The sequence below is a fragment of the Pinus tabuliformis genome, chromosome 3_1, assembly GCF_031772625.1.
Source record: "Pinus tabuliformis cultivar Carrire ecotype Pingquan chromosome 3_1, CPIR1, whole genome shotgun sequence".
NCBI classification, from domain to species: Eukaryota; Viridiplantae; Streptophyta; class Pinopsida; order Pinales; family Pinaceae; genus Pinus; species Pinus tabuliformis.
The window spans coordinates 920,140,699-920,206,778 of record NC_142301.1 but is presented as its reverse complement, the minus strand read 5'-3'; the positions used below and the strand labels follow the sequence as shown (position 1 = coordinate 920,206,778).

The following is a 66,080-nucleotide window of genomic DNA, read 5'->3' as shown; positions in this document are numbered from 1 at the left end:
CTTCCCTACATAATGAAGTAAGGAAAAATTCGTCACTAAAGATCATAATATTGCTCTCATCAAACTCATCAATGAAGCTCTACACTAGATGGCGAAAGGTAAATCCCTTAGGCCTATGGGTTCACAATAACTTTCTTCAAGCAATGCTAGCATTTTCTTCACAAGGAATTCTGAGAGATCATAGAGGATTCAAGGGCCAACCAATGCATCCTTCCTGCCTTTAATGCAACCTCCTGGCCCTGATCCCCAAGGAGGATAATGTTGCATCTCCATGTAAATATCTCTCGTAACACTACATAACATTATTTACAAAATAATCAAAAGTTATTGCTAATCACTTGAAACCTATTCTTCCTTTGCTCATTTCCCTAAGGTAGTTTGAGTATGTAGAAGGAAGACAGATCCTTGATGGCATCATCCTAGCACATGAAACCATCCATTCTCTCGAGTCTCAAAAAGATCAATATGCTCATCAAACTCGACATGTCCAGAGCCTTTGGTAAAAATCACATCAACAGAGTTTTGTCGACAAGCTTAGATTACATCAAAATCATTCTTCTTGCATTTGGCTTTAGCACCCACTAGATCCAGTGGGTCATGTCGCTAGTCTCCATTGCTTTCTTCTCCATCCTTGTTAATGGATCACCCTTTGACACATTCAAACCATCTCGAGGAATCAGAAAGGGGATCCGTTGTCCCCTTTTCTCTTTATCCTTATCGCAAAAGGCCTAGGCAAATCCATCAAGGTTGCTTTATAAAAGGTTCTCTAAATGGCCTCGTCCTTCATGATAACTTTACCCTCTCCCACTAGCAATTTGTTGGTGACACCCTCCTCATGAATCACCCATTAGTCAAAGAAGCCAAGGAAGTCAAAGACATCCTTAACCTTTTCTCTGAAGCCTATGGCACTTCCATCAATTTGGAAGTCTCAAAATTTCTTCTTCAACGCCCCTCTCATTACCCAACAGAACATCAAGTGTATTATGGGATTCTCCTTAGCTACTCTTCCTTCAAAGTACTTGGCTGCCCCTCTCACATAATCAATCGTCAAGCACTCTTCATGGCGTTACATTCTTGAAAAACTTAATTTCAAGCTCAATTGTTGGACCTTCAAATTTCTTTATATTGCTAGCCACCTTCTTCTCGTTAAATTTGTCCTTCAAGCCAAGCCTACCTACCTTTTTTCCATCTTAGAAGCTCCTGAATGGATTCTCAAATGCATCAGAAACCTCTAAACAACATTCTTATGGGGGGGATCTAACCTTAAGCAAAAATTTCTTTTGGTTAAATGGGAGACTCTCTACCTCTCGAAATCAAAAGGAGTGATCAGTTTGTGTGAACCAGAAGCGGTCAATAAAGTTTTAGGAGACAAAAAATGGTGGCATTTGATGAAGTATAAGGCAGAACCGTGGGCTCAACTATGGTACTCCAAATATGCCAGGAACATAGCAAAGCAATACCTTATTCGTCTCTCCACACAAACACAAGGCTCTCTCATTTGGAATCTTGCTAGCCTTAACAAAACCCTGGTTTAGATGCATAGTTTCTAGGAAATTTAGGATGGAAAAACAACACGATTTTGGACAGACTCCTCGCAACAACTTCCAGGCTTGGGTAGTATTCTCCCAACCCCTTTCAGTCAAGAAATAACTAAGAACACTGGCCAAAACCCAATTCATTAATATTGGATTGACAATGAAATCACAAGAGTTTGCAAGTGGAAACAACATATCCTATGTAGGGAGGAAGACACAGAGGACAACAAAAATTCTCTGCAACAATCTCTGCTTAAAAGATCCATCAAGGAGAAAGAAGGATCAAACATCCTAATGTGGGGCTACAAAAACTCGAGAATTTTCATAGCCAAAGAGGCATACCACCTCATGACCCTAGATTTACCTGAAGCTCCAAACCCTTTCTAGAAAGAACTATGGTCTATGAAACTCTGGCCAAAAGTGACAAATTTCACTTGGATCCTTATAAGACGACACATTCTCAACTAGGAAAACATTCTCAAAAGAGGATTCCATGGTGCTTCATGGTGTTGCATGTGCAAAGCTTACCAAGAAACTATAGATCACCTATTTGACTCCCGTGCAATAGCAAATAGCTTATGGGGAAAATTGGCTCATGGCTTCCAACGCACCAACAACGCAGAAGGCAACATTGCCCAATCCATTAAAAACTAGGCAAAGAATACTTTCCAAAGTCCAATCCTTAATCGACTTTGGACAATAGCCCCTAACCTCTTGACATGGGAAATATGGAAAGAGAGAAATCAAAGAACCTTCAATGACAAACACAAAACCTCATAAAGAATTTGGTTGCTCTTCCACATGCATATTAAGCAAACCTTGTTCCTCTCCATATGGGACTTCCAAGGACTTCCAAGGACCTCTATTAGAGAGGGTGATCCTGGCTTGGTGGAATTTCAAGATCCCCAAGACTACAAGTGCATTTCCGAGCAAACAAACTATGGATCCAACTACTGATATTTGCCAACCTCCTTCGGAGTAACATTATAAACTCAACTTTGACGGTGCCTCAAAAGGTGATCTAGGGGAAGATAGAATTGGAGGGGCCATCTGAAACCACAAAGGGGAAATTATCAGGCTCTATAGAGGACATATTGGACAAGAAAGCAACAATGTCACTAAGCTAGAGGCCATGATCCATGGACTTCACATAACAACGAATAATCATTTCTATCCTCTCATCGATGAAGGGGACTCTAGGATTACAGTTCATAAACTCATCAATGGATCCCCTCCTTCAAAATGCTCTCTAAGTTAGAGATTGGATCATAGCATGCAACAACTAGCGTTACTCTCATCTCAACAAGATACTATAATTTTCCACCACACCAGACACAATTCTAACTCTCAGGTAGATTTTCTAGCAAATAAAGGAGTGGAATAACAAACTCAATGTGAGGATTGATCCCTGACCTCACCCTCCATAGTAACCTGGGCTTCCCACTGCAAATGCATAGCTAATCAAGGGGTTCACCTCCCAGGTCTAGGTGTTCCTTCGATTAACACGCCATGTTAGGTCTTGTAGGACAGTTATCACGCCAAAATGAATAAGGTGTCTGGGTGGCAATCATGCACTGCGGAATACCTTCAAGCAAGTTGTCTCAGTTAATTCAAGTTGCTTGAAACATTCCCTCTAAATCTCCCTCGCAATTATCCTTACATTGGCTCTCATGCTCCAATTAAGATATATGTCTCAATGCATCTTGGCTCCCATGCTCCGTTCCATCTTGCAAGAGGTAGGCATTGACATAGAAACATTGTTTTCCCTGTCACAATTCTTAGAGGCCAACGCTTCAGGGTCAACGACTCTTGGCAAGCAAATATGGTTAGAGAAAGAGGTAGGGCACACGAGGAGGTCGAGGATGAGGGCATCCACTTCGCTCTCCTTGGCATGATGGAAATGTAGAATTGTTCGACCCGGATATACTAGTCCACATCCATAGCTTGGTGGCTTCAATGGAGGTTGAGGAGCGCAAGCGTTTGGGTGATGGTCATTGGGCAATTCAGAATTTGTTAGAGCGCCACCTCTGGACCTTATAAGAAGCTAGAGACCAAGCAAAACGAAGGATGACAAAGGTGGGTATTCAATTCCACAACACCTATCTGACGCTGCGCAATCTACTCAGGGCTATAGGCATATATTTCCCTCTTGTTCCCCTAACACCAACAACCACTAGTTCCATGGAAAGCTTTGTTGATTTGAATTCCTCCCACTAGCCTAGCTCCCCTCCTCTCCTCGGTGCTCTAGTTGCGAAAGTGAAAGGCAAAGGTCTTGTGTTTCAAGGCTCCTCTCCTAGCCAGAGACCCTAAATCAAAGGCAAACAATCAAATGAAGCCTCCCACCAATGTAGCCCAAATCGCTAAAGATGAATCCTCTCAACTAGAAGTAAGTTCCTATGGCTGCCTCATCATTGAAGAAAATGGAGAAGGTGCACCTGGCAATGTTGTAGTGGGAGAAGGCGGCCACAACAAAGCACAACAAGCATCAAGTAGTTCCAGAGGCAAGCAAGTGACCAAGTCTCCCATTATGCTTTATTAGCCTTTGTCTTTCTTCAGATTACACTGTTGTTTAAGTTTCGATGGTCACCCATTAGGCATCCTTTTAGCAGGGCCTCTGTTCACTTTTGTATGTCCAATGTTTTCCAACCAGATTTTTCTCATACTAAAGGACCATCTAGTTTCCCCTTCGTGGGCAAATAGTCTCTCTCTAATTCTTTTCAGTCCATACTTAGCACTTAGCAGACTTCTCCTCGCCTGAACACTAGCCTTCGCAGTTCTTAAAATGTACTCTTATGTAAAATAGTTTTGGTAATATAATGTTTCCTACTTACTTACAAAAAGAACAAAAAAAACCTATAGCTTGTTTTATAAACAGAAATGTTGTGTATTACGAAAGACCGTGAAGAAATGGTAATTCAAGCTTTGTTAAATTAATGTACAATAAAGGTTCAAAAAACAGTTTTTTCTACTATATTTAAGTAGTAGTTGCAAACTCATTTCAACTTATAATAGTCTGCTTCGAATTCATTCCAACTAGAATCAAATACACTGGTTTAATTTTATCTTTGAATCGCATTTGCTCAACAATTTGCAATAAGGGCCTACTCATAACTAATTAAAAGAGAACAGTTCTCAAGACATAATGGAAAAAATTATCTGTCCAAGTGTCCGTACAATTGTAGTAAAACTAAAGAGTCTGCTAAGAAAACATGCCTTGCACAAGGTCCCAATGGCCAGCTCCCCTTTTTTAACACTGTCAAATCAAGTCATAATCCCCACTAGATGTACAGTAAATGCAACCATAACACTTCACAACCAACCAAAATCACGTATACAAGGTCTCCTAAGGAAAACCCTCAAAAAGCATGATCCCTGGACCATCCTTTTAATTTCAAAATAATCCTTTACGAAGTCAACTAGGTAAAGTGGGGCTGATGATATTTTCCCTCAACGGTGGTGAAAGCTAAATGTTAAACGGTGATGGAGAAAGTTCCCTGCCTAAAATGACTACAGAATGACTAGAGTGTCCATAGGCAAAATTCATAATAGTTGAAGGAAGTTTCTCAACTTCCATTATCATACAAGCCCATGTCTTTAGGGATCACCTATCAGATTGAGAGAAACGTGCTCACTAGGAATATGTTTTTCTCCATGTTGAGTTTCTTCCAAAGTGGCCTCCAATAGGTTAGATATGGTTACACTTCGGCATCGCATTCTCATGATTTATATAGAGCAGTAGGTTTGAATAATATGCAACTCAAATTCACTACATTCCCATTTCACGCCAATCATTTAAATAATTAGATAACGTCTCTACTACATTTGCTAGTAAAATGATATGTCTGAGGAGTTAAACATTAATTATGGCTTTTCACCGCTAGTATAATTTTCCAACATATTTGTATATAAAACTGGTCGTTCAACGCCCATTAAGTTATGTTGTGCATGAGGAAAAAGATCCACGCAAAAGATCTCAGAAGTGTGTTAGAACCCAAACATTGCAATAATTATATAACTACTCCCCATCAGTTTCTTTTCTTTTATGTTATAATTTTATTATTATAATAATTGTTAGATGCAATACTTCGTACGGAACCATGTGAAATTATTTGAGCCTCGGTTTTTTTGAAAGAAGAATTTTTAGAGAGAAGAAAGTACAATTCCTCTGGAAATGTGAACATGTTTGCTCTTTATCAGATAATTGGAGCTTAGTCACCATTATCACAACAGTGAGGCAGTGGTAAGATAAGATAATTTTAATGACATAAATAGGTCAATGGGACTAAAGGATACAACCAGTACAAATACAATGTGGGAGTGCAAAAGCAACTCCTAGAAATGCCAAAGCTAAATCTAGAATAAAATGAAGTGAAGAGATACTGTACATTCTGCCATGATGCCACGCAGACAACCCATGAATGATGACAGAAATTGTTGCTGTTTGACTTAAAAATCTTGCCCCATAAAAACACCTGCCAATCTCTACATCCCCCCGAGTCATAAAAGTACTTCTGTCCACCTGGAGTAATCTTTTCTTCTTGGCTCACTGCTATTGCCTCCACAGTTCAGCTTTAGGGAGATTCAAACTATGAACTTGAATTTCAATCCAAAACCAGTCATTGACTGCATCTCATTAGTAATTGAATAATCTAAACAGGCATTATCCCTAAAAACAAGATTGACAAGAAAACTTATCCTCCTGCTTTCTTGTCACACAAAACCATATTAAAGGATAATGAAAAATATCACGCTTCCAATGAAAAAGATTTTAGCTAACTATTTTGCTCATATTTCCAGAAACTGATTGTATTTTCACATCCAAGCTGTTAAGTTTATCTGGCATGAGTGTGGATCCTGAACTTGAGATTCTTCCCTCGATGTCATTGGCATGAATACTCGACACGCTGTCCATGTAGAGACCAAAGTAGGCAATCAATGGTTCAACTCGAGCCTGATCTATGGTAAGTTTCAAAAATTGAGATCTCATGAGTTCAAAACGTTCTAGCCTTTTGTATCCAATAGTGGTACCATTTACAACTGTATGCCAAGAACCATCTTTTAAAATATCCAGGTGGTATTGACTCACTCTCTGTCCTAGTTGGATTGCTTCTTTTATGCACAATACATTGAAGGACACAACATCTCTCAAGTCTATGAGTAGATACCATGTTGTCTGCCCCTCTTCAGGAGCCCAATAGGTAAACACATCATCACTAAAGATCTGGCTTGGTCCAAATTGGGAACTGCTTCCACGAACACTACTTGCAGTGACAACAGCATTTCCAGCTAAATTAATAGAAAATATTGAAGTAAGAATATCTTTGAATTGACGAAGCACATGGACATCTTCATCGGCAAGAAGACCTGTGCTATTTGGTGGCACATTTAACAGTAGCATACAATTTCTTCCCACCGATTCGTAAAATATTTCCAACAAAGAATTTAGTGTTTTGGGTTGCTCATTCTTGTGCCAAAACCAACCTGATCTTATCGACACATCACATTCTGGAGGTACCCAATTTGTACCATAAGGATCACCTTGGCGAGAATATCTGCCACATTAACAGACAAGAACACAATTTTAATCTTTCACCAATGTAAAATGTAGTATTGACATCTTCCTCCTACATATCTAGAAAAAGATTCATTTTAATGGTTTGGCTGTTGGCATTACAGAGGTAATTGTTGGTTTTAAAATCAGTAAATGAAATATTGCATATTGAAGCAACAAGAAACGAGACAACCAAACAGGCTAACTTCTAAGCAGAAGGAAAGAACAATGATATGGCATTTAGAAGGAACCACCCTCTCTCCTCCAAGAGAACAAAGCAATCCAAGAAAACTGCAAATCAATGAAAGATGTTACAAGCCCTTTCAATGATATTCTCGCCAAAGAATCTTAAGCAATATTACTGGGAACAGTTCCATAACATAATATTATAAAACGGAAACGCTATCAGATGGTCCATCACATTATTGGTGTAATGACAGAATATTTTATCAGTATTTGCTCATCTTTACTGAAAATTTGATTGCATGTCAGATTGGCAGCCCCTCCTTCACACGATTGTATTGGCTATCTCCTAGCAGACTCTAGAGTCTGATGTGATCCTCAGGATCGCCCAGCAATATCAATAGCAACTATTTAGAGCATATTTTAGTACCTAAGAAACAAACAAAAAAATACTGCAGTGTAATATCCACATCAGATCTAGCATCCATGCACTTCACGGCGTCAGGAATTTGATATATGCTTGGCTCCTGTTATAAAATTGTTTACATATCAATGACTTGGCTCTAACTAATGGGATATATTTATGCTGGGTGGCTTCTGGTAGATGGTCCTTCTTGTTAGTTGCAAAAATGATATGGTCAAACTTTAACTAAGGAATTATATTTCAGTTCTGCATTAGACAGGTAATCTACAGCAGCACAGCTTTATTTTGCACCAGAACTAATAGCTGGTTGTCAAATTTTTTAGTCAACATTCTAACTATAAGCAAAGTGCTTTTATAGGTAGTAAAGCACAAACAGGAAATTTTTCGATATTGGAAGCATTACTTACTCTGCTAGGAATTGCCCGTGTAATCTGCCAATTTGGATTAGCCTATTCACATTAAGATTGTCAGAAGAACATAGATTCATATATTGTTCTCAAGAATAATAATCAATTAGGAAAGATTATCTTCTATAAATTGCTCCAATGAACTTCATAACATTGGCCTGAAGCATGTCCACACATGTAAAAGAGAAGAGAAATGCAAGAATCAGGCAGATAAGATTCTTGGCATGGTCCTTATTTTGTAAATCAAGTATAGAGAATTTCTTTTGTTATTGTCACAATAATGAGCATGAAATTCCCCACATTAGCCTATTCACATTAAGATTGTCAGAAGAACATAGATTCATATATTGTTCTCAAGAATAATAATCAATTAGGAAAGATTATTTTCTATAAATTTCTCCAATGAACTTCATAACATTGGCATGAAGCATGTCCACACATGTAAAAGAGAAGAGAAATGCAAGAATCAGGCAGATAAGATTCTTGGCATGGTCCTTATTTTGTAAATCAAGTATAGAGATTTCTTTTGTTACTGTCACAATAATGAGCATGAAATTCCCCACAACATCAGACAATTGTGTTCAGATGCAAATAGCTAATAAAAAAATTATATTGGAGGAACCCATAATTACAGACCTTTTGTAAGTTTCCATGGGTAAACTCAGTATACTGTGAGCGTTCATCACTAGGTTGACTGAAACCAGAAAGGGATAGTATCTCTTCACAAACTAGATACTAGCGTGAAAAGGGCAATCTTTTTAAAAATTCTAAGAAGTCAGAAATTTGAAAATTACAGTTTCCAATTTTCAAGAAATAATAATTACCTAGGGGGGAAATATATATATATATATAGAGAGAGAGAGAGAGACTCCAGTGTGTCAAGAGGAAAGTAAAGAGCTTGAACTGGCCCACCCATCAATTTAATAACCAGAGTTTTCAGCTTTGGCCTCATGTGGAATATCTTATCCAATAATCAGGGTCAACTCCATTCAATTTTTATGTCCTTGAATTTCAATAAAAATACGTCTATGAAATAAGAACAAGAGAATAATTTACAAATAACAATACTGAAGCACAACGCTGAACTGGAACCATCCAATTGAACTTCAAAAAATTAAAAACTGATTCATAACACAAACAAAAGTCTCTTTAGATGGAGATAAGAACTTAATTATGAGTAGAAAATATCTTAAAATGACTGTCAGGGAATTTTGGGTATGACCACTACTTCGTAACTAAGCATAATGTAAACCCAGGAAATAGGATTTGTAACACAATCCTATTTAATAATAATAATAACAAAGATTTATGGGTATGACCACTACTTACTTGGAAACTAAACTGAATGTAAACCTAAGAAATATGATTTGTTGCACAATCCTATTTAATAATAGTAACAGCAAAATATCTTAAAATGACTGTCAGGGATTTATGGGCATGACCACTATTTACTTCCTAACTAGAACATAATCTAAGCATAAGAAATAGGATTCATTGCACATGGTGTGTCCCCTGAATATCTGTGTTCGACATGTTGACCTAGTATGTTGGACATGTGCCCATCACCTAAGAAATAAGATTTGTTGCACAGGGTCTGTGTGCCTGAATCCCTATGTCGGACACATAGATCCAATATGTTGGACACATGTCCGTCACCAGACACATTCAGATATGCAGACCAAAATGTTGGACATGTCGGCCATAAAAAGGCACCTTGGAGAAGGCAGAGGGTGTGTGAAGAGAAGGAGAAAAGCTCATGACTTTTGGCATTTTGGTACATCTCAAATATGCAACTAGTTTTCTCATTCCAAGTTTTGTTGAGATCCACAAGAAATAGCAAGGATCAAAGTGAACCAGCCAACAAACTCAAATTTTGAAATAAAAGAAAATAAATAACAGCACTAGGGAAGCGAAAGAATAACATAACCCTAGGAGAGAGAAAAAACAGCCAAATTCAAGAGCAGGAAAGAGGAGAACCAAAGAATAAGAGAGCCCATACACTAAATCACTTTTATAAAGAATAAAAAATGATCACAAGATGTGAAAACATTACAAATGAGATACATACACCACTCAAGGGGTAGGGCACTTTCCCCAATATGAGCTTTGGGCCCACATTAACTAGGTCAGCCTTAACCAAATATAAATATAGTAATGAGGTTGGTATTTGGCCACACCATTTTCAACATCCCACCTTCAGTGGAGAAAAATGATGGATACAAAAGAGAGTGGGTGTATAAATACCCAACTCAATATAATATCAAATGTTTCTGTAACTGAGAGTAGGCGTATGAGCACCAAGCTCAATATAGGGTTAGTTGAGGTTGAAATACAATGAGTGCGTTTATAAATACCCATTTTGATCTAGGGTCAATTGTACCCAAAATACAAATGAGAGACAGTTTATAAATACCCAAGTGAGAGTCAATTTATAAATACCCAACTTATTACATGGTTTATCATGGCCAAAATACAAATAAAAGTCGGTTTATAAATACCTAACTCAATATAAGGTCGATTGTGACCAAAATATAAGTGAGTTGGTTTATAAATACCCAATTGAATATAAGATTGGACATGGCTGAAAATACAAATGAGCGTAGGTTTATAAATAGACAGCTCAATATAAGGTCAATTGTGACCAAAATATAAGTGAGAGTTGGTTTATAAATACAAATATAAGATTGGTCATGGCTTAAAATACAAATGAGAGTAGACTTATTAATAGCCAGATCAATATCAGGTTAATCCTGGCCATAAATGAATATTACACCCTATCAACAACATCCCCCCTAACTAGTTAAGAGCATGTGTTTCCTCCTAAAAGGTCACAAGTTCAAATCCAAATGGGGTAGAGTATATACAACTCTGTAAACTTTAGCAGTCAAATTGCTACGCTGAGGTGGGTCCCTTGTCCAACAAACAAGGGGGTCTCATACACCAATTTGGTGTTGGCTTGGTTGTGACCTTAAAATTAGATTATTATTATTGTTAATTTTAATAGGGACAAGTTGGATAAGATGGATTCGAGTAGAGGTATAGAAAAAAAGACTTCTACAGGGAGGGATGAAGACAAGTCATCAATAAGGTCCGCATCATCAACATCTATTTGCCCAATTGTTGTAGAGGGAGTAACATCATAATGTCAAAGAGAGATCCATTAAAACATACCGGTTTGATGAAGGCATTGAGATCGATCAAGTTGTCCTGAATGAACTACTTAATGTAGTGCATCCAAAATAGACCAACATCATAAAGTGAAGATCCATTGAAACATGTTGAGTCACATGCCCCCCTAGACACCATATCTCCCATACCAACACGATTCCACAAGTTGGATAAGGTGGATTTGAGTAGAGGTCTAGAAGAAAAGACTTCTACAGGGAGGGATGCACACAAGTCATCAATAATGCCTGCATCATCAACATCTATCTTCCCAATTGTTGCAGGAGTAACATCATAATGTCAAAGACAGATCCATTAAACATACCAATTTAATGAAGGCACTAGGATCAATCAAGTTGTCCTAGATGAACTACTTAATGTAGCGCATCCAAATAGACCAACATCATAAAGTGAAGATCCACTAAAACATGTTGAGTATCATCTACAAGAAGCAATGGAGAGCTCTTGACGAACCATGAATACGAACTTCATAAAAAATATCATCTCTTCACTCAAATTTCTTATCATTGAAAGGATCATATAGGCAATATGCCAAAACATGGGCCCAATTGCATGATACAAAAATTCTAAGATGTGATACTAGTGGAGTCATCTTAAACATCAAGAGGAGGGGTTTTCTTTATATACATTCACAAAACCTTGCTCAAAAGAAGGACAACTATTTAATCTGCACAAATATCATAATTAACACTATTTCATTGTAAAAACATCATTATGAGTCCAAAGGTTCAACAACAACACAAAAGAAGCCTCTATAAAGTCCTCAGGAGTTTTCCCGTTTTAGACCCCGGAGAAAGAGACATTAGATTTTTCAATAAAAAAATTACAATGTATTGACCTTGAAGAGGGGTTTAAAGCCTAGGTAAAAACATTAGGACGTTAGGATATGAGGCTTACTATGTAATAAAGTCACTTTATAGCTTTAGAACATGTTATTATTCACTTTTGCATAAAGTGATATACCACACATTTATGAGTGGAAATGATTTGCTTAGTAAAAAATGATATATAAGGAGGTAAACTCCATTGTAATAAAAGCACTTGTTATTCACAGATAATGTCATCTTTTGTTATTATGAGTATCTTCCATTGAGCACAATTATGTGACTCAACATAACTCAACCCTAACTAGACCTTCCTCGTTTAGTGATCTAGCTCATTTTATAATATGATATTAGAGGAAGAAGTTGTATCAAGAGGCTCAAGCAAGGTATTTGAGAGACAAGGTTTCCACTCTTATGAATTTAGTAGTTTAACAACCATGGAGCTTGTGCAAATGTATAGACCTAGGAATTTTTATGGTAGGGATGGATCAAGGGATCATTAGAATGTCTTAGTAAACTCTAGAAGACATGATTTCAACCTCTTAGTTGAAGAAAAGAGAACCATTGCAAGTGATGTAGAAGGTAATAGTACTCAATCTAAGATGACATTATACTTGAGAAACAATCATAGTAGTTCAACAAAAAACAAGGGAGAGGTGAAATGTTATTATTGCAAGAAAATGGGATACATAGAATTTGAGTGATTGACATTCTCATGGAAAGCTCAAAGAAAAACCACATGTAGCAAATGTGGTGTTGAGAAATCTATGGCATCAAGATTAAGTGATTTCTCTTCTATTGATAAAGTGATTAAGTGAAATCTATTGATTGCTTTTTACTTCTTAGATTAATATCTTCTTTTACTTATGTTATTATAGTGTTATTCTTTATCAAACAGCTACCAATGCATATACCATAAAGAGACAAGAGACACAAAATATAGGCTATCAGCCAGGGCCAAAACCTCTCCCAATTGAGAGGAAAACCTGAAAAAATTCTTCTTCTTATAGAGACCTCAATTGACAAATACCAAGACCAAGACCCTTGACCTATTTGCCACTCCAAGACCAAGACACAAAGCTTTCTTGATGAGATCCTTAGTCAACGATAGTCAACCTTTTGCTCCTTCCTCCTTCTCGGCTTCTCTTCAACTTCAACTTCCTTCTACTTCAGACCTTTGCTTATTTCAACCTCCTTGAATTAGAAACCCTAGCTTCTCCTTATAGTAAATGTCCTTGATACCTTTGCTTAGGATAGAGTCTCTTTCTAGCTTGTCTCGGCTTCTCCTTTGACTTGCCCCTCTTCCGATTTGGCTACCTAGGAGGACTGTAATTCCTCTCGGCTTCTTCAGCAGCAATTGACCTCTTTCTTCCTCGCACGTGTGGAGAAGATCAACCCAAAAACATATCATAAAAAGACCTCGGTTTACGTTCTCCCTTCCTTCGCTTGATTATAGGCCTCCTTGATGAACTTCGCACCTCCTATTGCAAACTTGATGATGACCGAAATTCCCTTACTCTGAAATGAGGCTAAGTTGCCCTATTTATAGTAGTTGGAGCCTCCATAATAAGCGGACTTGAACAATGGGTGAACTGACATGTCTGTTGGAGCAAGTTAATTATTTTATTTAAGGCCGACTTGAAGTAGATACTTGAGCTTGGTCTTGGAGGGCTATTTGACATTTTCATTGACTCATATAAAAATGTAACATGCCCAAGAAGGGTCCTTCATACATGACATTGACTCTCTTTGACTTTATGACCAATCCTAAGGGCTCACAATGGGAGCCATTACTAAAAATAAAATTCCTTGCTCATGAAACCCATGAGACAAGCATTACAATAATAATTTTATTTTTCTTCTTTACATCAATTACATAAAATCACAATTACACATGTCATTATGAAGACCGAACCTAGTTACACTTTTCAACACTCCCTCTTAACTAGGGAGGTATTCATAATGGTACTTGGTCATTCTCAATCTGAAGAATTCTCATAAGAAGAGTCGGATTGGTAACCCATCTGTTTAGCATCATATCAACCAGCATTGTCACATAGCAAGGCCTTGACTAACAACTCTCTCTCCACAAGATCTGAGCTCAATGATGGCGAGACCAATGATGTATAGACACCCTCATTATTGTCTCTCTCGAAACATACCCCACCTGGCTTCTCAGGGTGTGTCCCACTAGGACTATTTTTATCTTGGATTCCCAGTCCGCAAAGAATATCTTGGATTCCCTAACTCATCCTCAAAGAGCATTGGATGCCAGATGTTTACCCAATCCTCCATTCCGTCTTCCCAAGTAAAGACAAGAATGATGTGTCCATCTCTACCTAAGCTCCCTCTTGGCTTAGGAATTTTGCTTCCAAGTTTCTTCCAAGTAAGGAACTTGTTTCCAGGGTCCCTCTTAATTAGGGACCTACAACAGCGCCTCAGGTGGAGATGATGGGACAACCAACTACTTGAAGTACTCCTCGCGATGTCTTGAACTTCTTTTCGTTATTCAGGAACCTTCATGTTTTGGGACTTCTTCATAGGGCACAGACCATCCATCACTTTTATCCATGAGTCAGTCATGTCATCATCAAAAAGTGATCATCAGTTCATATATGGCTTCTTTCATGCCATGCTGCCTTCTTCATGCCATTATTTCTTAAGGATCTTTCATCCTACTACATGGGCATTGATGGTCAAAGATATCCATAGATCTTCCCTCAGCAACCCTGCATAAGCCCATCTAGATATTTGTTCAAAAATAAAGAAATGAACATTAAATCAAAAATTACCTTTGTGATGGTCTTTCATCATGACATCTTCTAGTTTGCATCAACAACCTGCATACATATCGACACATCTCCCAAAGATATATATTGTCAAGGGTCTCTTTCTTTTTCTGACTTCATTAGAGTCTACATATCTTTCTTAGAGATATCCTAGTCAGATCTCTTGGTTCCTCATATGTTGATTGCCTTTACCATCGCTACATATTCCATGATCTCTTACTTCCTTTCTTTTGCACATTCCATTTCCAAGAGCTTCCAATCATAGTTCCTCCAATTAAGGTCAACCACCTCATATTACATATGAGGACATATTATGTTGATTTCATCTAGTGAATGTGTGACCCATGCATTCCTGCATCCCTTCGAAGGAGGAGATCCTTCCTTTTGATTATGCTCTCAAGATAGAGCATTGATCTATGTTACCTGCAACCATATGACATGACTTTACAATACTGAATACAAGCATACATACCTCATTTTTCTTTATGTCATCTAGACTTCCTCAGCAGCTTTCTTGATTCAAAAGAGCTTCAATCCCTTGATCCGCTTCACCTCTTATGTCATCATACCATCATCCCATGAATTCCACAAGTTTGGAATTCTTGATGAAACACTTGCTTCCCCTCTTGATCAGTGAACCTTTCGATGAAGATTCCATCAGAGAATCTTGAGGATCTAGAGTATCCTCATCTAGCAGAGGTTTCCTTTTGACAAATGTATGATGAGTCTTGAACTAGATGATCTTTATTTTCTTTCTTTTCCATAAGTGCCACCTATGTTTCCAATGAGGTTCCCAAGAGCTATATCCTTCATAGTTGACTACCATAGATTTTAATTTCAACCATCTTACATGCTTCTCTGAGATGATGTCCCGAGCTCTTGCTTTCAATGCTTCTATGATGCCACGATGCAACCCATCGATTTTCTTAGTGAATCAAGATAGCCATATCTTACAACAAAAGACTTAGGAACTTGAAAAAGAACTTAGGTGAGGAAGACTATTGCAGTCATAGTAGAGATCTCTTACTTCCTCTTTCTTGGACTTTTTCTTTTTAGCTTCTGTAATGTCCCTTCCTAAATTATTTTGAAACAAGATTAATTTCTACATTTTGGGGCCAATTTTGGAGGTGATGGGGCCCATTCGATTTTATTAGGAGGCTAGACTTAGTAGAAGTTATTTCGATGTGGTTAAGTTATATCTGGGGGCCACCCACACTAGGAGAATACGCATTCCCTAGTTCGATTTGCATGGAGGGGAAATCGATGGTTGAGTGAGGGACCCACAATGGAGGGAAAAGTGCTCCAAGAAATCTATATAAGAAAGGCAACTCTCCTCATTTCAGCATCTTATCTTTTGACATATTGAACTCAATTGTAGTTGCTCGAGCTGCTTAGCCCGGTTACTGTGTTGTTTAGCACACGAGTATCTACAAACGGAGATCTCAACCCTTACTTCGGTGGACTTCGAGTGCCAACCCTAGGAGGGAGTTCTGCTTCGTTCCAAGTCGTACCAGCAGCAATGAGTCAAGTTGCAACAGCAGCAAGGGGAAGTAACAGCAAGGGGGTTGAGTTACAGTCGCAGGGACAAGAGCAACAGAAGTGCTGAGCTACAGCAACAGGAAAGTAGAGGCAGGAGGGTCGAGTACAATAGCAGGAGGCTCAGTAATAGCAAGGAAGCTAAGTTCCAACAGCTGGGGGAGTAGCAGCATCGCAAAGTAAGGAGAGTAACAGCAGCGCGAACAAGGAGAGTAACAACAGCGTAGGGGTTGTGCAGTGATTGTAGTGAAATTCGTTGGGGCAACATTATCCCAGGGATTTTGGAGCTGGGGAGCTGGGAGATCATTTGGAGGGCCATTTGAGAAGGATTGCTAGAGTTGGGAGTGCAGAGATTGACAGAAGCAGTCACAGCAACATAACTCGTATTTGGAGGAGGACCAAGCTGTGAAGGGTCGAGTTTTGAAGGTTGAAACCAAAGGGAACCCTTTCTGGGTTTTTGGCAGGGAGTGCGCTTCTATTTTATAGAATTTTCTAGGCACTCTAGAGTGGGCAAATCAGGGGGCGAAGTCAGGCAGCAGTGCAGTTTTGGAGCAACAGTGCGGTTTTCTGGAGGAGATGGTTATCGCAGTCGTTGGGCTTTCTGCATTCATCACCCGGTGCTTGTAACTTGCCATTGAGGCAAGCCCAGGTGCACCACTTCCACATTATTCACTATTTTTTCTAGTTTGGAACATTACAGTGGTATCAGAGCATGATCTTGGCCCAACTGCGGGAAACTAGCCAGAAGATCATGGAAGCTTTGGGTATGAGTGCACAGTGACGGGTAAAATCGGAGACAAAACCATGGCTCAAGGGAAATCTAGTATGCAAAAATTTTGGGGTAGAGTTCATTGGGACAATGAGAAGTTGGTTTAATTGAGGAGGGTGACAGACCAAACCCATCCTCACTCTTACAACAGAGACGTTAGAGGTGAGCAGGTCGTTGGGGTGCAGCCATCTACATCATGTGGGGGAAGTCGACCAGACCAGGGCACCAGATCCCCTGAAAAGGAGTAGGCCGGAAAGAGACAATTAGAGGGTGAGACCAGGGGGCGCTTTTGCTGGTGGAGACCTGGCTTTAGATATTAAGAGCCTGAGGACAAGGTTGAGCAGGATGTTGAGAGCCCATGGGATGGTGAGGAGCACATCAATATAACCATTGTGGCGCAAGAGTCACCTTTATTAGAGACCTATTTGATAGCCCCAGTTGACACCTTGGTGGGGAGGATAGAGCCTACAGACATAGATGTTGATTTGGGGTAGCATCGGATGTGCTCTAGCCTTGAAAATTGGTGGAGAGGCTAAAGCACCTGAGATCTCCAAGACTCAAAAATGGTTTGGGCAGAATCTAACCAGTTTGGGAGATATTAAAATAATTAATATTTTTAATGGAGTCCCTAAGTCTAGACTTAGGGAAAATAAAATATTAATGTGAATTAATATAAAACTGAGTTAGAATGGTCCAAAAGTCGTGGATCAAACCAAATCTAATCTTAGCCATTGATTAGGGACTTAATCTCGGTCGTTGAATTGTCAACGAGAAAAGTATAAGAAGAGGCTTGAAGGTCAGTTGGAGAATACATTGAGTTGATCAAGAATTCGGTTTTCTGGGGTAGGGCTTGCTGAGGAAATCGAAGGAGTGATCAGAGTTGCAGCTGAAGAGCAGTGAATACAGAAGCAGAAAGGCAGAGAGGGTACCAGGAGCATCAGCGCAGAAACCGGGAGAGATGGACGCAAAGCCAGCTAGAGGCCATGCAGAGGCAGCCAGAAGCCACGTAGAGGCAACCAGGAGCTGCACAATGCCTAAGGAGAGCCAATGTGGGTGACGCAGAGCCTCCAGACGCTAAGGCAGACGCTGGGATATTTCAAGGGGCAGATTGGAGCTAAGAACTGTGGGATTGTTCATCCGGGGTTTTTTGCCAGAATATCTATCTCCCACTGAGAGGTACCACTGCCGAGAGCATTCTCTCTTGGGTGAGCCATTTCTGGAACCCAAATTGTATTCTGAAACAACATAATAATAAAACCCTCAGATAGTTGCAACTGTTTTCCAGCATTGGGTATTTCCGGGGACATTAGTCCAAAAATAACGGTGTCACTTGTGTTCTTGTTTTTCCTTCAGTTGATGATCTGTATGTGTTGAGCGTGTACTTGTATTTATTTTCAATATTTACATGGTAAGTAACTTGTTAATTAACAAAACAAGTAAGAAGAAATAAATCAGAAAGTACATGAAGGATTTCTAACAGTTAGAATTAGAAATTCCAACATGATATCAAAGCATGGTTACAAATCACAAGATAACTGAGGGCATTAGCCGCACAGAGCAAGTAGCGGCAGAAACAACTGTCTCGAGTGACAGAAGTTGTTCCTAGCGGAAAGCAGCAAGGAAGGGGTGACGCAATGCCTGCGTCATCAGTTCGAGCCAGGAGGATCAGCACAGTGGAAGAGAGGAGCAGACTTGACCTATGCAGTGCCCAGTCATCTTTCTCGGTCAAGAAGGATTGACGCCCATGGCCAGGAGGTGCGGATTTCGCTGGTGCCGAGATCAATCATTGAAAAAAAATGATGGAGCTCAATTCTAAAATGACGAAAGAAGAAAGGTTTTCCTATAATAGTCTTTTAGTTACAGATCACAGAATAATTACATTAAAAGGAAGTATCCAAGGAAGAGAAGTTAATGTCGCCATCAACCCAAGCAACAATAAAAATTATATCAACATCAACTTGGCAAATCAGCTATTAAATCCAGAGCTAAGCATTGGTGTAAGGAAAAATATTTTGACCAAAAAGAGTATAAAATTAGTGATCTACAAGTGACAATAGGTCATTATGAGTACATATCTCAATTTCATGTTGTAAGGACAGATAAAAAGACTGACATCATACTCAATCAACCTTGGTTTAAGGATCTAGGTACATTCATGTTAAACATAGAGAAACAAGTTTTGACGTTTCCTTGTAAAGGGAAGATGGTCACATTTCGAGACATAACAAGTAAATCAAAATCAATAAAATCTTAATCAGAATACCTTAAGGATATCTCAGACTTGATGTTTCAAGATAACGAAAAAACTATATCAAAGAAGTAAAAAGATCTTGAAGAAGTCATCTGCAGCAAAGACAGAAATTTCGCACCTCACAGATCACCAAGAAAAACTACTCGAACAAGTCAAAAAAGCTAAAGCATCAAAGAAGGAACTCAAGGAGCATTTATTAGAACAAGTCGAAGAAAATTTACGTTTAAAGAATCTTAACCAAACATTAGTAGAATAAATCATGTGTTTAAAAGACAAGAAGCGTGAAGACCAAAATAAAGTTGACTCAGAGAATGAGGAATGCTTACGTCTCAAAAATCATAATCAAAATCTGCTCAAACAGATTAAAAAAACTCAAGGACGAAAAGAAATCATTGACAAATAGGTTCAAAGAATTTGTTGCAAAGAAAGCATCAAAATCTCTAGATGTAGCAGTCCAAACTGAAGAAACAAACATCAATACCACTAATCTCGCAGTTCAAGCAAATCCAAACCCTATTGAAGTAAAAACATACTCAGAGGTTGTCGTTCAAATAGAGGACACCCCAAATAAAAATTGAGTAGTTAAGTCAACAACAACAATGCCTGATGGAAATCAAGAAACTGCCATAAAAACATTTAAAGAAGTTCAAACAAGAAAAATTCCTTATCTACATCCGAATCACAAGAGTATACACCCTAGTGAATCTAAAAATCTATATCACACAGAACATAAACAAACTTATGTTCCGAAGAATACTGAAATAAGCGCAATCCAGTCATATGATAACTATTCACCACACATCTCCAAGGGTCAGAAGATTTCCCAGAAGATTAATCTAGGATGGTCTGATCCATTTTTAGTACGACAACTCTATCTATCGCTCAGAACATCATATCGTCTTGTATCAACAAAGATGAAAGCTCAAAAATAAGAAGTTATTTTGATCCTAAAAATGGATAGCTTTTTGAAGGGGAAGGCAATGTAACAAACTAAATTTATATACAAATAAACACAAATAATGTAAAAGACAACAAATATGATTAATGATTAATTAGTTAGCAATTAATGAAAAGGTATGTCCCTAAGGACATAACTGTTAGTGAAAGGGTACTTACCTGGCTATATATACAGGACCCTCATTCCCATTGTAATCATCATATATCAATTCTTTTATACAATATTCAATTTACAATTACTGTCCTACGATGGATGTCTTTGTTTACGAAGTATTTTAAATATTTCTATTGCATATACGACTTTTGGTCGTCACAGTAGTCCATAAGTAATTAGTTGTAAGTTGGTCAAGTCATTGCAATGAACCTTACCAGTGTAGCATGCCCAGGGAACTCGAGGCACCTTGACTCGAGTGAACGCCCTAAACACGTGACAATACCAAAGCAAGACCGTTAACAAGAAAAAGGTGTTAGGGAACAAGCTCTAGTCTACACATATGACTAGATCTGACACAATGACAAGTTACCTAATGAAGATCACTCAAATCCATGATCAGCTTGTAGCAATGGGGGAAAAGGTGGATGATGCAGAGTTAGTAGTTTCCCAAAGACATGGAATCCATTTGTCAACGGATTTTGTGTTGGAGAAAACCAACCCTCATTCAAAGGCTATGAGATGACTACAACCAAGAGGAGATGAGGGTGCAGTCAAAGGCCAAGGCCAACAAGCAGGAAGGTGGCAAGCACCTAACTCTTGTTGGTAAGACAGGGAAGAGCAAAGGAAAAGGTTTGAGCAGGAGTGAGGAGTTAGCCTCGCAGCCGAAGGAGGACTTCACTAAGGTCAAGTGTTTTACATTGCATAAGATAGGACACTATTCTTCACAGTGTCCATAGAGGACGGAGGGAAAGGGTACACAGTCAGTTGTAGTTGCGTTGGTAGTAGCTCAGGTGGAAGAGTTTACCAGGAAGATTGAGACAGGATTCTCACTTGTGTCCTACCTTTCCCCAAGCACCATACTAGCTAGTTTGTGGCTATTGGATATTGTAGCCACATGACATATGACAGAAGCACGAGAGTTCTCTGACAACATGACAAAGTACGACTTAGAGTTGAATGTGGAGTTTGGTGTTAGTACTAAACATGTAGTGAAGGGAGTTGGAACAGTGATATTCCAACTTGAGTCAAGAGGCTTGTTAGAAGTGAAGGGCATGCTAGGGGTGCCAGAACTCAAGTGGAGTTTGCACTCAATCTCTATGATAGAGAAGAAGGTGTTTGATGTAGCATTCCAAGATGGACAGGCACTAATCAGACACATGAGGTCTAGCTCAAACGATGGCCATGTCATTGCAGTTAGGGAGGGCAACTTGTATAGGCTAAAGGGTTGGCTTATTCGAACAATGGAAAGAACTAGAATAGTGATAGAGAACAAGGAGCGAGAAGCTCCAAAAGTTGAGTAGTTTGGAGGGAGTCATCCTTCAAGTTCAAGAGAGGAGGCGCAATCAGCAAATCCAAGTCTTTCAAGAACACCTCTTTGTATGACATGAATTTATTGGATGTTCACTAGCAAGAAGCTTCCAGGAACAAGTCCAAAGGGAGCAAGTCTTTGAGGATGATTCCAAACCATGTGGTCAGAAAGGCTTCTAGTTCAGCGAGAGCAACCATGCCAACAAATGCAATTCTAGGATTGGAGCCAATTCCAATTGGCAAAAGTATCTTCCTCGCTAAGAGGGAGTGTTGATGTTTGTAGCTCGAATAGGTACTCTTGCATAGGCCTAAGTGTCTAGACTTGCAGAAGTCACCTAAAGCCTAACATAGGACACTTTCTAACTTAGGAAATGCACATAATTAATTATGTTGGCTATCGAGCTAAACTTAGGAAAAGTAAAGATTTAATTTAGTGATTATATTTAATCTCAACCATTCATTTCAAGTGAGACAAGATCTAATCTCAGTCATCTACCATTTTGGAGATTAGGGTTAGGGATTTAGCTCAACGAAAAGTTATAAAAGCAAGGTTAAGGAGAGGATAGGGGCACACCCTACTGTAGCACAAGCCATTTTGAGAGCGGTTTTCTCAAGTGAGGAGTATGATACTCAAGTGTGTCGGGTCTGAGGAAGGTGCAGAGGTATAGCATCGGAGATTCAAATCAGCCAAACAAATCAAAAATAGATCTAGGGCCTGATCAACTAGATCAAATCCAAGGTATGTTGTAAATGCATTTTCCTTGGTCCATTATCCCAAGACAAGAGCCCAAGTAGGTTCAAATTATTAAGTTATTGAAGAACTATTGATTGGGCAGAATTTTTATGTCATATGTGATTGAGATTGGTTAATATTTTTCTTCTGCTGAATAATTATGTTAAGAACCTAGTTGTGATTTTATTCAGTAGATTTGTAATAATCTGCTAGGAACTAATTGTCAAGTGCTAGATTCATAATTTAACAAACAATTCATCTTGAGAAGCCTATAACTATAACGTTCTATCAAGGATTGAATTAAGATGGTTAGATCATGTTATAGTTCAACAATTTTGGTCAACGCTTAGAAGTTTGTTCCTTCTCACATCATCAACCATGACTATATCAAGAAACACATAATCAAGTGAAGATATTATAAGCAAAAGATGTAAAGCCTTTTCATCAATATGCTTTGACGACAAAGCATTTCTAAGGGGAGGGCAATGTTATAAACATAAATATTATAACTAATAAATAATAATATCAATTAATAATTAATGAAAAGACACAAGAAAAGACATGTCTCAATGAAAAGACGTGACTTTTTAGTAAAGGGCACTCCCACCTAGTATTTATAACAAAGCCCTCATTTGTAATTCTCATCATCATATCATTCCATTTTCATACATTTATTCTATATATATTATTTATCCTAAATGGATTTCTTTATACTCCAAGTATTTTCGATATCTATCTTGTGAGCCAGATTTCATCATCACAATAACTATGAGATGCAAGATGGTGAGATATAGCTCATGATTCATCACTCATGAGATTTTTCTAGGAATTTATCCTATGTTGCATTGCCATTAGCATTCCATCTATAGCATGGAGGGTATATTAGTATCATGTTCCAATGTCATCATTTCATCTTATCTTAATTTATGTAATGCACTTAACCACAGGATGAGAAGACCATGTGATTATTTTCTTGATTTTATCTATATGATTTGTGGTTTGTACTTGTGTGTTTGACCATTAGATATAGTTCTATTTTCTAAATGTTGAAAAAAGTTACATCTTTATGAGTATTTTATTTCTCTTTCTTTTATTTTTGCTATATATATGTGGAGCATGTGTCCTATGTGACCTATTTCAAGGGGTTTAGGTACCTGTGTCAAACACTCAAATCCCCATGTCCAAGGACTTAGACATAGACAATCTATGTAAAATGATAAATCCCAAATTAGCTAACACACAAAGCAAATGTTGCTAATGTATAAGAAACATGCAACCAAATGTATTCAATCAAAATATACTAAGACACCAGTGACAATGCTCAAAGTGAAGTGCTAGGAATCCATCTCTCAACTAGCTCCATGCAACTTCTTGAAAGCAATTGGGAAAATCATGTTTATACAAAGATCATTTGAAAATTTCACTTCCTGCAACATGATATATAATATGCTCAATTCACAACTAATCATGTATACAATAAAGCACCACAGGTTGGGAGAGGCTTCATGCCTATCACTTTAAGACTCTGCAAAACATGCTTGAACCAGATAACAACAGATGCTCTGCACATATAAATGATATGCCTTAGGGCAAATGTTTCTTAAAGATAGTGATTTCAACATGAGAACAAAAGAGGTCGTCACTTACTAGATCAACTTGTTGATCTCAAATATTACCTTGAACACATAGAGTAGAATTGAGTCCTGCTACAATTAACATGTGATTTGATCATCTAAATAAAAATATGCTTAGCAATATTGTGTTCCTAATTAGCAGTGTTGATAATATCGGTGATATTCAGAAATATTGCGATATTTTCTTGCCTGAAAATATCGCAATATTTCAGAAATATCACCGATATTTCGGCAAAATATTGCGCTATGACCTCAAATATCGTCGGGCGGGCTGGGCCACGACTAGAAAAACGATTCTGGGAGTTTTATTTGCTCATTTTGGTTTCTTAGTCTTGGAGAAAGAAGGGGAAGAGCTTTGTGGTGGTTTTCAAGGAGGGATTGAAGATCAAACAACCATTATCACCACCAACTAAAACAATTTTGTGGATCAAAGATTGAAGATCAGTGAGACAAACTTCATTTCTTCCATTAACAGATATGTTCTTAAAAACACCTATGTTAATGATTTTTTTCATAGATTTAGGGTTATGCTTGCTTGCCTCTTTTGCTACCAACATTTTGCTTCTTTGTTTTTTTCCATTTGCTAAGATTTTAATGCCCATGAGCCAATGCATGGGTTTTCTCCATATTGGGACAACAAGCTTCATTTTTTCTTTTAACTTTCTTATGCACCCTCTTATTGCCATTTTTCATTCACATTGCAAATAATGTAGTAAAAAAATTACTTTTTTAAAATAAGGTGGTTATTACTTATTAATTTTTGTGTATGGGTGTTTAATGCCATTTTTTTGGGTGCCCTAGGTTTGAATTAGTTCACTACAAATATGCCAAAAGCCTTGGACCCATTTTGGGAGTATGGGGGGCCTAATGGTGGGACAAATCGAGCATATCTATCATGCAAATTGTGTGGGACCAAGATGACAGGAGGGATTACGTAATTGAAATACCATTTGGCTAGACTCCCTAGACATGATGTTGGGCTTTGTACGGTTTCTAGAGCGGAGCTTATACAAAAAGCTCTTGAAGCAATTGATGAAAAAGATAGAAAAAAGGAAGAGGCAAAGAGAAACAAGGTTGAACATTCAGGTAGATCTTTCATGATACCTTCTTCTGATTTTGAGGCTATGGGTAGTGGGAGGGGCTCCACAGCGTCACCTACTAGTGCTAATGTTACTAGAAGTTGGAGGTAGTCATTTCTTGTTCCATGAACAAGACGTGGAGCACAACCTTCCATAAAATCAGTGGTTAAAAAAAGGAGAAGCAAGAAGCAAATAGAGTTATGGTGAGGTGTCTTTTCTGGAGTGACTTACCTCTCAGCATCAGCAAAACCAATCCATTTTGGCAACCAATGTGTGATGTTGTTGTTGTGGGCCTAAGGTACAAAAGTACTACATATGAGGTGTTGTGGGGGCCCCAATCCTTCAAGCAAAAAAGCAGGACATCAACTCTAGTTTGGCGGAGTTGAAATAAACATGAGAAGTGTCTGGAAGCACAGTGATGTCTGATGGTTGGACGGATAGGAAGGGTAGGACCCTTCTAAATTTCTTGGTACATTGTCCTAAAGCTACCATATTTATTAATCATTGGATGCATCCACACATATAAAAGATGCAACAATGATATGTGAGTTGTTAGATGGTTTCATCCGGGAGATTGGTGTGCAAAATGCGGTGCAAGTCATAACAGATAATGCAGCTAATTATGTGTCTACAGGCAAGATGCTTATGGAGAGGCACCGCACATTGTTCTGGACTCCATGTGCAACACATTGTATTGATTCGCTGCTTGAGGATACAGGGAAACTCTCTTTCATCAAGGAGGTGATTGATATGGCTAAGAGTATCCCCAAGTTTATATATAACCATGTTTTCATTCTTAGCCTCATGAGGAGTTACACTAGAAACAAGGAGTTGCAGCCTCCTGCAATCACACGTTTTTCCACCAACTTTATTACTCTTCAATCTTTGCTTCGATGCTAGTTTGAGTTGAAGCAAATGTTTGTTTCTGATAAGTGGCATGATTGTAGATACAACAAGAGACAGGACGCGAGAGACATTACAAAAATGGTGTACACTGACACATTTTGGCAAGGAGTAGAAGAAGTGTGCTCAGTTAGTGAACCTATAGTAAAGGTTCTAAGATTGGTAAGATGGGTACAAGCTTGCAATGGCTTATTTGTATGACGCCATGGATAGGGCCAAGGACGCCATTCGTTCTCATTATGCAGACAAGGGTTCCGTTGGACTTGACAGACATATGATGTTATGAGATGTGATTGATAGTCGGTGGACAGGGATGCTTCATCGAACCATTCATGCAGCAGCACTCTTCCTCAACCCCGCACATTTTCATACAAATGCGCCTTTGATTTTGATGGCAAGGTGATGGAAGGGGTCCATTCTTGTATTCAAAGGATGGTACCTGATCCTAACATTCATAGCAAGATCAATCGCGAGATACAATTTTATAGGGATTGTGTTGGCCTATTTGGCTTTGATGATGCTATTAGGGAAAGGACCCTCTTCATGCCACGTAAGTGACAAGTCATCACTCATTAGAATTTTCAATTTAGAATTAACTTATTTATAATTCTATATTTTTAAAATTAAATTATGTAACTTTTATTTGAAAGTTTAATTATGTTTTAAGTTTTGGATTTTTTATTTCTTTATTTTGTTGTAAATATTTGGTGGCGAAGCTATGGTGCAAGGGCACCAAATTCGCAAAAATTGACCATAAGAATCCTGAGTCAAACATGTAGCTCTTCAGGGTGTGAGCGCAGGAGGAAGAGGAGGAGGAGGAGACTGTGGGAGCATCAACATCAGCACCATCTGCTATAGATATAGGAGAGCACAACTCCATACCCAGTAGTCATTATTTGACATTAGGTGCAAGGGCAAGGCCTTCCACTGCTAGGGGCAGGCTTGGCAAATAGCCCATCATGTTTCCCCGTAAAAAGGGGAGAGGCAACTAATCTCAGATGATGAGATACTTTTATATATGTGATGTAATTTTGTATTGGTTCTCCACATTTGAGTCCTTAATTGGACAATTATCAGAGATCTGCAGGATTTGGTATCTCCTTTGATGTATCATTTTTATTTTACATCCACTACATCATATATATCAGTGCTTTTTTCATATTTATGTGCTTTATTCACATTTATGTGCCAATGTCTTTATTTCATGTCGTTATTGCTTTATATGTTTAAAAATCTGAAAAAAATGAATATATTATGCATTTTTTATGTTTGCCGATACTTTTGCCGATATTGCCGATAAGATGTTTTCTGGACCCTCACTGATATTTTGCCGATACCGATATTTTCAACACTGCTAATTAGAAGGCAATATTTGTATAAGAGAAAACTTGTTGTAATGTACCGCATCGGTAAACTTTGATTTGTTCAAACTTTTAGGCTATTCACTTTCTAGGCTGATTGCTTTAGAGCACTTTTGTATGCACAGTCGAAACAAGAGTCAATCCATCTATCACCTATAAGCGAACTGCTGAACATGGCAAACACCTCTGTCAACTTAAATTATTCATAACAACCTCAGAATGACAAGTAAAGGGAAATCACACAAAAATTGATGATAGATGTCGGATACATAGGCCATTATGTCTCAAATTAGAACAAAGTGGTTGTATCTTACTGATAATCAGAAACAGATCACCACAAGCATAATGGTCCCATGGAAGCTCAAAAAGCTGTCTTTAATACAACTCCAACCATTTCCAGAAATTTGGAAGTTCTTTAGTGGTCAGAATCTCAGATATATTTGGAAGACTCAAGTGACTAGACTTTGTGGAAGTTGTGGCATTGTAACTGAGATCGTTATTGTAAAAAATACCTACACTATCTCAATCAAGTAAAAACACACCTGTGACTTGTCAGACGGATCTACAAACAGATATGTCCTTTACTTCTATTAAACATTCCAATGTCAAGTAGATCAAGATGATTTGGCATCCTGGCTCTTGACAAGTATATGAGATAATGGGGCTATGCTTAGTGTGGATAAGAGTGGATGACTTTGGCACATGTAGCATGTTCAAATTCAGAAGTTAGCAATAGAAAATGAGTTCTATTTAACACTATATTATTCCAAGATTCAGGGACAGTAGAATGGTGCTTAGGAATTTGCAGTGCAAAATCAGATCAATTTATTACTATTCTAATCAAATTTCAGGGTCAGTGAGATCGGGAACGCAAGGACAAGTTTCAGGGATCTTAGATAGATTCCCTTAAATTTCACAGGATGGCACAAGGGACAATGCCTGATAAAACACAACACGAAATTAAAATAAAAACACATCAAAAAGGTAAAAGATTTAATCAAATAGTTACAAATATACAGTACTCAACAATAACGAGAGGGGCACAAATATACCAAAGTCAAGTGCACTCATCAGAGGTTGCCACATTGATTAGTTTTTCAAGCATAGTGGACTGAGGCCATAAATTAGAGAAGATGCTATTTTAAGAATTTATTCTTCAGTTGTCCTTGAGAACTTGTGAAAAAGATAACAATGTTTTCAATGGTATAGTGTTCAATCACATCTTTAGAGATTCTGGTCCTCAAATTTGGCTAGTATTGTACCTTAATTGGTTTCCCGTTTGTTGGTGTATAGAATTTGACACAACTCATTATATTCTTACCCTTCTTTGTCCCTTGCAAATGCCACCCTGGTTACGAAGAGGGTTTCATAAATTTTATTGCATATACACCCCATATATAAATTCCAGGTGTAGACAACGTGTTGGTAAAAAATGCTGAAGCATATTGTAGACAACATAAAGAAAATTTCCAGGAAAACTAACAAGGTAAAAGCATGCGGTGCTTTAATATCTGAAACTGTTCAATGGTTAGATGAAATGTCAGACTTATAAGATAGATCAATTCTTGAGTCCATACATTAACAAGATACATCAATCCTTGATTCCATATTGTATTTGTCCCTTCACACCTATGTTGCCGGAAACACCATCCCTAACCCTCTGAAATGTTGTTCACCATTTCGGGTATGGAAACGTGTACAATTCGGCTTAGAAACGGCTTGGATAGGTATCACTCCCATTTCAGTTTTCTGGAAACATATATTTGTTGACCGGAAACGGATCCATCATGTTTTAAAGCTTTTTAGATCCATTTCTGAAATTTTGGATCCATATCACGAAAATCGTGATACGGATCACAAATTTTCGAAAACAGATCGGACAACAGGAATGGATCAAAGCTATCAATCACCGAGAACGGACAAAATTTTTGTTGTTGTTGTTGTAGGGTCAGATTATAAAAGGTTTGTCGAGGCTCGAAAGTTGAAATGTCTAAACCTAAATTACAACCTGCCTCATTCGTTGACTCATTCGAGCCACATTGTGAAGAGTCGTCGGCATGCCTGTTGGAATTGTCTATTGGTAATTTGGTAGGAGTAGTCCGTTAGAGCCATCAAACTTCAAAGTCGTCCATTCCGTGAGCCGGAGCCAAGTTGCCAAAGCTGCCAATTAAGCCGCAAGCAATTCCATCGTTCCAAGCAAGCGGACGAGGTAAGAGTCGATGACTATTCCACTGTTCAAGGGTTTGAAGTTTCAGGGCTCTATACTGTTAAGATTAAACCAGACAGACTACTATGTATTATTTGTGTCTTTTGTCACCTATGTAGACAGAGTACGTACACAACCACATTAAACACATCTAGTTCCAGCGTCCATCTAATCCGCCCAGTTTTGACTAGCCTGGATTCGACCAAGAAACAAGTGATACTCGCCAACTAACAATCAAGCTAAATGTCATTGTCAAGGTCACATTATGCTACAAAAGACTAAATGGCATTCTTCATGTTTGAATCAACACTTCTTAAATCGTTTCCTCACCTTGTCGGGACTAGAGTCTAGAACATGGAGTTTACGATGTCCACATCGCCACCCTTTCACCCATGAAAATACCAGTGTTAAGGTAATTTCCAATACGCCACCCTCACCTTCTAAATTTACTGGCTTTTAATCTGCAAATATAATAATATATCACTTCCACTCATCTCCCTTAGCTTTGCAACACTCACTGTCTTCTTTGCAGAATTTAATGGAGTATCACCTTTGAAAATGTTGTTGCCAGTCAACTCTGCCACTTTTTGGTCATGAACCCTTCTTATTGTCTTTCCTGCAGATTCTTGGCCAAATGTGATTTGACTATAGCGTTGGAAATTTGAGTTGTAACTTAAATTTGTAACATTATTCAATCATCATTCTACATCATTTTCTAATTTAATTAATTTAAATTTGATATTTCAACTTGTACTTGATGTTTAAAAATTTATTAGTGTACCCCATGTCCCCTACAGGTTGGATCCACAAACAGATGCAAGACTGCAAGTTGACCCAAGGGCCAGAAGCTTACAATTCCACAATTCATACATTAGAAATGACAGAAACAAGATATGGAGATCCACAAAACAAACATCGAAAATAACTTATAAAAGCCCTTTCATCATTTTAACTTTCATCGGAATTAATTAAAAAAAATGTTCACTAGAATATCACCAAACCTTTTTTAAAATTATTTGAGTTTGAATTTGTAATTGTCAATTTTATTTTGCAGTTTCATTTACATCATCATCATGGCAACTTCAAGTTCAGCGATTCATGAGGCAGAGGAACAAGAAATTGAATCTGTCTCTAAAGTTGATCCAAAGTCACCACTTTGGAAATATGTAATTGTTGTAGGGAAGATCCAAGGAGGGGGATCATTGGCATGGGTTTGTAGTGAGTGTCAAAAGGAGTTTAAGGGATCATACACCTGGGTTAAAGCACATTTACTTGGGTTAAGAGGCAATGGGATTCGAATATGCACTGGCCCACCTAAAGAGAATGGGACAGAGGGAAAAGGTTTAAGCAAGGAAAAATTTGTAAAATATCGAAAAGAACAAGATGAGGCAGATGCTAAAGCAAATGAGGCAAATCCCATCTCTCAATTCAAACAACCAACAAGGTTGGGATCATCTTCATCAAAGCCTCCACTTCCCTCTTATGGAATTGGCAACCCTGGTTCAAAGCAGTCTAATTTGGGGCCACTTGAAAAGAGTTTTAATAATGATGCTTGAGAGATGGAAAATGCAGCTATAGGTCAATGCATTTATGCAAATGGCCTTCCCTTTAACCTTGTGTGATCTCCTTACTAGGCAAAGATGATCAAAGCAGTGAATGAAGCCCCAAAAGGGTACAAGAGCCCTGGATATGAGAAGGTCTGCACTAAAATGTTAAGTGCTAAGAAGTTAGATTTGGAGGCTCAGTTAAGCCCCATTCGTAATTCACGGCGCATTTCAGGGTGTCCATCATTTCTAATGGATGGAAAGATCAAAGGAATAAGTCTTTGATCAATGTGATTGCTCAGAGCCCAAAGGGGGCAATGTTTTTTAAGGTAGTGGATTGTGAGGGGCAGCTGAAAGATTCTCAATTCATTGATGACATCTTGATTGAAGCAATTGAAATGGTGGGGCCAGAAAATGTTGTCCAGGGAATAATTGACAATGCAACGGTGTGTAGAGCAGCAAGCCTAATTATTGAAGGAAAATATTATCACATCTTCTAGACCCTTGTGTTGTACATTCATTGAACCTCATGTTAAGCAAGATGGGGAAGCAAATTGAGTGGATTCGAGTTATTTTTGAAGAGGCAAAAGAAATTCAAACCTTCATCACAAACCACCACATGTCCCAAGGCATCTACTGGGAATTTGCAAAGTTGGAGCTCCTTAAGGTACCAGAATTTTACAATTTATTTCATCAATTCTAATTTCTATGACTCCAAATTCAAATATATAAATTGGATTTTCAAATGTCATGATTGTGAATCATAATAGGTATTCAATCAATTATGAATTTTAATTTATTGAAATATGGGCTCTTGCACGTTGTCGAGGCTCATTTTGCTTCTCACATCATAGCCTTAACAAGGCTTATGCAGGTGAAAGAAGCATTACAATCAACTGTATGAATTTTTCTTTGGAATCAATGGAGGCAATCCCAATCTAAAAGAGCACAAGTAGTGAAAAGATTGGTTGTTGATGATGAATGGTGGGATAGGGTGGAGTACCTCTTGGCATTTACTACGCCAATTGTGGATTTTTTCTGAATGTTTGACACAGATATGCCTAATTTGGGAGAGGTGTATGAGAGCAATGATTCCATGATAGAAAAAATAAGGGTGGTTATAAATGCCAAGGAGAAAGACCCAAATGAAATCTTTGTAGGAATTTACAAGGTAAATTCCTCAGACAAAACACCAAAGGACATCGCTCACAAACAAATCACACATCAATACACCAGTATTCTTGACGTGGTTAAAACCCTCAAAGAGGGAAACAGTCCACGGCCTGAGCCAACGCAGCCACTTCGGGCAATTTATTAATAAAAGAATGAAAATTTACATAAGCTTCTCTCATGAACGGTTACCCTACAAATGACCCCCCATGCTCTTTAAATAGAGATAATGGACCAATCGGGTGTTAAGCCACGGATCAAGTGTCGGTAATACCGAAGAGAGAATGAACTGTCGGATCACTTCATGTAAAGAACATATCGTGACCATTGGATTGTAAGTTACAAAAGTACATAGTAAAAAAACACACTTTACCTAACACTGCACTAGACCAAGTTATACTTAACTATTTCCTATGTGTCGAAATATCCTAACATCCCCCCTTAAGAACAACTTGGGATAGGATTGAAAGATGTACAAATATGACACAATAGGAGAAGGAAGGAGGCATTAGAGCCTATCCCCCCTTAGTGACAACTTCCTGAACTCTAACCATATATCGAAGTTTAGTAAACTTCGCCTTTGTGAGAGCCTTTGTAAAGGTGTCTGCAACTTGATCATCTGTTGAACAATATTGCACGTCAAGAACATGGTCATGAATGAGCTTTCTGATGAAGTGCATGTGCAGTTCAATGTGTTTGCTATGCTGATGTTGGGCTGGATCTTTGAACAGTTGAATGGCACTTTGATTATCACACCAAAGTGTAGCCGGATGCTGCTGCTGAAAGCCAAACTCTGACAGGATCTGACGAAGCCACAGGGCTTCCTTACTAGCTTTTAGGGCACCACGATACTCTGCTTTTGCTGAAAAAAGAGAAATGGCACTTTGTTTCTTGCAAGCCCATGTCATAGGTCCTGAACCAAGAGTGAACACATAACCTGTAGTAGATTTCCAATCATCAGAGTCACCATCCCAATCGGAATCAACGAAACCAACCAATAGAGGAGATGCTTCTGCACTATAATGAATCCCAAACTGAACTGTACCTTGAACATAACGAAGTATTCTTTTAGCTGCTTTCCAATGACTTTCATGTGGTTTTTTCATAAACCGAGTAATAAGGCCAACAGCAAAGGAAAGGTCAGGACGAGTATGGGTCAGATACAAAAGCTTTCCTACAAGTTGACGGTATAAGGCAGCATCAACTTCAGGGGAAGTAAAAGTGACTGAAAGTTTGGCTCCAGACTGAAAGGGAGAAGGGGTTGGCTTACAGTCTTCCATGTGAAAATGGCGTAGAAGATCACAGCATACTTGGACTGGAAAAGGGAAATACCTTCCTTGGATTGCAAGACTTGAAGACCAAGAAAATAATGCAAGTGTCCTAAGTCTGTCATTTCAAACTTCTTTTTAAAGCTAGACTTCACATGGTTTATAAGGTTGGGATCACTACTAGCAAGGATAAGATCATCAACATAAAGAACAAGAATGATAAGAAACTTGCCCACTTTCCTGGTGTAGACAGTATTGTCAGAATGACACCTAGAAAAGCCATTTTCTAAAAGAAAGCTATCCATTTTAGCATGCCAAGCCCAAGGGGCTTGCTTGAGACCATAAAGGGATTTCTTAAGCCGACACACAAGGTTGGAGTCTGTTTCTATAAAGCCAGTAGGTTGTTCCATATAGATTTCTTCATGCAAGTCCCCATGCAAGAAGGCAGATTTAACATCCATCTGATGTACTTCCCATTTGAAAGAGGCAGCAAGGGAAAGAACAAGGCGAATAGAGTTCATTTTGACAACAAGGGAGAAGGTTTCAGTATAGTCAATGCCTTCAACTTGTGAAAAACCCTTAGCAATAAGATGAGCTTTATGTTTATCAACTTTTCTATCTGGTCCATACTTGGTTCTTTAAACCCATTTGCATCTAACAAGTTTTCGTCCATTTGGAAGAGGAACAAGATCCCATGTATCATTTGCCAATAATGAATGATATTTTTCATTCATAGCTACGTCCCAATCTAGATGGCCTGAAGCTTCTGCAAAGGTGTCAGGATCATAATTCGTTAAAGCTTGAGCCAGTAAAGAAGAGGCTCTATCGAACTGAGAACGTGTACGTTGTTGATCAGTAGGATCACCGACAAGAGCACCTGTTGCATCCCGAGTAGCACAGACCCATTTTGGAAGCTAAGGCGCTGAAGGAGGATCCTCAGAAGGTGGGGGAGGATTGTCATCCTCGCTGTCATCATTTGAAGAAGAAATATTTTCAAAAATAGAAGGGATAGAGAGAGATGGCACATCCGTCGAACTAGGCTCGTAGGCCGATATATTTTCAACAAACTTTACATCTCTTCTAATGATAACATTTTTGGACTTAAGTGGAATAAGTCTATATCCTTTGACATCTTCAGAATATCCAACAAAAATACATTTTTCACTCTTAGGTTCTAAAGCTTTATGTTTCTCATCTGGAATATGGACCCATGCTTCACTTCCAAAAACACAAAAGTGACTTACATCTGGTTTAATTGAGCTCCATGCTTCTTCTGGAGTGATATTCTTTAAAACCTTAGTAGGAGTGCGATTTACTGTGCAATTTGCACAGTTAATTGCTTCTGCCCAAAAATTAAGACTAAGTCTTTTAGATTGAAGCATACAATTAGCGATTTCCTTTAAGGTGCGATTCTTCCTTTTAGCTACACCATTTTGTTGTGGAGTATATGGAACAATATGTTGCATTTGAATTCCATTCTCAGTGCAAAAGTTGATGAATTTGTTGTTAACATATTCTCCGCCATTATCAAATCTTAGCTTAAGAATTTGATGTCCAGATTGTTTCTCAACAAAGGCCTTAAAGGCCAAGAACATGTTAAATACTTCACTCTTGAGTTTTAAGAAGTATACCCAAATGCGTCTTGAGAAATCATCAATAAAAGCTAAGAAATACTTGTAGCCAGAGAATGAAACAACTAGAAGTGGACCACATAAATCACTATGCACAAGCTGTAAAGGGGTTGAGGCGTGCCAAGAGGCACGTTTTTCAAAACTATCCCAATGATGTTTTCCAAGTACACGACCAGAACAAACACCATCTCTGCAAGATACCATTAGAAGACCTGTCACCATATTTTCTTTACATAGATTCTGAAGGGAGCAATAGTTTAAGTGACCAAATTGCTCATGCCAAAGTTTGTTCACTTCATCATTATGAGCAACAAATACCGAAGGAAGATTTGATGACCCAAAGTTGTTAAACTTATACAACCTTGTAGAATCATCAACAATGCCAGTGGTTAAAATCTGTCTAGGATCTCTTAGGTCCTTAATTACAACATCGTGAGGTGAAAATTCAACGATTTTACCTTCACCTGAATGAGTTATCTGATATACAGATAGAAGGTTGCGGAATAAGGTTGGAACACATCATACATCATTAAATTGACCATTGTCTAAATGAACAGTTTTAGTCCCTACAACACTAAGAGATCTATCATCACCAACATATATATTTTTGGTGTTACAATCATTTAAAGAAGAAAACAAGGCTTTGTTTTTGGCCATGTGATAAGAAACTCCAAAATCAATGAGCCACTCATGAGAATGAGAACAAGAAGATACATTTAGTGCATAATCGGACCGAGATGCTTGACAACCACATGCAGAAAGTGTTATTCTTCAAAATGAAGTTGAAGTTGAAGAGTGCTCCAAATGGATGTTATGCTTCTTCATTGTTGCTTCCAAGGCTCCCATCTTCTTAAAGCATTTGGATTCGAAGTGGCCATCTCGATTACAAAAGTGGCAATGTCTATCAGTCTTCTTCCCTTTGTTTTTATTTGCCTTATCATTTTGTTGAAATGATAAAATGATTTTTCATTTTGAGACTGAAATTGCGTAGGACCCTTGTTTGGTTTAGGACCATTCTTTTTTGGATATTGCTTTTTAGGATTCTTTGAATTTGGTTGTTGTTGGGCGGCTAAGGCTTTCTTAAAAGAGTTTCCAAGATTAAGAAAACCAAGATATAAGAGTTTTTCTTGTTCTCTTATTAAAGAATCACAAAAGGCATCAAAAGAGGGGGACTTGTAGTCTTGTCCTTGAGAAATAAAGGCTTCTCTAGGAGAATGGAAGGTAAACAAACACAGAGTAGGCTGGTCCCAGCCTAGCATAGTTACTATGTTCTCACTGGTCTTGGGGTCATACTGATGTAGTTATACATCAGTATGACCCCAAGACCAGTGAGAACATGATCCCAAAAGACGTTAGAGATTGACTATGCCCATGGCTAAATAGGTCACACTAAACAGAGTTCACCTAAAAATTTTAAGTATAGGCACAAAAATTTATTGCATTAAACCTCATTGCATTACTTTTGGCATAGAGGTGTGCTGGCACAAATTGACCGCTCAGTAAAAATTTACAATCAAATGTCCAAAAGTAACAGCAGATCGACTTCCTTATCTTTGTCTTTTTCTCTTCCCCAAATTTTTGTACAATTATGTAATTTAGAGAATATAAAGTTAAACAGACAGGAAGTTATTTGACTCCTATTCCCTTCATATAATATTCATACATGACTATAAGATTGTAAACATTTTGGTGGTCGTCAGTTGCTCGGTTGATAGTTGGTTTTTTCTGTGTTGTTATAAAGCATCATATTCTTCATATCTTGTGCAGTTTCACTGAGTTAAAGAAAAATCAGAGTTGAATTTTCTGGAAAATCTATTTTGCCAATGTAAATGAGTGAATTTATTTCTGTCTCAGTTAGTTTCCTTGTCAGTTGTGCCATAAATTAAAAACTGCATATGAAAGTTGAAGATGTTGCAGCTGTTGCTGTGGTTGTGCTTAATTCTGCCTGTGCACTTTTATTAGGATAACAGGATGAGCATCTAGGAAGAGAGTCTCATAAGCATGGAGTTATTAATTATGATAGAATAACTAAAAGTGATGATTAATTGCCTCATTTCACCAGCAGTATAGGGACTGAACATGAAGTTCTCTAAACTCAGATCTATTTAGGCACAATAGAATACTTCCAAAATTAAACAAGAAAGGTCAAAAACTATTAATGGTCATCTATGTTGCCAGTGGTGACATCACTGCTATTAAACATTGATCGGTGAGTGGAATCTGCCACCCTACACTTCTCACTGACCCATTTGGCAATGTGCCCAGCATCCAAGAAATCAAAGCCCTAAGCTGTTCATGAATCACATTGCACCATCAATTAAAATAGAAGTCCGCCAAATTTGTGTCCTTTCAACTGTCCAACCACAACTCTTCTATGGTTCCATAGCTGGTCAGGCCATGCTCACTGTACTGAAATGTCAAAAAACCAGTGTTGTTAAAATCGCGATTTTTATCGCGATTTAATGAAAAAATCGCGATTTTTTCAGCTTGCCGATTTAATCGCGATTTTTATACGAAAAAATCGCCTATTTTTTTTTTGCCGATTTTTATTGAAAAAATCGCGCTTTTTTCAAAAAAATCATTTTTAACGAAAAAATCTTGGGGGATTGGGACAGCGCAATTTTATAATTTTTTTTTTGGTTTTTCATTTGGTCATTTGGGTTTTTTCATGCAATTTTTTTTGAAAGAAACAAATAATTTTTGAGTGGGGCAGCTTAATGATAAAGTCTAGGCCCTAGTATGGATATGCTATTCATGGTAATGTTAAATTCTTAAAGTAAAAGTGACATTCTCCTTAATCTTCATTTTCATCCTTTTACTTAAATTTTTAACATTACCATGAAATGACTCAGGATGTTTGAGAGTGGTTCCAGCCTCATTGGATTTCATATGGAGAAAGTAGAATTTTAGATTTCATTTAAAATCCAGCAGACTTATCAGTTTTTCAGGATTTCAGGATTGGGAGATTGTAATGTTTCCAGGTGACACCACCTGCTTGGGCTACCCCTGCCACCAGTAGAGGACGTGGTCTATCTCCTATAGCTCCTACTTCTAGTTCTTCAGCTTCTAGAGCACATCAGACTCCACTGCCATCTCCACCAGCACAGGCACCAACATCTACATCTAGAGGGAAAGGGAACGCTGTGGCATTTTCTCGCAAGAGGGGCAGAGGAAATCAATAGGATTAGACTTCATTTTATTGTCTATGACATTATGACATGATGAGATACATTATCATATTTTTTGTTGATATTTTGAGGCTGAGTTGGGACTCAGGAGTCAGGGCTTACTATTCAGGACATGATTCAATGTTATGTGTGATTTTAGCGCTAGAAATAATATTAAACATCTTATATATTAGTTTTTTTATCATATTTATGTGTCAATGTATTTATTTTATGTTGTAGATGATTTAGATATTAAAAAAATTGAAAAAAAATGAAAAAAAATGAATATTTTTGTACCAAACGATTTTTTTCCGCTTTTTTCCGATTTTTTCCCGATTTTTCCGATTTTTTCCGATTCGTTCCCCGCGTCGATTTAATCCCGCTCGCGCTTTTAACAACATTGCAAAAAACAAAGGCCGCAGAGGTTTACACTTCTCACTGACCCATTTGCCAATGTTCCCAGCATCCAAGAAATCAAAGCCCTAAGCTGTTCATGAATCACATTGCACCATCAATTAAAATAGAAGTCCGCCAAATTTGTGTCCTTTCAACTGTCCAACCACAACTCTTCTATGGTTCCATAGCTGGTCAGGCCATGCTCACTGTACTGAAATGTCAAAAAACAAAGGCTGCAGGTTTGAATCCCCAATGAGGGCTTTCTTTCATTTACAGGGCTGAAGTGAACTTACTTGGTGAGCAGCTCCTGCAGCTGGTTGAGGTAATACTCATTGTAGCATAAGGTTTGATCATAGATGGATTCATGACAGTGCCATGGGGAAAGGTGGAGAACCAACCCTATTCTAGGTCCTCTAGCAGCCTTCACCTGCTCCTACAGTATGTCCCTGGTTTCATCTATGTTGAGGTTGCTATGGAGGGAGTAATTGCTGTGTAAACAGAGGGCTAGAGGAAAAAGCCATTGTGGTGCTTAGCGATGAATGAAGTGGAAGAATTTTCCCTCTTTGGCAATCACTGCCCCATTGTTTAGCATCTTGAAAGTCCCAACCACAATGAACAAAAAATTATTAATCTTTAAGGAGTATTGGAAAAGCACAAAGCAAGCTTAGTCTCCTAAGCTATGCACCAACCAAAGACAAATCATTAAAGTAAAAGGCACACCTGGCAAAAGTAGGCTAAGGAAAGGGGTAACTCATGCCTCCATGATTGCTCCCTCCTTACATCATTATACTCATAATGTTGGACCTCCATTAGTTGTTTTCATGGTTGTGGTATCTTCCCTTGAAGTTTTTCCTACTCCATGACCACAGTGTCACATGCACCTATGGATTGATGGGTCTACCTAGGACATATCACTCCCCTTCGGGGCTAGAAACACATATAGGGTTGTTGACCTAATCATCCCTAACATAAGTGAGGTAACTTGTTTACAAATCTTGAGCTAGTAAGACATTTGAAGGTAAGACTTGTTTAAAGTATTTATGTGCCCTAGCATTAGATATGGTCCGCCATAATGCTTTGATGGTTACGTGTCCCTAATGATGTTGATCTCGCTTGATTTTGGGAGGTTTCTTTCAGGTGATATCACACATACAGTAGAGATCCCCCAAGGGATGACTTGACTCCTCTCTAGCACACTCCAAAGGACGTTTTGGCCCATTCTCAAAGAAGATGTGACCTTGTAGCCCCAACATTGCCCCTCCATAGACGATCATTGGACCTTAAGCAAATTTCACATGGCTCCACACTTCTTGATGTACCTCCAGATGCTAAAACTTTAGGCCAAAAAGCTTTGGTGTTGGCATACTTGATGATGTGTCAAGATGGACCCAAGACACCCCCAAGTTGGCCTTGACCATGTTTGATGGACGTTGCCTTGTTCTAGAGCCCATATGTAGATGGATGTCACCGAGATGACTTGGGAGGGCTAGCACACCATGCCTTGATGCCAACACTTGATCCAATGATGCCACATCATCCCTATTTGCCCTAGGAGGGTGATGTAAGCCTTTTTTAGATGACATCATGGTGGAGGAGGTGCCTTTTGGAGATGTACCCATGCACTTTGATGTCTTCTTGGAGTGAGGAGCACTCATAGACCATTTCATCCCTTGCTTGATGGAGGTTGATCATTCTTGGAGGATGACATCATGGTGGAATCTTATTGTTCGCATGTGTGGGTTAGTTTGGCATTTTATTATGTTTTTGAAATTTTTAGGGCTTTTCTTATAAAATTATGCAAAAGTGACTTGGTTACCCTCATATAAATAGAGGGGAGTCACTTTCCATTAATCACCATTCATCACATTTCTCTTCTCTAAGAAGTGTACACTAGCTCATGTCTTGTCTCTTGGATGCAATGTGATCATTTGTGGAGTGAATTGTCTTGGGAGGGAAATTTTTGCATGGAGAGACTCTTTGGGATTGATTGAAGTGATTCTTGTTCCAATTGTTGTCATTTTTTTTTCCATTTTGCATGTTGTATTTCTCAAATTAGGGTTTCCATGTTATTAAAAAATGCAATATCTTTCCTTGAAATCTTGATTTTCCATGATATGTAAAATGTGTCTTGCGAGAATACATCAAAGAAATTTGGCCCATGCATCCTTTGACCTTAAAATAAACCACATAACAAGTTACTAGGGTTTCTAAGTGAAGAAATTCATTCCTTTGCCCTCTTCATTCAAGGCACTCTATCAATGACCTCCCTAAATTGACTCCATTACCCAATTAGATAAGTGTACTTGTCTGGTGGGTGTTGATCAAATTAATGTTTTCTATCCTCTTTTAATTTTATGGTAGCTAGGGTTAGGGCTAGCCAAAAATATGCATTTGTAGCAATTTTATGTCCATATGTTATTGCCCTATGGGAAGAGATTGCATTTAGTAAATAATAAAAGACAAAACCTAGCATTACTTGCATATTTTAACCCTAAAATCAGGGCTCACAACTTGGTAATTTAGTGTTGTTATATGCATTTTCATCCATATAAAACTATTGTTTACTTAACCCTAGTTAGCCTTTCTTATAGCCTATTGATCTTTTGTTGATTTTATCCTTTATAGGCTATCTTCTACAGCTTCTATATGCCATTGTGTGCCCTAAATCTGCATATCTGACAAATCCTAACTTATAAGAGTTCACTTCTAAATTATAAAGGTCCAAGGGAAAGTGTACTTGAACTTTAGGCAACTCCTATCATAGCCTTTCAAGACTCTTTAAGTACCCTTTCCTTTAATCATTAGACCTTGCATCACCATTGAGACCTTTTTTATTGAATACCTTTTGGTGATCTTTTGTAGGAAAGCCTCCCTTCTGGGATTAATTTCACCGCTAAACAGCTGGAAAAAGCCACTGAGGTGACAGTGGTCACTAATCTCTTGTTGCTATAAGACATAGGTTGCCTAATGGGGCTTCACACGAGACCTACTAGATTTTGTGGTAACATTTTTGGTGCCATTTTTGGGGACAAGTTGAAAGCAACTCTTCGTATTCTGAAGTCGATGCTTCAAGATATTTTGATGAGAACATCCCAAAGCCAAAGCTAGAATTTCTCACTTGGTAACTCCTAAATCCAATTATGCACAAGAGCTACACTAGCTGGTCCAAAGGAACCATTCCTCCTAGAAAAAAGACTAATCCAAAGACCATTGCTGCTTCTAGTTCTCCTATAGCAAGATATCTTTTTGGTAAACCTTCTACCTTAGCCACGTCGGCTAAGCCATGGCTTAACAGTGCTTACAAGCCCTTTGATACGAGTCTCATTCAAGCATACCCTCACAAGTTGCCTAACAAGTATGAGGAATGATTGCCCAAGTTTCATGGAACTAATGCAATTACTGGTGAGCAACAGATTGATGAGTTTTACTGGTGTTTTGGTGGAAGAGAAAGCCAGGAGAAGGATGTAGTCATAAAGTTATTTTCCCTTTCCTCAGAGGAAAATGCTAGAGATTGGTACCTAGATTTACCTAGCAGAGGAATCAAAGACTAGGACCAACTCCATGAGGCATTCAATAAAATATCGGCAATTGTTAAGGAAGGCATACAACTACTAGCTAAGTTCCAGGGAGCCAAGAAAATTAAGAATGAAAGTGTTAAGGATTTCACTTCGAGGTTTGATAAGTTACTCAAGGAAGTGTCTTTGCTCTATAAGCCTACTAATAAGACCATTCTTGCATTGCACATTAATGCTTTTCCTAGACATATCTCTTATGCCTTGAAAGTCAACCTTGAGCAAGCCAAAGCTTGTTGTAGCCATTGAACATAATTTGACCACATCTAAGATTAACTTGTCCTATCTACACAAGTTGACCCCACTTTGCAAGCCTTTGCCCAAAAGTTTGATAAAATCACTAATGAGTTGATGCAAGGGCAAATGGCCATGATGAATATGTTAACCATCTTAGACAAAGAAAGAGGGTCTCGTCCAAATTATCCACCTAAGCCTCAATTCAACAATAATAAGGCCCCTAGAAGGAACGAAAACCCAAGTAGTGGTACAAGTGTATCTCAACACTCTGTACTTAACACCCTTGCCCCTACTAATATGATAAACCAAGAGGGTTTTACTTGTTGCAAAGATGTAATGATTTCTATACTAAAGCAGAAAGCCCTCATAATCAAGTTGAAGAGGAGGGCAACCTAGAGTATTGTTAAATTATGGTATGTTCTATGCTTAGAGCAATTTACTTCAATTCTTCTTATAATCCCAATGTCAATTCTCAATATAGCAATCACATTAACATATAAGTAAAATGTTGATAGAACATAAATAAAATCGATAGAAAACAAGCCAAGACAAAAGACACAAGATGTGGCGGCTAGCCAGGGACAAACCCCAATGCGGGGAAACCCTTTGATCAATTCTTCAATAATTCAACAAAGAGAGAGAGATAGTACAATATCACATTTCTCAGATTTATAACAAAGCAACATAAATCAAATCAGCAAGGTCAAAGCTGGACAAACAACTCACCAATGACCTTAAGATATGCTAGGAGAACTCGGCCTCCAACAACAAGTATGTGCAGCCCAAAACAGACCAAGTAAGAGGGACAAATCATCAATGTAAGCTACAGCAACCTGCAGCCAGCCCTAACCAGTCAACGTTGTCCCAAATCATCCCTCCAAAAAGTCAACGCAGCACTTCGTCTAACCTAGGAGAGGTTGCCCATGCAAAGTCGCATTCAAAGAGGGTAAGGCGCTGGTCAAAGCAGCCCTAAATCACCCCAAATGGATGGCTCTACCTCCCTGCGTCCTTGCTACCCTAATCCGCGTCCTCACAATGATGCCCTAGAGATCTGCATCCTTCTTCAAAGCTGCCCAAGAGATCTGCATCCTCTCTTCCTTTTGTTTACCCAAGAGACAAGGAAGAGATGAAAGGATGAGAGTGAGTGAAATGAGACACAATGTTTCCTTCTTTTATATGCAACGTTGAGGTTAGCTGGGGGTGTGCAACACAACTTAACTTGTTGCCCGACTTTGACAAATTGTCAAGAAATACAAATAAATTCATATCTCCATGAATACATGTCGGAATCAAATGATCGTTAGATCAATCCTACATCTCTCGATGAGAGGAATCCAAGAAAAATATGAGCTGCCATAAATAAGATGACCCACATGGAGTTTGGTCCTAGTTGCCAATTTTAACACTCCCTCTCAACTAGGGAGAACTCCATCTGCTAATCCACCTGTTTGTTGGTACTATCTCTGCCATCAAATGCACTGCCCTGCACTACTCAGTTCTGCTCTGCTCTGCTGAACTATGAAGAAGAAGAAATGATCGAGAATGTATCATACCATCCTCTACTGACCCGAAGTCAATCCCAGATAAAAGAGAGTGCCCAATAGCGCTCTTACTGACCCGAAGTCAGTCCCAATGAAGAGAGTGTGTCATACCACTCTTACTGATCCCAAATCAGTTCCAAAAGAGAGTGAGTTATATCACTCTTACTGACCCGAAGTCAGTTCCAATTGATCCCAGATCAATGTCATCCTAGCATAGGGAGTACGGTAGATACACGATGCGTCCATCGATACTACTATGGTCCCTATCCTCATTTCCCTACTCATTGGCCAGATGAGAGGTACTTCCCATGAGTCCCAGACTGCATGGGTAGGATGTCTCAACAGGAGAAGGATGAACCACTCATCCAACCTACATGTCGCCACAGGGTATCACAGGGGAAGGTTGAACCATTCACCCTATACACAGTGCACCACTAGGGGAGGGTGAGTCACCCTATGGTCGCTTGTCGCTCCAAGAAGTACCCCAAGCCCCCAGAGCTCCCAAAGCTCAATGTATGCATCATACAGGACCCTCATAAGAGGGTCTCTCAATGAATCCTAGTCGTTCTCGAAAAGTCAAGAATTTGACCTTTCCCAGGGGCTTTGTCAGAATGTCGGCGACCTGCTCATCTGTCCCAATATGATGAAGCCTTATTGCTCCTCGCTGTACCATATCCCACATAAAGTGGTACCTAATATCAATGTGCTTGGAGCGATCGTGAAATACGGGATTCTCGGATAAACAAATCCCACTCTGGTTGTCGTAGAGGATCACAGTAGCATCCAATGTATGTCCAAATAGCTCATTGAAGAGCTTCCTCAACTAGACAGCCTCATAGGAGGCCATACTCGCAACAATGTACTCTGCCTCAGCGGTGCTCAAAGCCACCGACTTCTGCTTCTTGCTCATCCAGGATATCGAGGCAGAACCCAAAGAGAAACAACACCCGAAAGTGCTCTTTCGGTCCACCACACTGCCTGCCCAATCAGCATCGGAATATCCATGTAGCCTCACATCTCCAACAGTGTATCTCAACCCATGAGTGATTGTGCCCCGAAGATATCTCAGAAGATTCTTGGCACCAATCCAATGTGAGTGATGAGGCTCAACCGTACATTGGCTCAACGTGTTGACTACAAAACATATATCCGGACAGGAGTTCGGCAAGAACATCAATGCTCCTATGAGTTGACGATACTCAGAAGCATTTCCCAAAGTAGGTCCGGCAACACTACCGCATAACTTCTTGAAGTTAAGCTCCATCGGGGTAGTCATGGGCTTGCAGTCCACCATACCGAATCTCTCCAATATCTTCACCACGTATTTTCCTTGAGATAAGAAAATTTCTCCTGGCTTCTGCCAAACCTCCAGCCCTAGGAAATAGTGCATCAGTGCTAGGTCCTTCATCTCAAATTCGGAAGCCAACTCCCTCTTACATTTGTGAATGAGAGGGCTTGCACCTGTCAGGAAGAGACCGCCAACATACAGCACTAGTATGAGAGGCTTATCATCCTCAACCTTAAAGTAAAGGTTTGGATCGCTTCGCTCCTAGTGAATCCCAGCTTCATCAAGTAGCTGTCGATCCTCTCATACCAAGCTCAGGGTGCTTGCTTCAGCCTATAGAGAGCTTTCTTCAATCTGCATACGTGAGATTCCCGATTATGAATCTCATACCCCTAGGGTTGTTCCACATAGACTTCCTCTTTAGTCGAACCATGCAAGAACGTGGTCTTGACATCCATCTGATGTAGGTTCCATCCTTGCGAAGCAACAAGGGCTATGATCGAGCGGATGGTGGTGTATCCAGCAACAGGTGCAAATATCTCGTCATAATCTACACCTTCCTTTTGAGAGAAGCCTCAAGCAACAAAGCGAGCCTTATATTTTTCAGCACTCCCATAAGTTCCATGCTTTATTTTGTAAGGCCACTTTGCGGTGACAACTGCTTTGTCTTGGGGTCTGGGGACCACATCCTAGACATCGTTCTTCATGATGGACTCGTATTCCTCATTCATAGCATCCTTCCATACTTGATGCTTCATGGCTTCTTCGAACGATGAAGGCTCATTTTGAATGATGGTGCTCATAATGGTCAAGTATCCCTGATACCTGGTCGGCTTCTTACTTTCACAGAAAGTCCCTCTGGGTGCAATATGTCCTTCGGCATCATCAAGTGTCCCCCTAAGCCATGAGGGCCTCTTCCTAGAAGAGGAAGGCTCTTGCGGAGGGGGATCAATAGGATCCATAGGTTCTTCCACATCAGGCATCGTCTCATCTTCCTTCTCATCTGGCTTCCTGGTGTTAGCTTCTTTAGTTTTTCTTAGAATAGGAAGATTGTCAACCTTGCTAAGAGTCATATCTTCGTCAAAGGTGACATCATGACTAATCTCAACTTCCCTTTGACCAGCCACATAGATTTTATAGCCCTTAGAATTTTCGCTATAGCCCACAAAGATTCCCTTCTTTCCAGATGCACCCAATTTGCTCCTTTTCTCTTTCAGCACATGAAAATACACGAGGCTTCCAAAAATTCTAAAATAAGAGACATCAAGTTTCTTGCCAGTGAACATCTCTTCAGGAGCCTTGGAATCCAATGCTTGATGAGGACATCAATTTTGAACATATACGGTGGTATTTGCAGCTTCAGCCCATAGAAACTTTGGAAGCCTTTGATCATGGAGCCTGGCACGAACAGCTTCCACAATTGTATGATTCTTCCTTTCCGCCACACCATTCTGCTCAGGAGTGTATGGTGTTGTGGTCTCCCTCTTAATGCTAGCCTCTTTGCAAAAGTCATGGAATTCATTGGATTCATACTCGGCCCCATTATTGGTCCTTAAGATCTTGATCTTCTTCTCGATTTGATTCTCGATCAAGGCTTCGAAGTGACAGAACCAAGAGAACACTTCATCCTTCTTTTTCAAGAAGTATATCCAAGTCTTGCGAGAATAGTCATCTGTAAAAGTGAGATAATATAAATATCCTCCCAAAGAGTTCACGGGCATCATACCAGATATGTCGGAGTGAGCCAACTGCAAAATGTCAAAGGTCTTGTTATGGCTTGAGGGGAATGATCCCCTTTTGAGCTTTCCTTCGGCACATCCCAGACATACACTTCATGCTCTAATTTGAACTCGGGCATCCCTATCACCATTTGTCTCACATCGAGTAGAGCCTTGTAATGAAGGTGGGCAAACCTCCGATGCCATAGTTCAAACTGAAAAGATGTGTCGCAAGACATGACTCGCAACAGACTTCCTCCAACTTGATATAAAGAGTCAACTCGAAACCCAAGAGTGAAACCATCTTTAAAATTCTTTTTCCACACACGTACCTTGCCATCGATGAAGGCCACCTTGTAGCCGTTGTCTTCCATTGTCGAAATGGACACCAGGTTCTTCTTGAGATCAAGTACTTATAGGACTTCTTGCAAATGAATTGTGTTACCCTGATTTAATTGAAGAGTAACATTCCCTACACACTTTACGGGATAGATGGAATTGTCTCCAAGAATAATCTCCAAGTTTGTCTCCTTCTCTATCAAATTAGAGAGAGCTTCCTTGTAACCAATGAAGTGCCTTGAAGCACCACTATCAATAAGCCAATTGCCCAACAAGTCCAAAGGAAAGGTAGTGGAGAGGGCCCATATCAGATATTATTCATCTTGCTTATTGTTAACAAAATTTGATTCATACCTGGAGTTCCTTGCTTTCTTGGAGAGGGCCCATATCGGACATTATTCATCTTGCTTATTGTTAACAACATTTGATTCATACCTGGAGTTCCTTGCTTTCTTGGAGGGTTGACCACTTCCTTGATTTCCAGCATTCCTCTTTCCTTTGCCATTGAACCTGCCATTCCTTTGATTGTGGTTGGAGTTGCCCCGGGAGTGATTTTGATCATCGTCATGAGATGTGTCCTTCCTATTTGGACACTCCCTCACATAGTGGCCAAATTTATTACAAGCAAAGCATCTTCCCTTCCTTCCACCCTTCGATCCGGCCTTTCCTTTGAATTTAGACCCAGAATTATTTCTCCTTTTAGCTTGAGAGCAGAAAGCAAGTAGGGTTGCCTTTGACATGAAGGCATTTCTTGCTCTACCATCCTTGTCTCTTCTTGAATGCGTCTCGCCATCAATTCCTCAAATCCTGAAATTCAATCATTGTTGAGAACAGTGGTTCTAAATACATACCATTCGAATGGGAGCCCTCCAAGAATAGTGATAGTCAGTTCCCTGTCAGCAATGACTTCTCCAATCGATAGGAGATCATTCTTGATCTCAGTGATCCTTAAGAAGTAGGATTGAATATCCTCGTCTTTGCCCTTCTTAATATCCTTCAGCTTATTTTTGAGGAACAAAACTTGATTTGCATCACTAACTTTAAACAAGCTTACCAGTCTATCGTAGATCTCCTTGGAGGTGTTCAACTCGGAAACGTAGGCCACCAGACGCTTGTCAATAGAGTCTTGGATGATCTTCTTTGCTTTGACTTCACCCTTAGTGTACTTGTTCCTTGTAGTAGCCGGTGCATTTGATGGAGGCTCCGTAATTCTGCCTCTCACATAATCCAACACTTCCTGCTCTTCCAATGTCAGATCAAAAAACATCTTCCATCCGTGATAGTCAAACTTTTCATGAAGCTTGTCTTCGGCGGGGAAGTGTGATGAGGAATCCATGAAGCCTTTTGACTTTTTCCAACTGTCTTCGGTGATTGCTCCTGCTCTTGCTTGGGCTTTGTCTTCACCTCAGCTTTGATACTCTAATACCATGTTAAATTATAGTATGTTCTATGCTTAGAGCAATTTACTTCAATTCTTCTTAATAGCCCAATGTCAATTCTCAGTATAGCAATCACATTAACATATAAGTAAAATGCTGATAGAACATAAATAAAATCAATAAAAGACAAGCCAAGACAAGAGACACAAGATGTGGTAGCTAGCCAAGGATAAACCCCAATGCAGGGAAACCCTTTGATCAATTCTTCTATATTCTTCAATTATTCAACAAAGAGAGAGATAGTACAATATCACAAATCTGAGATTTATAACAGCAGCAACATAAATCAAATCTGGTCAAACAGCTCACCAATGACCTTAAGATATCCTAGGAGAACTCAGCCTCCAACAGCAAGTATGTGCAACCCAAAACAGTCCAAGTAAGAGGGACAAATCAGCAATGAAAGCTACAGCAACCTGCAGCCAGCCCTAACCAGTCAACGTTGTCCCAAATCAGCCCTCCAAAAGTCAACGCAGCACTTCGTCTAGCCTAGGAGAGGCTGCCCATGCAAAGCCGCAGTCAAAGAGGGTAAAACGCTGGTCAAAGCAGCCCTAAATCACCCCAAACGTATGGCTGTACCCTCCTACGTCCTCGCTGCCCTAATCTGCGTCCTCACAATGATGCCTTAGAGATCTGCGTCCTTCTTCAAAGCTGCCCAAGAGATCTGCGTCCTCCTTCCTTTTGTTTACCCAAGAGACAAAGAAGAGATGAGATGATGAGAGTGAGTGAAATGAGACACAATGTCTCCTTTTAGATGCAACGTTGAGGTTAGCTAGGGGTGTGCAACACAACTTAACTTGCTGACCGACCTTGACAAATTGTCAAGAAATACAAATAAATTCATATCTCCATGAATACATGTCGGAATCGGATGATCGTTAGATCAATCCTACACCTCTCGACAAGAGGAATCCAAGAAAAATATCAACTGCCATAAATAAGATGACCCACATGGAGTTTGGCCCTGGTTGCCAATTTTAACAAGTATTCGAAATTAATAAATGATTTTGATCCCTTCAATATGCCCAATAGAACTTCTTCCCTTCCTCAATAGCATGAAGAACTAACCAAAGAGCAAGCTAAATGACGTGATGAGCATATTAATGATGATGATGATAGGGATAAGTTCAAATGGCTACATTATACTAGAAGAAGTAGTGAGCCACAAAACCCAAAGGCAAGTAATAGTTCTGCTCCCTCGAAGAATGTGATCAAGGCACCTTTTCCCTCTGGTAAGCACAATCCCAAAACTACTCACTCTAATGCAACATGCCTTGTACCTTGAAAAAACTGCAGATTTTGTTGTATTAAGATAGGCAGATCTATAACATAAAAGTTTAAAACTTGATATATCAGTGAAGATAATGTGGAAATAACGTTCAAACAGCTAGTATTTTGATCCTTCATTTAAATATATCTTTATTACTCAAAATCCCAAGGTTTAAACTAGCTAGGAAGTGATGAGACTTTGAAACACTAGCTAGTAAATAAGCTAAACTAAAACAAAAACAACAGTTTTGATTTTTTAAATAAGAAGAGAGAGGTTGTTGAGAAAGGACTTACCCTTTAGTATTTACAGCAAAAAATTACCTCAAGATTGTTGGTTTGTGAACCACAATTGCCTTCAAGTTGACAATGTACTTTGGACAGTGAGGTGGCCTTGGTCTTGAGAAGAGAATATCATGCCCATGTGATGGAATGCTCTTTGCTCAATTGAAGCTATTCCCTAAAAGAATTGGTCCAACCCTTTGCTCCAAGTGCTCCACCTAATACAAGAAAAGTGAAATAGGCTAGTGCCTAGTCCACCCTCTCGGAGTAGCTATGTAGCCCCTAAATGGATCGCCTTTTTTTGGTTAAATATATTATATACTGCTAGCAGCCAGGCTGCAAAACTAGATACGGACACCAAGCTGTGAGAAAGTGTAAAAGTAGATAGAATGAGACTAAGTTATCTCTCCATTTTTCTTTTCAAGTTTAAACAGTTTGTATGAACAAAGGTTTTATTGCTATTCTGCTGGTCTTGTTTCCCCTCGTGGGCGAGCAATAGGAAGAGCTATTTCTGTATTTTTCATTAGTAAAGTAATATAAATCCTACCTGATTAGGAAAAAAACAAAATTTAAAAACTATGTAGAAAAGTTGAATTAATCACATGGCTTGCTGTGGTTGCATTAATTTTACTAGCGCACTTCCGTTTGGCTCAAAGGATCGATGTCTAATACGAATCAAGTTACTAAACATTTCACCCTAGAGCTTGGCTAGTTCACAGTTATATATGTTTATCTAAATAAATAGATTAATTTAAAATTATATCAAGATAATCTGATACCCCAGATTCCAACCGCAGGATCGTTTCGCAAATAGCTCAGGGTGGGAATGGAACTAGAGACATTAAGTTCTGTAAACTCGGAGCAATAAAACACCGTAAATCTATTCGTAGGGAAGTTGGGGTAAGCGCTATGACGCAAACACTACAGGTCCAAATCTTAGCATCGATGAAGAGCTCCTGTGTGTGAGATGTAACGGTACTTTGACTTCAAAATTGGTTTTCCTTCTAAAACAGAAATTTACTCATCTCAGAGAACTCTTTTTTAACCTGTCTGAACATGCGCCTTAATATGATAGTTTATCCTTTGAAGACGCAGGGTAAGTCAAATTCATTAAAATGAGCGTTAATTTATTTAAAAAAAATAAATAGAAACGTAAAAAAACATGAAAAATAATTACTGATTTCGAGGTTAATAAGAAGAGAAAAGGACAAATGAAAAACAATTACTGCTCAACTGTGTCGCCAATGGTGACGTCGCTGCTGTTAAACATCGACCAGCACGTGGAACCCGCTACCCCGCCCTCGTCACCGACCCATCTGGCGTCGGGCCCGGCGTCCGAGAAAATCACGGCCTCGGGCTGCAGCTGACGAATCACACTAAACCATTCATCAAAATAATACTCCATTGACTTTGCGTCCGTCCCTTTGGCGCCGTCCAACCACACTTCCTCTATGGTTCCATAGCTGATCAGCACATGCGCACCGGTTAACCACGGCCGAAACGATTAAAAAATGACAAAGGTCACGGGTTCGAATCCCGGGCTCGAAACTTACTTGGTGAGGAGCTCGCGCAGCAGGGCAAGGTAATACTCGTTGTAGCCTAAGGTTCGGCCGTAGGAGGACTCGTGACGGTCCCATGGGGAAAGGTAGAGGCCCAGCCCTATTCCGACTTCTCTGGCGGCCTCGGCCACGTCCTGCACTACGTCCCCGGTTCCATTCTTCCAGGGGCTGCTGCTGACGGAGTAATTGGTGTAAGCAGAGGGCCAGAGGCAGAAGCCGTCGTGGTGCTTGGCAGTCAGTATGATGTGGGAGAATCCGGCTTCTTTGGCCACTGATACCCATTGCCTAGCATCCAGGGACTCAGTGGGATTGAAGAGCCAGGGATCCGCTTCTCCGCTTCCCCATTCAGAGTCTGTGAAGGTGTTCATGCCGAAGTGGAGGAAAATGGCCATTTCGCCCCTTTGCCATCTGACCTGCGGCGCCGAGGGGATGGGAAGAATTGGTAACGGGGGCGGAAAAGAACGAAGGAGATCGCCCTGGTATCTGCTGCTGCTGCTGCTTTTTGTTACCAAACTCAATATCAAGATCAAAATCCATAGTCTTAATAATCGGCCTGAATTCAAATCCATGTCAGGCGTTTGACTGGTGAACGTTTGGAGCTGTAACACTTATGTGGGCTACTTGGATTACCATAGCATATACATTATGTATGTACCTACTCTCAATGATTGTATCTGTCAGTACGGTCAACTACCACTCCATTTCATCCTTATCAAATTGGTGACTCCCTCCTAAAAGTTTCGGGATTTAAGACTTGAAATAATCCCGCAAAAAAAATTGTAGCTTAATGTGGACATTATGTCCTGCTATCATTTCCTACATGGAGTGTATGTGTAATGTAAGCAATCTTCTTATTTTTATGGAGTAAATATGTAATATGAGCAAACGTGGTTATGATAAGTTTGGAGTAAATGAATACGAAATTAATTAATTTGTATTTCCATATGAGTATGGAGTAAATGTGTAGCAATTTAATTGTATGGGGTGACGAATGAAGCAAGGGGATGGGTTACCATTGTTTCACTAGGTTAATAGAATGGGGAACATTTTTGGTAATTGTAATACAATGGCAAATGGAAATTACTCCTCCTTGGTCCAGTAGATGAACTATCAGAATGATTATGCTTATAGCAGCACAATACATGTGAAGAAGAAGGTGGTACTTGTGGTTAACATGTTTGTATTCATTCGAATACGTGATCTAGAGCTTGAGCATAACAGTGCGCTAGAATGGCTTGCAGGGTGGCATGAGAATCATAGTTATAGGGAGACAAGGTGTCAATAATTCATTATTTAGGTGAAGACTCTCTCCGCCCCATTCCTAAGATAGGGACTAAAGGAGCGTTATGGTTTTGAGTTCTAGATTGAATTTCGAGGAATTGTTAATTCAAGGTAGCGGAGCAGAAGGGGTAATGGCAACTCTCTTTAGCTAAATAGGAAATTGTCAAGTTATCAAACGACAGAGGTGCAATTAAGTCTGTTGAATATTATCTGACTTTGGCTCTTTAGGCGGAGCACACCAAGTTTCTTTTTAGTTAATCGCCCTCCTTTTCGCCCGATTCCCCTTTTGATACCGATTATTGCTTGCTCTTTCTAGAAGGTGTCTTGTGTGTCTTTTCTTGTTTCAATTGGATCTTTTGGTGGGTGGCCTATGTATTCCTGATGGTCAGACCCAGATGGCTAGAAAAAAAAAATGGAGGGGTTTGAGGGATCCTCGAACTTGGGTGCAATTCACATATTGTGTCACGCCAAAGAAAGTTTCTTGAGATATTATGCATTCAGTTATTTGGACTCGATCTCCTCTGACCACTGGAGCTCCTTAGTCTATCTTGGGAATTTTATTATTCATCGAAGGCACTAGTCAAAACCTCTGTGGGTCTTTGTCTGCTAGTACATACTCTCCCAAGAGTTTCTGGGTTCTAGTTAGCTCATTGGACACCGTGTAGTGACACAAGCTAGGTGGTGGTAGTGTTGTGTTTGGCAGGTTGTTGGATTAGGTCTAGCTTGAGAGGTGTTTGTGCAAGTTTGTGGGTGGTTGGGGACGAGGAGTTGACAGGGGCTAGAATTTTATAGTGTTGTTGGGGGACCAATGCCTTGCTAATAACGGTGACATGTTGACAAAGTATCATACATTTAGCAGGGTGTGGTGGCTCTATGGGAAAGAAGCCTTGTTTGTTCATTATTGTGAGTTGTTTGTTGTCTAAGATCCACGTGGTTTCCCCACAATGCCTAGAATGAGATCTAGAGTCAGAAGAGGGGCAACCTACTATGAGGAGTGTGCTCATAAAGGCAATACCCATCTGCATCAACATATAGAAGACTTTACAACTAGATATAGAGAGCAGATCCCAGTTCATGTGTAGGCGGAAGAGGCTAGGTTTGAGGGAGAAGCATCATCCCACAAAACTTCTCACTCAAAGTCTAAAGTTATGGCAGAATGGACAGACTAGATCCTTGAAATGGGACATACACGAGCCAAACTCAACAAATATATGCTAACAGTCAACTTATATTACCAATTGAAATTCTATTGGGACACACTCTGTTTAATCGCATGAGTCATGGATGGATCTACAATATTCATTCAACCACATGCATGGGTACCTAAAGGACTATGATGATAGATTGGAGAGAATTGAACAGAAATTGGTGAGAATTGAACATCATCTTCGCATCCCACTAGAAGCAAAAAGACCTCCAGCAGACCTAATCCTAATAGTAGGCTCTAATTCAGATCCCATTACTTGACTGTGTGTACAGATTTGGTATAATGGTTCTACTCTTGTAGTTTTGTTGAATTGAGGCCAACTAGGCCACTATCTAGCCTTAGGTTATATGTGTGTAAACTCTGTTAGTTTCTAGTTGTCTCTCTCGTCTCTTCAGTGAGTTCATTTTTTGTTATCGTTTGGTCTCCCCTGTGAAAGACCAGTTGAATTTTGGTACCTCATGATGTAATCTCTTGTTTCCAAAGTTAATTGAATTCACTCCACACACACAAAAAGTGTTAGCAATATAAATATTATTATTTGCTATTTTAAAATAATTGAAAAGGAGTGGCCGGAGGAGTAGGATGGGTGTTCTATGGTCTCGAGAAAGTCGAAGTTAGAGAATATTCATGGGGCTTAGGATGCATGACGAACAACCAAGTTGAAGCTTATGTCCTCTACCAGGGAATTCAATTAGCTAAAGAAAATTAGTACTATTATTGTTAACAGTGTTGGAAATCCATCAACCAGAGGGGGTCTCCACGATATGAAATCCCAATTAGACTTCACAGCGTTTGGAGTAGGAGCCCCAGCCGGAAATATGGCTAGTTGCCATTACTCTTAGGAATTTGCCTTAGTTGCAATTATCAACATAAGTGATTATACAAACAATCTTTGAAACAAATAAGTTGACATTGTGAGGCATACAATTGCAATGTTTATAAGGTGCTTTCACATCTAGGAAAGAGAGAGTGAGCCTCTAGAAGAAAAGTAATAGTAATATAAAAGAGACACACAAGAGCATAAGAGGGTCGTTAGTTAACTTGTAAACTAGTTCACAAGACAACAACGATCACAAAAACAAGTAATAACGCACATCCAACAAGATACATACTAAAGCCAATGAAATAGTTTATTTTAATTAGTATGTGTTAACATAAACATACACCATAAACAATGAAAGAATAGTCTCACAATCATTCACAACATATGCATGAAAGTGTGTCGGCTCTAAGAGCTTCATATATTAAGTGAAAGTCCCAAGATATACAATTACAATGTTGCCACACTAGTCCCAATAGTGGAACATTAAGTCACTACTTTCTCCTCCAAAGAAATATCTTATCTCCTATGCCAAGCTAGAGAAGCCAAGGTGAAGAGTTCAAGTCCCAAAAGTCCTCTTCTCTTGAGCTATGAGGGTGTATTTATAACAAATGAGGTAACTCTCCACCTCCCATGTGACTCTTGACCTCCCACATGACTCTTGAGCTTCTACTATGACTTTTCAAATTCTTATGTGACCTTTAGGCTTCTTCATGACTTTAGAACTTTCTAGTGACTCTTCATATTCCATGTGGGACCCTTGGTCTTCCACACATTTTACATTTTCTCATTTTAGAAAATACAATAATTACATTCCACAAATGATGTGGCAAGACACATATGACATTGTGTTGACACTTGTACAAGCCATGACTTGACAATGATGACATGGAACTTCATGATGATGTGGCAATGCCAAGCTCTTCTCTTTGTTGTTGTGACTTTTTCATGATGGATCTTTTCTTGTTCTTCATCTTCATCCTCCAAAGAATTTGGATGAGTATCAAAACCTTCCAAGCTGGCAACCTTGCCTTGATCCAAGATCCCTTTGTATTCTTCGTGATGGTTCTTCCTTTTCTCCTTCTTCATAAGTGTTCTCCTATAGCCTCTCCTTTGTCACAATATATAACTCCCTTCATATTCTTACTTGATGATCATCCTTGTCTTTGCAACTTCATAAGTGTCCTTTCACATGATCCCCTTGGCATCCTCCTTGAGCATCATCCTGTCATGTCAAGATACAGTACCTACAGATGGAATCCACTCGTGACAAGATGACATCAGTTTGGAAATCTCCTAGTCTACTTTATACTTCATGCAACACTTATTGACTCCGGAACATAGTGCAAGCCTGAGGAGGAGGCTCAAGATGTAGAAAAGCTCATAGATTCACAAGCTAATGCAATTTGCTAAAGCAAGAGACAATAATCTACTTCTACTCTTTACAGCGGAAGCCCATAAACATCGAGCAAACAATAATCAATAGAGGAAGAGAATCAAAGGCACATAACACAATAAATATCCGGGGAAAGCCACAACTCAAAACCCCACTATATGTTTTGTATTAATCTGGAAAATCAAGATGAAATTACAATTCTTGTTCTCTCTAGAACAATCCCAACACTCAACAAATTCAATCTCCAACTCATAAGCAAGCTCAAGGCCAAATCTTAGCCTCTTCACAAGCTCTCCAAGTCTCTATTCCAATGTGTAATTCCTATGAAGGATAGCTTGTATTTAAAGGGAAATAAAGCCTCTAAAAATAGCGCAATCCCTCAAGGATCAGTTCCTGATTACATGCACTATCAGTGCAACTAAGAAAAATCTAAAACAAATAGTACATTGTCCATGCACTCTAGTCTCAACTAGGTCTTTCTCAGAATCGACATGCATGAGTTTCTGATGAGTAAATATTCAGTTAACTAGAGTAGCACTGGTGGAGTTCATTAGTGTCACCACTAACTATTAACTCACTATTAGTTCTCTCAATCAGTTTGAGAACTAATTTAACTGAGCTGACTCATGAAACTGAGTCTTCTATTTTACAACTCACAATTAACTCACACTTGACTCCTACAAAGTAGGGATAACATATACATGACTTCCAACTCGAATGTCCTAAGTTAAGTAAGTTTAATCAACTTAATTTAACTATTTTAAGTTGCTATGAGAATAGAATTCGAATTTAATTCATAGTTTAATTCAAGGACAAATTAAACTAGAATTTCTTGTTACCATTTCTCAACACTCCCTTTCAACAAGAAAGGGATTATCGACTACCCCGATCTTGTCTCTGCGAAACTAGAATTTACATCTTGACAATGCCTTTGTCAAGATGTCAGCATCTTGCTCCTCCGAGGGAATGCAATCTAACAACATGATCCTCCTCAATACACAATCTTTGAGATGATCATACCAGATATCAATATGCTTGGACCGATCATGAAAGACTAGATTTTCAGAGAGTTTGATACAACTCTAATTATCACAATAAATCACTGTCGAATCCATTTGCTGACCAAACAAACCAAAAAGGATCTTCCTCATCCATATAGCCTCACATGTTGCCTGACTTGTAGCCATGTACTCTGCCTCTGCCGAACTGAGTGCAACCGATATCTGTTTCTTGTTGTAACAAGACACTGACGCTGACCCAATACTAAAGATACCTCCTGAAGTGATCTTCATGTCGAATGGACTCCCTGCCCAATCTGCATCGGTGAAGCCTTGAAGCTTCACTCCCTCTGTCCGTCTGTACCATAACCCAAACTGAGTAGTGCCTCTAAGGTATCTCAATACATGCTTTGCCGCCTTCCAATACAGCTTGGTAGGCCTAACCATCGCTTGACTAAGTTGGTTAATTGCATAGCACATATCCGGTCGTGTGTTCACCAAGTACATGAGTGAACCCACAAGTTTCCTGTAAACAGTAGCTTCCACTACTTCCCCTAAAGTAGCATCCTCCTTCCTCCAGTTACTAGCTAGAGGAGTCTCCATGGGTTTACTGCTCTCCATGCAGAATCTCTTGAGTATCTCGTTGGCATACTTTCCCTGAGATACAAACAACTCCCCATCTCCCTGTCATACCTCCATGCCAAGAAAGTAATGCATGATCCCCATGTCCTTCATCTCAAACTCTCTTGCAAGGTCCTCCTTGCAAGATTTGATGAGCTTCTCATCACCTGTCAGTATAAGATCATCTACATAAAGTACAATGATCAACAACTTACCTTCCACCACTATGTGATACAGGTTCGCATCCGCTTCACTCTTTGTGAAGCCCAACCCAGTGAAGTAGTTATCTATCCTAGTGTACCAAGCACGAGGTGCTTGCTTCAGCCCATACAATGCTCTCTTGAGTCGGCACACATGCGACTCATGGTCCAAGGTTTCAAAACCTTCGGGTTGCTCTATGTACACCTCTTCCTTAATCATGTCAATGAGGAAGGCAGTCTTCACATCCAGAATCTAATGGATCTTCCAACCCATCTGTGTTGACAGTGCCAAAATAGATCTGATTGACAAGTACCTTGCAACAGGAGCAAAGGTCTCATCATAGTCAATCCCCTCTACCCATGAAAAGCCCCACAAATTTGGCCTTATGCTTCTCCACACTACCATCTGCAACTTGCTTTACCTTGTAAAGCCAATGGGAGCTCACAACTAACTTGTCCTCCAGTCTCGGGACCACATCCCAAACATTGTTTCAAACTATGGAGTCATACTCCTCCACCATCGCATCAACCCAAACCAGCTGTTGCACTGCTTCCTAAAAGGAAGATGGCTCTATCACAACACATGCACCCATAAGTTCCATGTATCTAGTGTACCTCTCTGGTGACCTCCTCTATCTGCGCTGAGAAGAGGGTGCTCCCACATTCTCTCGTGCATCATCCAACAATTTGTCAGCCTCTCTAGTGCACTTTCTTCCCTCTCTGGAAGACTCTACCTGAGTGGATGTCTCCACTCTCTGAACCTCTGCATGTGGCTTCTCCACATCAATCTAAGGTCCCTCAACCTTAGGAGCTAAAAGCTCCTCATCCGCATGTAGCTCAAGCTCCCTCTCAAGGGATACTCGCATGGACTTCTCCTCATCGAACCTGATATCCCTGCGAACCACTGTCATCCGACTGGTCGGCATGTACACCCGATAGTTGTGGGGTGTATCAGTGTACCCCACAAAGATCCCCAACTCTGTTGTTGGCTCAAGCTTCTTCCGTGCATCTTTGGTCACATGGCAATAAACTGATGACCCAAAAATCCTGAAGTGACCAACATCTGGCCTCTTATTGGAATAAGCCTCCTCTGGTGTCTTCATCTCAAGTATCTGATGTGGGCTACGGTTCTGAACATAAACCATTGTGTTGCATGCCTCAGCCCACAAGTGTAGTGGTAGGCCCTGATCATGCAACATCGCCCTTGCTGCCCCTACTATGCTCTTGTTCTTCCTCTCGGCAACCCCATTTTGTTGAGGGTTATGGGGTGCTGTCAACTCTCGTTTAATCCCTTCCACTGCACATAAGTTCTTAAACTCATTGGATACATACTCACCACCGTTATCACTCCATAGAGATTTAACCTTCTTGCTAGACTCTTTCTCTACCAATGCTTTGAACTCACAAAACTTTGTGAAAGTTTGATCTTTTTTCTGCATAAAAAATACCCAACATTTACGAGAATAGTCATTAACAAATATAACATAATACATGTGTTTGGTCGTGGATGTTGTCGAGAATGGTCCACACACATCTGAATGAACTCTCTCCAGAATAGACTCTGCTCGACTATCTCTTTCTCTAAAGGAAGACTTGGTGTATTTTCCCAAAGTACAATTCTTTGCATGTATCAACTTGCTCAAGTGTACCTTTGGGAAGTCTGGTAGAGATTTGTTGCAATATCTTCAAAGCCCTATGATGCAAGTGCCCTAATCACCTGTGCCACAACTCGCTTACGTCTCGGCTCAACATCTTTTCTGCTTTTGAACTCAAAGCAGCAAAATCCTCTACCTCTATCTTATAGAGATTCTGAACTCAAATCCCTATCTTCTTTACTTGACCCATGGCTATGTGTCGAAGGAATGCCTTTCCTTTCGAAAATATCACATCATAGCCTCTATCCTCAAGCATGGCAACAAATACCAAGTTCTTCGTCAGTCCAGGTACATGCATAACATTCTTCAAGGTGAGTGGAGCCGCATGCTCCCTCTGAAAAGTAATAGTGCCCACACCAGTAACACTATACTTACCGTCATCACCTATCTCGGTATGCATCTTGAGATCTTTCTCCTCCAATTCACTGAACAACTCTTTGTCGCCATTCATGTGGCAAGAAGCTCCACTATCTAAGTACCAGACACTTCCCATCATTGAAGACACCATGCATGCAATGAGGGAAAAGTTCAATTCAAATTGGGAGGCCAAAGCCTCACCTGCTCCTCCTCCTGAGGACTTCTTCAATGGACAATTTGTAGCAAAGTAACCCATCTTGTGACAATGAAAGCATTGAACTTTCGTCATGTCCTTCTTCTTAACTCCATGATAAGGATCTGATTTGGAATGAGAAATTTTACCTTTCCCCTTCCTTGCCTTAATCACTAAGGCACAGTTCTCTTCATCATCAGTCTTTGATGAAGAGCCATCCCTAGTGTTCCTCCTGATCTCATCCTGCATCAAATCTGACCATAGTTGTTTCCAATCTGGCAGCTTCTCCCAACCATTGACATAGTTCTGATAACTATGCCAACTCTTTGGGAGTCCAAGAAGAGCAAGTCTCACCATATCCGCCTTGGCAACCGTGATTCCAACACTTCCAATTTCATCTCGACATTGAGTGAACTTGGTCAAGTACTTTGGAATCATCTTGCCTTTCTCCATCTTGATTTTACAAAGTTTATCCTTCAGTGCCAACTTCATTTTATCACTGTTATTCTGATACAATTTCGTCAATATTTTCCACATAGAATGCAGGGTTTCCTTTCCATGGAGACTCGAGACAATATGATCTCGAACTCCCTCAAGGATTATCTGCCTTGCCTTCACCACACACTTCTTCCACTTGGCCAAGTTTTGTGCATCAGTAGCTGCTGGCTTAGGAATTGCTTGTTCAACAAATTCCTTCAAGCCATTTTCCTCTATCACAGCCTCCATCTTGTCCCTCCAGGCTATGAAATTCGAGCTGCCTTCCAAGGCATACTCAAGCCTCAACCCATGGAACGCCATCTGCTGATCTTGAAGTATGTATGCAAATTCGACTTTCACTTGTAACCCAAAAACTCAAAACTTTGAAATCTCCTCTAAAGAGTTGATTTTAAATCAACAATATCTCCTTCATTCGAACTCTGATTCGGCCGATTTTTATTTTTATTTTATTTTTTTAATTTGGGTATCTTTTCCCAAGGAATCCAGATCTGCAATTTGTTTCTGAAAATTGTATACATAAATTCTCATATCTTCTCTGCAAACTCTCAGCCCAAAAAACAATATTGCTCCGATACCATGTAGAAAATCCTGTAGATTCACAAGCTAATGCAATTTGCTAAAGCAAGAGACAATAATCTACTTCTACTATTTATAGCAGAAGCCCATAAATATCGAGCAAAAAATAATCAATAGAGGAAGAGAATCAAGACACATAACACAATAAATATCTGAGGAAAGCCATAACTCAAAACCCCACTATCTGTGTTGTATTAATCCAGAAAATCAAGATGAAATTAGAATGCTTGTTCTCTCTAGAACAATCCCAACACTCAGAAAATTCAATCTCCAATTCATAAGCAAGCCCAAGGCCAAATATTAACCTAACCACTTCACAAGCTCTCCAAGTCTCTATTCCAATGTGTAATTCCTATGAAGGATAGCTTGTATTTAAATGGAAATAAAGCCTCTAAAAATAGCAAAATCCCTCAAGAATCAGTTCCTGCATGCACTAACAATGCAACTAAGAAAAATCTAAAACAAATAGTACATTGTCCCTGCACTATAGTCTCAACTGGTTCTTTCTCAGAATCGACATGCATGAGTTTCTGACGAGTAAATATTTAGTTAAATAGAGTAGCACTGGTGGAGTTCATTAGTGTCACCACTAACTCTTAACTCACTATTAGTTCTCCCAACCAGTTTGAGAACTAATTTAACTGAACTCACTCATGAAGCCGAGTCTTCTATTTTACAACTCACGATTAACTCACACTGGACTCCTACAAAGTAAGGAGAACATATACATGACTTCCAAAAGACTTCCAACTCGAATTTCCTAAGTTAAGTAAGTTTAATAAACTTAATTTAACTATTTTAAGTTGTTATGAGAATAGAATTTGAATTTAATTCATAGTTTAATTCAAGGAAAAAATAAATTGAAATTTCTTGTTGCCATTTCTCAACACCAGAATTGTGTAGTGCACAGTTCCAAGAGGCAATGAGGAAGGTCTAATGATTGTGACTGCATAATGTGCATTGGTTGGGGGACTAAGAGATAGCATTGTGTAGTTGAGGGAGACAGTGACAGAGTGAAGCAGGCTTGCCCACTGTGACTACGCAAGGCACAGTTTAAGAGAGATTGGGCCATAGGATTCTGTAGTTGCGCAGATCAGAGAGACAATGAGACTAACTGTTGATAGAAATTGTGTTGTGTGCAATGGGAGGCTGACTGGGAGGTAAGATTGTGCAATTATGAGGGACAAGAGGCAATAACTAAGCACTATGGCTGCACAGTGTGCAGTCCTTGGAGGCATTGACTACATGGTGCATAGTTCCAGGGGGCAAGGGATGTTGATTGGGGCTTGCAACTGCGCAATGCGCAGTTTAGTGGGGGCAAGCTGGAAGGTGGTTGCTCCAGCAAGGAACATTCTAGAAATTGACTAAGTGTGGGATTAGTGAGGCAGAGAGAACCAAACATGTAAACAAGTCTTGAAACATTGATATCACACTTAGATAACATCAACACACACCAAAAGGATACACAACTCAAAATCCACATGCATCCTTTGAAACGACAGCAAAGAGACACTTATTTCTAAGTGCGACAGTTGAAACGTCACTTTTGACACTTAGAATACAAGTTACGACAAGAGTGATGACTGTAACCAGAAAGTGCGCTCAACTTTGGAGAGTGTCTAGCACATATTTGTAGGTTTTAACCCCGTACATAAAATTACCTGCATACGAATTCTAAAACACAGAAAATAAACAATGCGAGAGCATAACATATAAAACACATATACAAAGAGATTTTCCCCTAGATCCCAAAACCGGGACTACCAGATTGATTTTTCATTATATTCTTTTCAATGTTACAATACATATTTATACATGCTGAAGCATCCAATACCATGGACCGAAAACCATCGTGTCCAAAACCATTGTGTACAAAACCATGTGTGAAAATCATGCACAAAACCATAGGTAGGTCCGTCCAACCTAATATAGGGTCCAAAAATAAATAAATCTTGGGGCGCTTCCCTGGATCCCGTAGAGGGGGGCTACTCGCCCCCCTCAAACCCCCCCTGTGACCCGCCCCACTGCGCAATTGACGCAATGAAGGGGGGGCTCCACCCCCACTCTGACCCCCCGATTCACTACGTGGACTAGTCGTGGAAAGAATAACACAACCCAACATTCTCCCACTTGTTGTTTTCTTTCCACAAGGGGCAACAAGAGAGCTTAGTCATTTATCCCGCCCTACAACACCCATTGTTTCTCTACACCAAGAGAACTTCTCAGAGCTCACAGATTTTGTCAATGCATCTGCAGTATTCTTCAAAGTGTCCATCTTTACCAGCAACACCTTTTTGTCTTCTATCATATCCCTCACAAAGTGATACTGAACATCAATGTGCTTTGTCTTTGAATGGTAAGCAGGGTTCTTTGCCAAGAAAATTGCACTTTGGCTGTCACAGTCTATCCTTATAGCTCCCTGTGCTAACCCCATACTTGAACATAATCTCTAAAACTAAACTATTTCCTTGCTTGCATGAGTGGCTGCCATGTATTCTGCCTCTGAAGTTGATAGTGCCACTACAGATTGTTTCTTACTCATCCAACTAACTGCACCTCCAAATAGGTTAAACACATACCCACTTGTAGATCTTCTCTGATCCAGATCTCCAGCCCAGTCTGCATAAACAAAGCCACGGATATTCAAAACTCTGTCCAATCCTGGTCTTCCTTGGTAGCACAAACCATAATCACTAGTGCCATGCAAATACCTGAAAACTCGCTTCACTGCTGTCCAATGCTCTTTCCCTGGTTTTGACATAAACTTGCTTAATACTCCCACTGCATGTGTAATGTCTGGTCTAGTACAGACCATCGCACACATTAGGCTACCGATTGCGCTTGCATATGGAATAGGGGACATATCCTCTTCCTCTTCTTGTGTCTTGGGACACTGTTTAGCAGAAAACTTTACACCTACAGGAATAGGAACCTTCACCGGTTTACTATCCTGCATATTAAACGTCTGCAATATTGTCTCGACATACTTCCTCTGGTTTAACCAGAGCTTCCTCTTTGCCCGATCTCTTTTAATTTCCATGCCCAAAATATAGTTTGCAGCACCAAGATCTTTCATGTCGAATTTGGAGGACAATTGGGTCTTCAAATCCTGGATAATTTCTTTGTCATTTCCAACCAGCAACATATCATCCACATACAGGACCAGATAAATAACACGATCACCAATTAATTTAAAATACACACAATGATCTGCTTTGCTTCTGGTGAAGCCAAGTCCCCGTATAAATGTATCAAATTTCTGATACCACATCCTTTGTGACTGTTTTAACCCATACAGAGGCTTCTTTAACTTGCATACCAGTTCTTTCTTACCCTTCACCGCAAAGCCTTCAGGTTGCTTCATGTAGATCTCCTCTTCCAGATCCCTGTGAAGAAATTTTGTCTTCACATCCATCTGTTCTACCTCAAAATCAAAAGCAGCAGCAACAGATAAAAGTAATCTAATAGAAGCTACCTTGGCAACAGGAGAAAAAGTATCACCAAAATCAATTCCCGGCACCTGGGAATAACCTTTTGCTATCAACCGAGTTTGTATTTATCCACCTTTCCTTCTGCATTTGTCTTCTTCTTGAACACCCAGTTGCTGCCAATGGGTTTCCTTCCAGCCGGCAACTCCACCAGATCCCAAGCCTCATTTTTGTGCAAAGATGTCATTTCATCAACCATGGCCTCTTTCCAGAGTTTGCCATCCTTTGAATCTACTGCTTCCTTCACAGTTCTGAGGTCATCATTAGTAACAGATAAAGCAAAATTTGAACAGAAAGCAAATGGACTATACCTTTCCGGCAACCTTCTTTCTCAAACTGATCTTCTCACACCCAGAGTTTGTGGCTCTTCATCTTTTGATTCCTCCTCTGCTGTAAAGTCTGATTCTTTCTTTTTAAACTCAAACTCTATCTTCTCAGGTTCCTTTGGTTGGAATTCATGTTTAATAACATCTTTCACCTCTCTGAACACCACATCTCGGCTGTACACAACCTTCCTTGTTACTGGGTTCCAAAACTTATAACCCTTTAAACCATCGTTATACCCAATAAAGATGCACGTTTCAGA

At 39.5% G+C, this 66,080-nt stretch overlaps 1 protein-coding gene across 1 annotated transcript; it reads right to left on the bottom strand.

Moving 5' to 3' along the window:
• Window positions 1-5,776: 5,776 nt before the first annotated feature.
• Window positions 5,777-52,908, bottom strand: LOC149190747 (alpha-L-fucosidase 1-like). Its single transcript, XM_089412249.1, has 3 exons — window positions 52,199-52,908; window positions 51,872-52,108; window positions 5,777-7,087 (listed from the first exon to the last, which is right to left on the bottom strand). Exons 1-3 carry the CDS (start codon window positions 52,771-52,773, stop codon window positions 6,304-6,306), a joined length of 1,596 nt encoding a protein of 531 aa, XP_089268375.1. The 5' UTR covers window positions 52,774-52,908; the 3' UTR covers window positions 5,777-6,303.
• Window positions 52,909-66,080: the final 13,172 nt, after the last annotated feature.

What these genes read in the sequence shown, in the direction of transcription:
- LOC149190747 (XM_089412249.1), bottom strand. Translation starts at nt 52,773, where the DNA reads ATGGATTTGAATTCAGGCCGATTATTAAGACTATGGATTTTGATCTTG. An exon ending in CTGCGCGAGCTCCTCACCAA is followed by an intron (nt 52,109 to 52,198) that starts GTAAGTTTCGAG and finishes TGTGCTGATCAG; the next exon opens with CTATGGAACCATAGAGGAAG. An exon ending in ATTGGCGACACAGTTGAGCA is followed by an intron (nt 7,088 to 51,871) that starts GTAATTGTTTTT and finishes TTAATGTGGCAG; the next exon opens with ATATTCTCGCCAAGGTGATC.